This window comes from Puntigrus tetrazona, chromosome 7 (assembly GCF_018831695.1).
Source record: "Puntigrus tetrazona isolate hp1 chromosome 7, ASM1883169v1, whole genome shotgun sequence".
In the NCBI taxonomy this organism is placed as follows: domain Eukaryota; kingdom Metazoa; phylum Chordata; class Actinopteri; order Cypriniformes; family Cyprinidae; genus Puntigrus; species Puntigrus tetrazona.
In genome coordinates, this window is record NC_056705.1 from 3,362,201 (window position 1) to 3,423,148 (window position 60,948).

The 60,948-nt window shown below is 37.0% G+C and overlaps 1 protein-coding gene across 7 annotated transcripts; it reads left to right on the forward strand.

Annotated features, from left to right (window-relative positions):
• Nucleotides 1–7,905: 7,905 nt before the first annotated feature.
• Nucleotides 7,906–60,460, forward strand: LOC122348404 (male-specific lethal 3 homolog). Of its 7 annotated transcripts, none has more exons than XM_043243802.1 (13): nucleotides 7,909–8,156; nucleotides 8,985–9,067; nucleotides 9,255–9,350; nucleotides 10,247–10,347; nucleotides 10,464–10,558; nucleotides 22,574–22,702; nucleotides 22,873–23,033; nucleotides 30,997–31,155; nucleotides 34,629–34,939; nucleotides 41,616–41,728; nucleotides 52,943–53,042; nucleotides 53,129–53,213; nucleotides 53,498–53,824. In XM_043243802.1, the coding sequence occupies exons 1-13, from the start codon at nucleotides 8,058–8,060 to the stop codon at nucleotides 53,520–53,522; spliced, it is 1,557 nt and encodes a 518-aa protein (XP_043099737.1). In that variant the 5' UTR covers nucleotides 7,909–8,057; the 3' UTR covers nucleotides 53,523–53,824. The 7 variants fall into 7 exon arrangements, with proteins under 7 accessions (XP_043099742.1, XP_043099741.1, XP_043099738.1 ...); XM_043243801.1 differs by lacking the exon at nucleotides 53,498–53,824 and adding an exon at nucleotides 59,684–60,460 and having other exon boundaries at nucleotides 7,910–8,156; XM_043243808.1 differs by lacking the exons at nucleotides 7,909–8,156; nucleotides 53,498–53,824 and adding exons at nucleotides 8,834–8,909; nucleotides 59,684–60,460.
• Nucleotides 60,461–60,948: the final 488 nt, after the last annotated feature.

Sequence of the window (60,948 nt, forward strand, 5' to 3'; positions counted from 1 at the left end):
TGAGATCAATGGCACAATCATTGGCTCAGTGAGGAGGTAATTGAGACAATTACATTGAGTTGTAATTGTCAGACAGGGACACAGGAAACAAAAAGCCAGGAGGGAACACAACAGGTGAGTAGCAAAGTTCTTTGTCTTTAGTGAGAGTGCAGGAGAGGTCCACTTCATAGTTACGAGCTCAGACACTAAGTAAACTTTGGTGTGTGTTTATATATATTTATATATATATAGTGACTGTACTGATGAGCTGATAAAGTGACTGATTAGAACTCTGGTGAAAGGGATCGCTGGGATTGGGTACTGACAGAACTGTGACATCACCTCCCAATCAACGGCCCACTCCTGAGAGCCGAACACCTCCATGTCGCAGCAGCTCTCTCTTCCTTTCAGTGCTGGACGATCTGGATGTGCTGAGTGGAATTCATTCAGCACTGTTGGATCAACCTGTTCCAATATGGGGAAGGTGCCAACAAACCTGGGACTTAGTTTCTTACAGGGCAGGCACAGACAAATGTTCAGAGTCTTGAGCCACACCTTCTGACCTTGTTGGGACAAAGGTATGTTTGTTCTCCTCAGGTCTACTTGGTTCTTATGTCTGTGCACTGCCTGTTGCAGATGTTAGTGAGCTCTGTCCCAGACTCTCTCTCTCTCTCCCAGAACCAGTAGTTGACCGCAGGAACATCAGAAGGTTCTCCGGACCATGGGAATAGGGGAGGTTGGAAACCAAGCATGCATTGGAATAAAGTGAGTCGAGTAGTCAGCTGCCGAAGGGAATTCTGTGCGAACCTGGCCCAGCCTAACAACTGGTTCCAGGAGTTCTGGTGACCATGGCAGAAGGTACGGAGGTATCAGCCCACTTCCTGAATTTTCCTCTCCATTTGTCCATTTGATTGAGAATGATATCTAGGGGAGAGGCTGATGGCCATACCTAGGAGAGAAAAGGTTTTCCACACCCTGGAAATGAACTGGGGTCCACGATCAGATCCTCAGGCAGTCCAAATAAACTGAATACTTTAAATCTCAGCAGTTTCCAGGGCAGTAGGTAACCCCTTAAGAGGTAATAGTTGGCAAAACATAGAAAATCTGGCAGATCCATAATAAACTCCACTCCTAGGTGTGACCAAGGGCAATTTGGAATGGGTAACGGGCACAGCATACCAGCAGGTAAGTGTTGCAGACTCTTGGACATAGCGCAATCTCTACATCCACTCACGTACCTTCTCAAATCCCTGGCTATCAGAAGGAATCTTGTAGCAGCAAAAGAGTGTTGTTGGCCCCTGAATGGCCAGTGCCCAAGGACGAGTGAGTGGAATGGATGACTGGAGTGCGTTGTGACTGGGGTACAAACTGTTTACCTGGGGATTAACAGGAGCTGGCTCAGAGGCAACTGGAGGGGAAGCCCACTGAATCAGATTAATGAAAAGTTTGTGAGGGAGAACATTTTTAGGCTCTTCTGAATTCTCATCCTTAGAATGAATGCGTGATATAACGTTAGCTTTCACATTCTTGTTCAGGATGATAGGAAATGGTAAAGGCAGTTTAATCTTTTGGCATCCTTCAGGTACTGGAGGTTCTTATGATCCGTTCAAACCATGAATGGATGTGCAGCACTATCTAGTCAATGCCTCCACTCCTCAAGAACTAGTAGCTATTAAACTGGCTCTTGAGGTAAAAAGTAGTTAGCGATGTTGTAATTTATTTCTGCTGGACTGAGCTTCCTGGAAAAGTAGGCGCATATGTAACCCATATTAACTCAGGTTAATATGGATTCAAATAAAGGTTGAATCGGCATTGCTGATGAAAAACAGCAATGGTCTCTTTAAGAGTTAGTGGCAGCAGTGAATCAAGTCCCACCTATCTTTTCCTTGGAGAGTGCATCAGAGAAAAATTCCTGATTCTCTTAGAGTGAGATGAAGTAGCTACAAGAAGTGATCTCCTAATCCTTCTATGCAAGTGACTTAATTAGCAAAAAATTATCAAATACTACAGAAAACACGATTTCTGAATCTTATGTTATAACGTGAAGGAGCTGTCAACGGAGAGCTAAACAGATGAGACGAGACTTGTGAAACAGAGATCAATGCAGACCTACAGAGCTTAAAAGTGCCACAAAAGATCTTCCTTCTTGAATATATTTATCTATCCCTTTCCTTGGTGAGTTTGATTTGAATGTTGACTTGATATCTGTGTCAGAAAAGTGCAGCTGATTTAATAAATGATTGTGAGAGGGGTTTTCATAGACCATGTGAGCTGAAAGTGATAGCACATAGGCTAAAGCTAACGCATGTGTAAAAAATTATAATGAGAGCTAACTAGGTATCAAAGGGTATTCATGTGTCATAGTGTTCAATAAGTTTTGAAATGTTGAATTAATATTGTTTAAAGTGCATTCATGTGATTTAATGATGAAACTGTTGAAAATTTATTGTTCTGCCGTGTTTTGCAAGGCTGTTTTTTTTCTGTGAAATCTGAGATCTCTGACAATTCTTGATGATTCCTGGTTCATGCTGAATGCTGTTTAATACATGGCGAGCCATCCATGGAACTGTTTCTCTGTTGAATTGTTTTGATCCACCAAACTGGTAGGAGAATTCTGTCTTTTCTTCTGAACAACGGGACTTATCTAGATTATCTTTTTTCCCTGCAATTTCCTCTTTAGATTTTTCAACGAAAGACATTAACTGTGAATCTGAATCATTCTAAAGAAATCAGTATCTTTCTGAGTTCAACCATTCATGGATTCTGAGGTATACAAATAACACAGTATTTGGGTTTAAAGCACTGCCATTTGATTTGTCCTATTGTATTACATACTATTGTATTACATAAGTATAATAAGAATTATTGTATAATAAGAAATCTGAAAAGTGTTGATTTTTATAAAATTTTTAATTGATTGTTTTCCCTTTTTCCCTGCATAAAAATCCTCAAAAATCCTAAGAAATATAATTCTCAAATACAGAGATTTAAGCAAAAAAATGACTTTGTGGATTGCTCATTCACCTGTTGTGCCGTTCTCTTCTCTCCAGTAGCTGTGCCCTTCTTCTGATCTTTTGGCCAATTCTAAATGTTACGCTAGCGCAGTACACTATACAGTATTCGCTACACATGGATAGAGTCGAGCTGGTTTCCCCCTGCTGCTGTGATAGAATAGCTCCTACTCCGGTAGTAGAGTCTACCTCTAAAAAAAAGAGAATTTCAGGATCAGGGTGTGCTAGGAGAGGAGCGGTAGTGAATGCCTGTTTATGTGTTGCAAACGCTTGAGTTGTAGCTGGAGTCCAGGGCAAAGACTTGGGTTTGCCTTTCAGGAGGGACGTTAGAGGGCTGGTGATGGGGCTGTAATTACTTGTGAAACAACTGTAACATTTAGCAAATCCAATAAATCTCTGCAGCTCCTTCACCGTAGTGGGTTCAGGCCAGGATGTAATTGTTTTCCCTTTATCCATCAGCACACACCTTGGTCGATGACATATCCCAGAAACTGAATTGAGGGGAGATGAAAAGCTGAAAAGTGCAGTTTTAGGAAAAGCTTGTGTTTCCGGAGTTTCTTTAATACTGAGGTTACATGTTCCTGGTGTTTTGAGAGACACTGGTGTACTGGTGTACACTGATGGCATTCTGATATATTCCTAGAATATATCAGAATGTCATCAATGTACACCAGTACGAACATATGTAGGAAATCTCTGAATACCTTGTGTATGAAGTCTTGGAAGATCGAGGGTGAGTTGACGAGACCATATGGCATAACGAGATATTCATAGTAACCAGTAGGGTTAACAAAAGCTATCTTCCACTCATCTCCCTCTCGGATTCAAATTAAGGTATATGCACTCTGGAGGTCCAGCTTGGTGAATATACTGGCTCCCCTTAAGTGTTCAAGGGTTGCAGGGATGAGGGGCAATGGATAATGGAACTTGAGAGTTATTTGATTTAGTGAATGGTAGTCTATGCAGGGTCATAAACCTCCATTCTTTGCCACAAAGAAGAAGCTGAAAGCAACAGGGGAAGTATATACTTAATATACTCCTCCATGGCTGTACTTTCAGGAAGTGACAGTGGATAGACCGTACCTTGAGGCACTGGCTCACGCGGTATGAGATTGATGGCTCAGTCCTATGGCTGCTCTCTTGGAGCAAAAAACACCACTAAAGGGGGTTTAACATTCGGGTACCTCTACAGACTGCTTTTTCTAGGAATTTCTAGTGGTAAACTGTGTAACGGGGTGAAGAATCACACAACAAGGAGAGCTCAAAATAAAGACCCCGGAGGCTGGATTTATTTTAGTGACAATACAAGGGAGTGCTGAAGTGGTGAAGGCTCAGTGCTCCGGTGATCCAAGGTGCTCTTTATCCCAGTCTCTGTGGTGCAGTGGGTCCGTGGGTGCTCTGTTTGCCATGTCATAGCTCAACTTGTTGTTCCTTCACGTGGGGCTTTATAGCCCTAACTTGATGATTTGCAGGTGTGACCGATCTCTGGTGATTAGTGCAGCCTGTTGTACTGCGTTGGTTTCCAGGGCAATGTTGATTTCCTCTCTGGACACTCGTCACAACTGGGAAAACATTCAGGTTGACAGTCTCTACTAAAGAGGATGTGATTATGCCTTACTAACTATAGTCGCCCTAAAATGATGTCAGTGGTGGAATACGAGTGAACAAAGCAGTAGGAATCCATTGCACTCTGTACAGTTTTAATCTGATTATTAATATGAATTAGCTTTTTAATTAATATTTGGTGAATCGAATATTGATACTTTGAGTTTCATGAAATGTATAGAATACACTTTCTTGGCTAATCCGTCCAGTGTTTAGCACAATTAAAGGTATCTTACCAATTCTGTTTATTTTGTGATCAGCAAAATAATCACAAATTGGTATTCACTTTGTTTATCTGAATTAATTCTTAATTCTGAGCTGGGTAGCGCTTTGACTTTGAAATACACAACACACGACAATGACTCTTAATAATGAAACAAAAGATTTATTCAACTATACTTTTACTAACATGACTAAGCTAAGAATGAACACACATTCACACATACAAACAGTTTGGAAAGGAATTGATTAATGATGTCCAAAGACTATTTGCTAGTTCTAAGATCGCAACCCAGAAGAATTTGTCAAAGCAGAGGTTCTAGCTTATTGTTAGCTTTTCACTTTCACTAATCATTCAGTTAAGAGAGGGAAACTTTTGTCTGTGTTACTGAAACTGAGTGCTTCTCTGAGGGAATCCTGGCTTCTCTGATTGGTTGCAGCACTTGTCTTGGATTCCCCGGGCGATTTGAATGGGCGTTTCGTGAAAGTCTCTTGTCGTTGGGCTGCTCAGCTTTGGAGGTTTCCAGAGTTGAAGCTGTAGAGGGTGCTTAGGTGCTTGATCAGATAGGTGCTTGATCAGTTTAATGGCTTGAGAACAGTTCTAGGAGAAGACATGAGGGATTCTTTTGAAAAGTGGTTCTTTTTTTAGCTTGTGTGTTTGTTCACTGAGGTCCTACGCCGAACCAGTGTAGGGCGCTGGACGGGCCATGGGACTGGATTTGATTTCTGGCAAAGAAGTGCTGGGATTGGGTGGTGGCAGAACCTGGCAGATCCGTGACAGCTATGCTACATCTAATAAATAAATAAATTTGTCAGAGATTCTAGTGAAGGGCAGTGAGCAAGATTCATCTGCTATTTTTATTAAGTAGATTGCTAAACTACTGAGGAGAACAATCTATGCACATACAAACAAATGTAAAAATAAAAATAAAAAACAAACATATAATGATGATTGTTGTAAAAAAGCGAATTCTTTTGTTTCATCTGACCATAGAAGTCAGTCCCATTTGAAATTCCAGTCCTATCTGATAACTGTATATCCTGGAGTTTGTTTGTTTTTGGATGAGCTACCAAACAACACGTGGTGATGTAGGGGGCTGTATGACTGTATGTATTTTAAAAAGGTATCCTGACCCTGTGACTCAACTATTTCTGCAATTGTCAACTTAAACTCTCCTTCTCACCCCTGCCATGGCTGGATAACTTCATGTTTATACCCTTCATGTTAAACAGGCCAGTAGTTCCCTCGGCCCCGGACTAATCGATGCCCACTGAAGAACTGTCGCTTTAGTGTAGCTGGGACGAGATTGGCCGGACTTCGACCACCTGTTAGCTGCCGCTTCCCAGCCTGCTCACAGCTGCTGCTCGTTACCTGCCGACTTGAAAAAGCCACAAGGCTTGCCAGAAGGTTGAGCATGGACTCCCGACAAGCTGCCACTAACGTGATCTCTCCATTTTCTTCCAGACAGCAGCGTGTGAACCAATCAGCCCTCACCCCGGAATGGACTCACCGCTTCACCAAGTCACCCAGAAGAGAGCGAGCATATATATATATATATATATATATATATATATATATATATATATATATATATATATATATATATATATATATATATATATATATGCACACACACACACAACTTCGCCAGTAGGTAGTAGTACAGCACTGCTCATGGGGAGTTATTGTATCAACTATACTGTACACGTTTGGGCCAGAGGACCTTCTGTGCGATTGCTATAATTTATTCAGTAATCAAATGTATAAAAAAGGTTAAATATGATGTAAATATTATATAACTATAATGTAAAAGTTTGCTTGAAATGAAATGTTATTTTTACGTTATTACTGCTGCACAATCGACTTGTAATGAGTGTCTTTCCTATTTTTAAACTTTATTGTTAATACATGTACTGCATATTAATAAAAAAAATATTTGCATATATGTATCATTTAGTTCAGTGATGTTATGCAGTGTTGTAGTCTAATTGTTAAAAATAAAAGAAATGTATTTCTTGTTTCCATCAACCCTGAGACAAATGAAAAGCGTTTGGTTAATAAAGAATATTGACCTATTGTGTGTACCGTTGCTCCTACTGCTAGCAGGGTATCCTCGCTATATGTGATATTTAAAAATAATACAGAAATATGTGTATTGCTAAGAAATTAGTATGTTCATTCAAACAGGCGCGAACTGATTAGCAGCTGTATTTAGCGGAGTCTTTATCGATTACCTCCATTGATCAAAGCATTTGGTACGGTCTATGTGAGTGACGTCACTTACCAATACATGCCCCCGAGTATTGTCCCGCCCCCTCACTTTGATTGGCAGAGTTGGCATCGGAAATTTAAATGCAAACGGGATTGCCGTTGCGTGGAAGTTTTGGCAGGTTACATGCACAACGCAGAAAAAAAGAAAACGCAATTATGGCAGTTAATATTGCTTTTTATGTCAGGCTAATAGCTCGTAAGACATGGGGGAATAGTTACACATGGATAAGTGCAATTGAAAGTAGAATTTGCAATTCCATTTGAACATAGTCCCAGAAAAAAAAACCTTCCATAAATTGCTTTTACAGCCTATGCATATGTATGCATATACAAATTGTACTAGTGCAATATCACTATTGGCAACCCAGGTAAAAAAGCACACTTCCATTTTGCGCTTAAAGTGCTATTTTTTCGTGCACTAATACTAGCTCTATATTTAAAAAAAAAAAAAGTAGTTAACATTTGTAGCAAACTTGAAGCCGTATTTCATACATTAGTACACAAAATGTGTGTAATAAAATACGTATCTTATGTTAAAAGTACATTTTAGTCCATTGTTTTCCTAAACAGTGGGAATAGTTGAATATACTTGGATCATTATCTAAATTATTTATCTAGTACTCAAGACATTTTATGTATTCTAAGAACAATATTAGTCCGCGAAAATAGATCACTTTATATATAATATGAAAGTGCACTTTTTTCCACCTAAGAAATGGAAATATGTAATTTACTGTTGTGGAATTCAGAGAGAGATAGAGATCCATTTCATTTCCGTTAACTTTTTAACGTACTTCTTTTCATAATTACGAAGTTCCGAACTCAAGCAGGGACTTCCCATGAGAGCGTGAATACATGAATCAGCTTTCAGTTTTTGCGCGCAGCTCTTTATCTTCCTCAACGACAAGGTATGCAACGGGTTAAGGAGCGGGGCTTCGGAGTCCTCCTCTCTTGTTCGCCACGATGAACAAATGAACTCTTGGGGAATGAAATTTAAATTCCATAAAGGAGAAAAAGTTCTCTGTTTTGAACCTGACCCATCCAAGGCCAAGGTGCTCTACGATGCAAAGGTAAATACAGAAAGGCCGTGTTGCTACACATTTGCTATTTAAAGCGTTGTTTGGTGTGTTACAGACAGTAACTTTCAGGTTGCTTGCACGCTTATATTTGTATTAATTTCTTTTCATATTTCCTAAAATACCATTTTCCAGCGCGGTCGTGAAACTGAGGTGGGATTGCTTTTACAGTTCTTAAGGGTCATCAGTATTCTAAACTTTAAAAACATGTACACATATTAAAACGATCATATTGTGCGATGTATGCATTTTCATCAAAAGCCCTTTGTGTTGTTCAGGTAGGACACAGGAAAAGTTAAGTTACAGCCTGTTAGCGCGCTTAAGTAGCTAGCCCTGCATCCACTCTATCCGAGGCCTCTCCATCCTATTTAACATGACCAAATTACGGAAATGATTTACATGAAATAGATCAAAATGAACACAATTAACACAGTGAATGCTATTACTGCGAAAAATATTGTGGGTTGTGTAAATGTATGTGACTAAATTTACAGTAAACGTAACGAAACAAAGCGCTCAACTTAGATGTTTCGCTTCAAATTGTACGTACTTAAACGTTTAGAAGAGAATAACCAAGATAAAATTGCTGTATCGGAGTTACATTAGTAACCCTAAAATAAAATTACGCATACAAAAATAAACCTAGCGAACTTAGCTGGAGTTGTGACGTCGTCATTGTGCGCCGCACAGTCTATCTTTTGCGGTTCCAAGCTGGGGGAAGGGTAGAGGATGAATCCTTTCTAACCGGTAAATGGAAGATGTTTTTTGAATCCACACGTTCTTTCGCGGGGAGTCTTAAATTTGTCTTTATTTGCATTGCAGGTTGTTGACATCGCAACAGTAAAAGATGAAAAGGGTAAACGGATCCCAAAGTATCTGATTCATTTCAATGGTTGGAACAGAAGGTAGGAGGAGGCCGCATTGTAGGGTTATAATATCATTAATTGTTTCACATTTTAGCTGTACAGGAGTTTTATTCTTTTTATATACAACATAAAATAAAACTACTGAACAAAGCCATGCTTAGTGTGTTTACTTGAGTGTTGTCACTGCTGAGAATTTGGACTGAAACGTTGTTCTGCTGTATTTCAGCTGGGATCGCTGGGCTGCAGAGGATCATGTGCTCAAAGATTCTGAAAATAATCGCAAATTACAACGTAAACTGGCTCGCAAAGCTTTGGCTCGCATGTGAGTCTCAACTCGTTGCTTGTTTGTATTACTCATTTATGTAAGATGTTTTTTTTCTGCTTATGGTTATTCAAATATACTTGGTTAACTCATTAATAAACAATAACATTAAAGAAAATCTGATATCATGCATAGTGCATTGGAAATGTTTAAAGACCCCATATGAAATGCATTAAATGTTATTTTAAAATGGTCATTTTATTAATTAGTTTAGCACATTTACTAGATTTAATGGGTTAGTAAATTTCTACAAACAAAAAGATGAAATCTGTTGCACTGACTACCCTTATGTTGATCTTTGATCTTGCTGCACAATTAATCATGCGCTATTATGATGCACATTTTGTCAGTAAAGCTGGTTTCTTTATTAGCGGTAAATCTCCATTGCCATTTAGATAAATTGCCTTAGTAGTGTGTCTATTAGTCACAATGAATCACTGAAAGCATTTAAAACCACTATAGGGTTTTCTCCTATGGGACGTATTTGGACTTTCCGTGTGAGAGCACATTCTTGCCTTCAGATGGAGATTTACTACTGATCACAGAACTGTGCTTAACTAAAAGACATACATATTTTATTTTGATTTATCATGCAGCCCTATCCAGGTTCAAAATCAAAAAAAATTCTTCTCGTTAAATAGATACAGGACAATTCAAATCAAATATTTCCTTGAATAAAAATGTCTCCTTACCCGCACAATTAATGCCTGTATCAGTATAAAAAAGGGAAATATTCGTTGGGTGTTTTTGTAAAATGAAATTGAACTACAAGTTCATTATATTGTCACTACTATTGGAGGCCAGTTAGATGCTGCAAAATCAGTACATTGTACATTTTATTTTTACTTTTTCAATTTGAATCGATTTGATTTTTAAAAAAAAAAAAAATTATGCAGGAGGAAAAAGGGATGGAAGAAACGACGCTGTCGTCTGCCAGGTGTTAACCCAATCTTAAAGTCCCTCACTGAAGAGGAAAAGGAGAAGAGCGATGATGCTTGTGAGTATTTGAGGTTTCCTTGATGTTATCTAGGAAAGTGAAAGTGATAAATGTGAATGCTAATCTAACTCTATAGATACATTTCTGTGTTTCACCCTGCTCACCCTTTTTCTCAGCTTTGATCTCACCATCTGATGATAGTGACAAAGACATTTCAGACCAGGAGTCCTTAAAAAGTGAAAGTACTTCATCGGAAGAAATGAATTGCATGGTAAGACATTTGCATAACTTAAGCGTGTTTACAGTTTTTCTTGAAACAAAGACATGTTTCTTAAAAGCAATTTCACTGGCTTTTGCACACATTCAAAATTGATCAATGTTATCTGCAAAACTCTACACTAGATCGCCATAATTTTGCACAGGTTTAACAATGTTCTCATTCAGAAATGCAAACACAATATAAATAACTCAAGCATCAAAAAATTTACACAAATTTATGAACATTAAGTAGCAAAACTGATGATCACAGGTCAGAATTTTACAATAATATGAAAAAGAGCACTAATGATGATGTGTTTTGAAAAATTAATCTTGGTAGTGAGAGAATTTGAGCTGAAAATAAAAAATTAAGGGGTGAGATCAAAGGTAATTTGTTCCTGATGAAATTCAAAGTAGGCTTATGTACAAGGTTTCGATACTACTTGCACATACAATATAATTACAGTACATACTAGCAGTACTTTAGATAAGAGAACTATGACTATTTTGTACATACAGTAAATATTGTAACACAGATTGTACACCCTCAAACCCATTATTGTTGAATTAATTTGTAGCCAATTAGGCCTTACATGTACTGTATTTGTGTAGAACTGAGAGACGACTGTCTAGGTCATGTGGAGAAGTTTAGATGTCAAAATACTACCAATACTGTAATGTCATTTGGCAAAGGATGCTGAATTTTTTTTATTTATAGTAAATTGCAATGTGTGTTTACTGTATATTCAGTTGTTTGGTATTTGAACTTTTCTATTCTAGTTCTTTTAATTTACTCTTAGTGCTTTTCATGCACATCTTGTCTTTTTAAAGCCAGTTCCTGATTAGAAATTAATCCCCATCACTTGTTTTTATATGAATTGGCATTTACTACACAGAGTCATAGTTTACTTACAAGCTAGTCAATATCGTGTTCATAATTGGAAGAGAGTCATCTGAGGTTCTAAATGTGATAATTGCTGAGCTTGATGTTCCCCTCTGGGCTCCCATAGTTCTGAAAATGACGTGCACTACGGATAAAGAAAATGCATATGAGATGGGAGGAAAAAATATATTTTAATACTTTCTCACAGTTTTATTATCATTATTTACTTTTTTTTTTTTTGCACTCACTATTTATACTATGGAGCATCAGTACTTACCACACGCTTTACAAGATTGGTTTGCCAGTGGTGCTCAGGATCTGCTAATCATTTGTCATCGTCCCCAGTCATCTCTTCTTATACTCTGTTTATGTGGTAAGGGAAATCTTGGAGTAGCACAAACCTTTGCCAACACAGGAGAATCCGATTACTGAATTGTCAAAATAATCAGTAGATAATCATAATAGATGATCCGTGATCAGTATGGACCAGTCGCCATGATTCAGTGTGCACGTGATTGATGCAGTGATTTAAATAGGCCAGGGCGGGGATTAATAGTCTGACCTGTAGAACCGTGCACCAAAATCACAATGTGATCACCATTGGGTCAGAAGCTCACTAAAACCCAGCCTTTTGCTTCTCTGGAACAATGTCACGCAACTCCAGTATTTCATCAACAAAGAGAAGTTATCAGAAAACCTGGAACTAGTGAGATCACAAAATGAACATGATAAAAGCGACCATTTATTAGCATGTTATAACTGATGAAGTGTGTTTGTGTGTGTGTGTGTGTATATATACATTATTGTGATAAAGAATGAGAAGCTGACTTCTGATTTCCTGAATCAATCATATTTAACATTATGTTTAATAGTTAATGGTTACTGTGCAGTTGTTTGCATTGCTTCTGCATGCAGGTGCATCTCAAAAAATTAGAATGTTGTGGACATTCATTTATTTCAGTAATTCAACTCAGATTGTGAAATTTGTGTATTAAATAAATTCAGTGAGCACAGAAGTCTTTAATTGTGATGATTTTGACTCTCATTTAACAAAAACCCACCAATTCACTCTCAACAAATTAGAATACTTCATAAGACCAAAAAAGGAAAAAAATTTAGTTAATTGTTGGCTTGCTGCAAAGTATGTTCATTCACTGTACATGTATTCAATACTTGGTAGTGGGTCCTTTTTCTGTCTCTTGTTTATCATTTTCCTTTTGACAATACCCCATAAATTCTCTATTCATCAAGTCTGGTGAGTTTTCTCAAGCACACCGACACCATGGCCATTTAACCAACTTTTGGTGCTTTTGGCAGTGTGGGTAGGTGCCAAAGTGAAATCCGCATCTTCGGACAGCTGTTCAGCAGAAGGAAGCATGAAGTGCTCCAAAATGTTTTGGTAAACAGGTGCAGTGATACTGGTTTTCAAAAAAACACAATGGACCAACACCAGCAGATGACATTGCATCACAGACTGGAAACTTAACTCTGGACTTGGGCTATAAGCTTCTCCACCCTTCCTCCAGATTCTAGGATTTTGGTTTCCAAATGAAATGCAAAACTTGCTCTCATCTGAAAAGAGGACTTTGGACCGCTGAGCATCAGTCCAGTTTTTACTCTTCTTAGCCCAGGTAAGACGCCTATGACGTTGTCTGTTGTTCAGGAGTGGCTTAACAAGAGGAATATCAACTGTAGCCAAAATCCTTGACAGGTCTAGGTGTGGTGGCTCTTGATGCCTTGACCTCAGCCTCAGTCCATTCCTTGTGAAGTTCACTCAAATTCTTTTCACTTATCTTTCTGTTAACATGCTTGGATACAGTACTCTGAACAGCCAGTTTCCTGTGCAATGAATATTTGTCTTCTAAACAACTGTCAGATCAGCAGTCTTCCTTATGATTGTGTAGCCTAGTGAACCAAAATAAGAGGCCATTTTTAAGGCTTAGGAAACTTGTTTTGAGGTGATTAGCTGATTTGCATATCATCATATTCTAATTTGTTGAGAGAGTGAATTGGTGGGTTTGTTAAATGTGTGCCAAAATCATCACTTAAAGTACTTTAGTCATTGAATGCATTTAATACACATGTTTCACAATTTGAGTTGAATTACTGAAATAAACTTTTCCATGACATTTAAATATTTTATTGAGGTACACCTGTAACTATTGCCTTGCATGGCATCATAATCCACATTGGATTTCAAACTGAAGTTATTTTAAGCACTCGCTGCTGTCTGAAAGTGAGTTTTGAGCTAAATTATTTTTATCTATTTTTTTTTTTTTTAATTTAATCTTTAATTCTGCTGTTAAGTTCATGAAATTATCTGTGCGGCTGATGTCCTCCAGACACAGAGGAACTCCACCTTTGTTCATAACCACTCCTCTAGCCCCAGCCCAAAATACAAAAGTAGAACATCCAATGTGATTGATATGTTGTGTTTAAAAGCTAAATAGTTTTATATACTGCTGGTAAATGGTGTAAGTTTACAGTTACATACAGTACAAAGTATGTTAATATCTTTTTAAAAATTTAAATTGAAGAAACTGCTAATTTTGAACCTTCTGTTTGATAATTCAGTAACACTTTCTATGAAGCCTGCATTTATAATACATTATAACAGTATTCTTCAGGTATTATAATGAATGCATAATTCAATACAACTAAGCAATAAGATACCTGAGGCTCTGATGTATATAAATAAATCACAGCCATGATATATACGCGATACAGCACGGCCTTGTGTACTTTATTGCTTTTATAAAATGTTTAAATTAAATATTTTACAATAAAAATGCATGTATTGAAATTAAAAGTCATTAAATGCAGTCCTTACAGCAACAAACATGCCTATCATCTAGTGGAGCCTAAATTAAATGTGAATAGTAGAGAATGTCTTATCCGCTGCATTGTTGATGTATGTAAGAAAATATCATATGTTAAAAAAATATAACACATAATATTTTCTTACATCTGCTTATCTCTCAGCTTGTAAAAACATCTGTTTTTCATCTTTAGTTTCATAACAGATTGAATCGTGGCATAGCGCAAAACTGCAAGTTACATTACTATGTAAACTGACAGACATAGATAATCATGCCTGAAACAAAAAAAACTAGTAGATATAGTAATCTTTCCTCATCATGTATTAAAGCTACAGGTTGTCACACAGATGCTCATCGCACACGCAACAAATATTCACATGAGAAATGTTTATTAGATAGGAAAGGGCTTTATTCAACACTCATACTTCATTAAATAAGTCATTTAATTTTGCTGATAAACATAATACCCCAAAAAATGTTTTGTTTGATTTTGTTGCTAACGGTGGTTGCTAAGGGTGTTGCTCAGTGTATATAATTTATATCATAGTTAGTTATAATGCATTTTAATTCTCCTATATTGCGATTTTACTTTTTTTACTACTTAAAGCAGACAAATGCCGCTTATAAGTAATAATAATAACAATACAGTTTTTTTCAGTTAGCCATAAGATCAGAAATCAGATCAGATGATTTATAATATGACCCATTCAGATTTTGATAATAATATCAATTTGATTATTTGAATGGTACTAGACCAGGGGTTTTCAAACTATGGGTCGTTGGCTGAACATTTAACATTTGCAAAAGAACATTTCTGGCTGAAGTAAATTTATCTCTGTTTTTAGTTTATTTAAAAAGAGACACATCTGTTTATTTTTTTCCAGATATTTCACTATTGTTTTAATCTCCAGACTGTTTTAGATTAGTTATATTCTTCTTGTGCATAAAATAAAATAAACATAAGGACATAGGTGCTACAGAATCCCTGAAACAAAAGGCACAGTTGAAACTTGTAACAGTTGTAACAGATTGATATTTTAACCTCAAGGTCATAAACGCATGCATTAACATTTCTGCATTTGACGTTGAGATCATATGTTGTAATTTGGGCATATTGTTGAGATGGAAAAACAGCACACCTATTGCCATTTCTAGCCACTGGGGGACCATAGACAGTCTAGGGGAAATCATATAAAAAAAACCTGCATAAAGTGATATTTTTTTATCTTCGATACTATTGATCTTGGTATTAAAGTAGTTCATTCGTATTAATAGCGTTAGCTCATCATAGTTCAAAGTCATTACTTCTTTAATTTTGGGGAATGTCAACACCAGTTTACGCTTAGGTTTTTTGTTAATTTAGTCGATATATTGAATAAATTCAAGGGGGCTTATGTTTGTTTCTTCTAAAAGAGATGAAAAGTAAACACATCTAACAGTTTTTAATGCTTTTCTGTACGCCAGGGTACTTTCCCAGCTGTGCTCTATTTTCTGGGCTGCTCTCTTTAGGGTGAGAGTGTGCTCGTATTACCACAGAATCAGATTGTTTTCTTTCATCTTTCTTAATCTTTCTTTATTGTTCCAAAACCATATATAAATTATATTTTATAATGGAAGGTTTCACAACATTTGTTTTATCCTTTGATTTGTACTTGGTCTGTTCGTCTTTATCCCTAACAGAGCTATACAACCCAAAAGAAAAAGCTTTGTGTTCAGTAATATTTATTTATTATAACGCTTATCTTTTCCCAAAAATACATGGAACTTCCTGCATTGCAAAAAGTTATTCTCTCTTCCATACACTTTCTACATATGTCTGGTATATTGTTTGTTATATTGAAGTCCACCGGAGTTGCATATGTCCACATTATCCATTTATATTGTATAAGTTTAAGAAGTGTATTTATAGACCTAGTTTGAGTGTTAGTACAAGCTTCTTTACAATCCTCATCTGAAAAGTCATATTGCATGCATTCAACTTGTACTAAGAATTTTCTGATGAATTAGCTGTCACCAACTCATAAAATTCAGATATGATACTCTCACATTATCCCTTGTGAGGGGTTATCAAGAATGTTCTCCTGATTGGCTTTAACAAAGTAAAACTATTAAGTCTAAATGTAATCCTCAACTTCTCAAATGAAGTCATAGTATCAGAATCTTTCAGATAAAGATCTTAAATCATTTTAAGTTCCTTTGATTTTCCTTTGAATTTTGTACATTGTACAATATCTTTACCATCTGTCTTACCATTGGGTTTTTGTATTTATTTGTTTCCAAATATATGTAGATTCCATTTCTGTCCAATGTGGAGACTCACCATATGATATATAAAACATAACAGAACTCAGCTGTGCTGCCCAAAAGTACAACTCTTAAGTTTGGACATTTTAAACGTCCTCTGTCGTATGGCAGGTGCAACGAAGACAAACGTAGCCTTGCCCTCCTATTATTTTTAAAATATTCTCCCTAAAAGTTCTCCCAATTGTAGATACTAGTAATAACATCCATCTATTAATTTACTCATTAATTTCTGTCATTAAAGGTCCATGGTTAGCATCAGTAATGTTTTCCAGTTTTGGCAAAATCTGTAACTTTTCTGCAACATTAATTACATTACCTCTAAAATTGGATTCCTTCTTTCACTTGAATTTAGCAGTAATATGGAAGATTTTGTATTATTTGACCTATATCCTGAAATATCACCAAATGTATTAATTAGCTGTAAAACAGCCAGAATAGATTTACTCAAATTTAACAAAAATAGAATTGACATCATCAGCATACAAGGATATTCTGTGTTCTGTTGATCCTACTATTATTCCTCAATTGCTGATATGAACGTATTCCAATTGCTAAAGCTTCAATTGTTATGTGAACAACAGTGGAGGAAGTGGACATCTTTGTGCAGTGCTGTGTCTGCCTTTTCTTAGTTGGCATGAATAATATTTATTACCCTTCAACATTATGAAAACTATTATCAATGTTTTATCAACATTCTCATATGCGCTTTGGAATCCCTCACTGGTCCAACTCAATGCGCTCTCTAAGATACCTGTGGACTGCAGTGTCACACCTTCAAGCACCTCTGGGATCCATTTCTCCAAGAAAGAATGCAGATCCCGTCCCTCAGTTCCCTCCAGCTAGCCCTTCAGTCTCAAATTATCTTATTCGTTGATTCCAGTTTGTTTACTTTTGCTTGCAAATGGGCAACATCATCCTCCACATTTGCAATCTGCAATTCTGCCTGCATCACTGCAGTCACTCATGTCTCTTCATACTTTCTATTGCAGACATAATTCCATTAAGCCTTGGAGAACTGTTTTCATGGAGTATATAGCAGCCAGTATTGCATTCACCTTTACTTCTTCAAATGTCCCCTCACTGTAAGCCTCATCCTCTGCCAAATCTTCAGTGCCTTTCTGCGTCTCACTGCAAACGCGAAACTCTGTTAACTTTGGCTGCTTTCTTTGCTTATTTTACTTGATTTCTACTTTATTGTAACGTTGATGTGGAGGCTGAGTTAGAATCCATGTGCAGTAGTTTGGGGCAACATACAAATACGAGAAGGCAAGCAGAGAATCAGAATCACAAAGGCTGTCTGATCCATCAACGAGTACAGGGGAAATCCAAAAGGCAAAAGTAAGGAGGCAGGCAATGGGTCTAAACCAGTACAACAGTCCAAACAGGCAGACAATACAGAGGGGCAGGTCCGGAAATCGCGAAACAGAAACAGGCAAAATCATACACCGCAACAACAGTCAGAATTAACAGGTAGAATGCTTGATAAGGCTAGAAAATTGTTCTGGTGTGTGTTGACTGAGAGTGGCATGGGTGTTTTATGTAGATCCCTCCTGCTGTTCATAAATTTGGGAGGTTGTCTATTTTAATTGCCAGGGTGACAAAATCAGAAAAGCCAGTTCAGTTTGGAGGTCGGTAGTTAAGTTTTGGTAAAACAACTTTTAAAGCAATGTCATTCCACCCACTTTGTGCTGCTAGAGTTCTGAATTTGATGGCATTTTCAGTGGCGGGTTGATTCCCCTGGGTAAAGTGCAGGGTTTGCATTGAGAGATCTTTTCTGCCAGGGCAGGTTATTCAAATTCAATTCAGGTTATTCAAACAATTCAAGGAGTTGAAAATCCTTATCAATATTTCTCCTATGACAAATTATAAATTGGTCTGCAGATATTTATCGCAGAATAAGCCTAAATAAGAATAAGTTTTTGATTTATTATTTGCGAGATTTAGCGAATGTTTGCAGAGTGCAAACTGCGCTGAAATGAATATGGGGAGCATCGGAAAGTAGCGAAAAGTAGATCCAAGTCTAATGTGATCCAGCGGGCCATACTAAAAGATACTACGGGCCAGTTGCCCATCCCGGAGTTAGATGACTACAATTTAATGTTATGTGAGGACTTTTTTTGTCTCTCTTTTTAATTTTTTGGGATTATTTTCCAGCTAAATAACGAATTATGCAGGATTGTAAATTTTGCATCATATTTGGCGATCGCAGAATAATGAAAACTGGAGGTACCGAATATGAATAGACTTCATAGAAAGTGTTACTGATAATTCGTTATTACTAAGTTTTTAAATGTAACAATCAATTACAACAATTAGGTGTGTAACACAAACCATAATGCAACAAAAGTTCTCACCCGATCTCATCAGGAGCATTATACCTTTGTCTGCACTTTTACAGTGTGTGGACTGAGGCAGTTGATCTGAATTCACTATAACATCAAGAACTAAATCTAGTTTATAATGTGGTGCTATATTATCTGTGTGCTGGTTAACTGGTGTTTTTCAAAGTGAGATTTGTCTTTTAATCCCAGTGTGAACTGCGTTTTTTAGCATAGTGCTTATATTTTCTTCATTGGATCTACAGAGACTTTTTTCTACTGTCCTGCCGGTGAAATATACAACTGTTGTGGGAATTATACGTACTGGGAGTTATACGCCACCTGAGCTACATCTATCGCAGATATGGCCATGATTTCCTTATGAGGACTGTGACTCCATTGTGGGATAATGATTATATCCTGGTCATTTGGCCATCATATCGCTGCTATTGTGTTGGATCGAGCGGTACTTCGCCTTGCTCAAACACTATCAGCTCTTGAAGGCTAGGTTGTACTATTACTGCTAAGATGGCCTTAGTGAATTCTAGGTCAATGTTGAATACATGTTTTATTCTAAATGACTACTTAACATTGCATTCATTAGATTTCTTATTTATTACTCACACTTGATTAAAACATGGTGACATGATACCTCTTGTTGGGATTGCTCCTCCAGAATGTGAAAGTTTTTTTTTTTTGTTCCCAAGGACCTCTGGACATGGTTGTTGAGTTGCAACAATTTTTAGAAGCTGTTTTAAATGCAAGACTATGTGTTTTGGTTTTTGGTTTTATTTGTGAATCTGGGGAATGGACTGACGGATTACTAATCTGTCACGTTTGGTGGTTTGACGCAGGAAGGAGCGCTCGAGAAGAGAAATAAACTTAATCTTCTTAATAAAATTTAATCTTCTTAAACGGGCAAAATATATACAAGCAGGCAGACAGGCAGGCAAAACATAAACCACATAAGGACCTCGACGATCGGACAAAACTGAATACAAACACACAGGACTAAATACACACAGGACCAAAATTGAACTATTTAGCCTAAACTCTACTCGTCATGTGTGGAGGAAGACAAATGCTGCCTATGACCCCAGGAACACTGTGCCCACCATCAAGCATGGAGGTGGAAGCATTATGTTTTGGGGGTGTTTCTCTGCCAAGGGCACAGGGCTACTTCACCGCATCAGTGGGAAGATGGATGGAGCCATGTACTGTGCAGTCTTGAGGGACAACCTCCTCCCCTCTGCCAGTTGAAAATGGGCCGTGGTTGGGTCTTCCAACATGACAACGACCCGAAGCATACAGCAAAGGCAACAAAGGAGTGGCTCAAGAAGAACCACATTAAGGTCATGGAGTTGCCCAGCCAGTCTCCGGACCTCAATCCAATCGAAAATCTATGGAGGGAGCTGAAGTTCCGAGTTGCCAAGCGACAGCCCACCAACCTTAATGATTTAGAGAGGATCTGTAAAGAAGAGTGGGCCAAAATTCCCCCTGATGTGTGCTAACCTTGTGGTTAACTACAACATACGTCTGTCCGCTGTGCTTGCAAACAAAGGCTGTGCCACCAAGTGTTAAGTGCTTTTGGCTAGAGGGATCAAATACTTATTTCCCTCAATGAAATACAAATCAATTAAAATATTTTCTTTAAAGTTATTTTCTGGATTTTCGTTTTGATATTCTGTCTCTCCATGTTAGAATACATCTACCATTAAAAGTATAGAATGATCATGTCTTTATTAGTGGGCAAACCATCAAAATCAGCAAGGGATCAAATACTTTTTACTCTCACTGTACATCCTTAACAAAACTGAGTTTCGGAAAGCAGAACAAAAGTGGAAAAAAGATAAGCTATGTTTCCTTTTGATATCTTCAAGTTAAGTCTGTGTAATGATCAAATAGCAGTAAAACATGCAAAATCTACCGTAAATTCTGGACTATAAAGCGCACCTGCATATATGCCGCATCCGCTCTATTTAAAAAAGTTTTGCTCTTCCCGCTGCCTCCTCCAGCGTCTCACCATAGACTCATTGACGCTAAGCTTCCGAGCAGCAGCGCGGTTTCATTCTTGTATAGCGAGATCAACTCGCCTTCGAGCCTTCAACTTAAAACTTGCATCATACGAACTTCTTCGTGTGGGTTCCATGATGAAGGGGTGAGGATTTGAAAAGATAGAGTTTGACAGGATTGGTCATTTGTCGTCCTTCTATCCGCTTCTACCGACTTATATCTGCTAAAGAGGAACTAGCGTATTCTTCTTGAACTAGCGTATTCTTCTTTGGATTTATTTTGTCTTAGTTTGGATTCCGGTTAGACCCCCCCCTAGCGGTGGGAAAAAATCTGCAGAATAGCCACACCTTTGTATAAGCCGCATGGTTTAAAACCTATGAAAAAAGTAGCAGCTTATAGTCCAGAATTTATGGTAGTTATTTCTGTCATTTCTAGTTATTTTTCACAAGTGTCCTATCACTTGCATAGGAGCATTCTAAATATCATTGTCATGATTTGCAAGCTATTGAAAATGCTGGGGCAAGAATAGAGATTGGAGAAAGTTATAAAAGTTAGATCTCTAAACTAAAGCCATGTTGTCCATCTAGGACACTTAGCTCTTCAAGTTACTTGCTTCTAACTGTACCCCGATGTCGGTAGAAATCAAAGGGTGGTCAGGCTTTTTCATTAGTTGAACCCAAGTTTTGGAATAATCTCTCTTAAGTGAGATCTTCGCCTTCTCTGGACATTAAGTCTAGACTCAAATTGTATATTTTTTACTGTTATTCTGTATTTGTACAAACAAATCTAATAGTAAAAAACAACTGTAGTAACATACACTGTACAGCACTTTGGATTCATTTACATTGTTTAAATTTAAATAAATGTTGTCCTTTTCTGATAAAATGTGCACAAAATGACATCACAGAGTCAGAGATGGCAGAGAATGTTTATTTTCTATATCAAAAGCAGAATGTTTTATTCATATTGTGACTGTATACAAAAAATAATAGACTGCACAATCAAAACTAAGAGTGTAATTTAAGTTCTGCATGTGCATCATCTTGAGAAGATGCCCCAACATGCCTATATGCACTTGTTGAGGGTGAGCATGGTGTTAAAAGACTTTTATTGGCCAAATGATGCTGAAATATAGTTAAGGGCCATGATATTGGCACAGATTATGTGCAATAAGAAGTTCTTTTTAGTTCTATATAGTTGGAAAATATATTTAATTTCCAATTTAACTGAACCTTAGTTCCCAGGACATCTACAATGGTTGATACTAACAAGATAAAGATTAGATGAACACAACAGTATTAAATGTTAACGTGAAAAAAACTATTTGGTGCCTAATTTTATGTTAATACGTGCAGTTTACAGGTGTGTTTTGGTTTGGTTTTTGTGATTTATATTTGAGAATGTCGATACAACATTTCTGTCTAGGCTTTCTCAAGCAAACAGTGAAGTAGAAGAATTGCCACTAATGTGTTCCAAACCTGCCTAATGTGATATACCCTTGAGCTGTAGTCAAACTGTCCATCTACAATTGTCAGGGCACTATGGCTGCAACTAAGTTTCCTAATTTGGCTATTATATTATATTTCTCTTAACAATGTGTTTTAACATGCACATTTTGTTTGACTCACAAAAAAATACAAAACAAGTTTAATGAATGAATTTTGTAAACTTGATACTATAATTTTACACAGAGAGAAGAGCAGGAGCCACAGACCAAAAGGGAGAGTGAAGACAAGAGCATCACTGTAAATATCGACATCCCTGATGTTCTCAAGAAGAAGCTTGAGGATGACTGTTACTATATCAACAAAAGAAAGAAGGTATGCATAAAATGTTATTTTTTATTGGTAATCTATACATCGCATCTCTCCTGCTTTAAATTCAGATTAATTTGGGGATTATTCTTTGCTTAATTCTCCTTTAGTCTCCTATAGTGGCATTGTGTAATGCTTACAAAAATGATCATTGCATTTTGTTTCATTGACAACAGCTGGTGAAGCTTCCATGCCTGATGAATATAGTAAACATTCTGGAGTCCTATGTGAAGCACTTCACCCTAAATGCAGCTTTCTCAGCTAATGAGCGCTGTCGGCATCCTCAGAGCTCAACACAGACTAATATGAGTCCACACTATATGCCACCTGAGAGGAAGTAAGTTGTAACCAAAATTCTTTATAACATGAATGGGCATGGCTACTGGTTAGGGTTGCAACAAATGCTTATTTTGATAATTTAATATGATGATTATTAAAACAATTAATGGACTAATCGTCAATTATTTCACATGAATCAGTAGACTGTCATTATTCAGCTTTTGCAATTAATTATATATTCTAGTTCTAATAAATAAATGTAAAGATAAAATTCTAACTGTGGCCTAGGGTTGTAATGAAATACTGGTATATCATGGTTTGAACGTGCATTTTTATCATACAATAAACATTTGCAAATCTACGTAAAAAAAAAAAAAAAAAGCATATAAAAACAATTCACCAGTGCGTATGCTTATTATAAACGTATTTCTACCCGGCTACTTCACTCTGCATTCACTTGGCTGCTTATGAGCAAGTACAGCAGGGAAAATGGCATAGAGAGAGATTTTATCTCCATCCCTTCCAATGGAAAAAAAAATATAAAAATAGATTTAGTTTTTAGATTTTAATCTGATTGATTGATTGATTGAATGATAAATCAAAAGTAAATAGGATATGATTCTGTGAACATTAAAACACAAAGAGACTGCTATATGAACAGTGTGCTTGTTTCTGTCTCTGAGTGACGCCATTTGATCTACTAATGTTGCATTCTGAAATATGCATTCATGACGCTGATGGTATTTTCACATAAACATGAACGTCATAAGAGCTGCTCTGAGAGATAAACCATTGTCAAATGCACTCTGAAACTCAAAGGTCTAATACAGCCTGTTGATTTTAGCTTGAAATTATGACAAAGATTTTAGCATTGTACAATGTACTTCAAAATTATAACAATAATAATATTAATCCAACAACAACAATAATAATATTCTCTCTCTATTAATTAATTTAAGCATATTGAGCTATTGAATATCAATCATTTTTATTTATATAGCGCTTTTAACAACACAGGTTGCATCAAAGCACTGTACAGTATAATGACAGGGATGTATAATGACGAGAGTGACCAATTTCTTATTAAATGCAGAGACGGTCTCTGTAGTCAATTCGACGTTAAATCACTAGAAGTTAAGTGTCCCCAACCAAGCAAGCCAGAGGCGACAGCGGCAAGGAAACAAAACCCCATGCATACAGAATGGAGAAAAAAAACCTTGGGAGAAACCAGACTCAGTTGGGGTCAGTTCTCTTCTGACTGGACGCCCAGCACTTAACTTCCAGTTCAATTTTAAACGCTGCTGTGTCAGATAGTGTAAATGACTTAGTGTGATCTGGTGATTGGTCCACGGGGCGCATCTAGGTGTTCTGGTCTCTGATGAACATAATCTCTGGGTGCTGATCCACCATCTAGTCTGGATACAACTGAAAACAGATTGAGAAAGAGACAGGACTAATATTAGCGTAGATGCCATTCTTTTTACGATGTCACAAGTACATCGTATTGTAGGAGTAGTGTTCCCGGATCCAGCAAATCTAAGTAATGCAGCCTAAAAATCCTTTAACGGATTTCAATAATAAAAGGCGTGTTGGTGTGTTATGTGTAGGCTAAGTTAAAAAGATGTGTCTTTTATCTAGATTTAAACTGGCAGAGTGTGTCTGCTTCCCGAACAGAGTTAGGGAGATTGTTCCAGAGTTTAGGTGCTAGATAGGAAAAGGATCTGCCGCCCGCAGTTGATTTTGATATTCTAGGTATTATCAAATGGCCAGAGTTTTGAGAACGCAGCGGACGTGCAGGACTATAATGTGATAAGAGCTCGCTCAAGTATTGAGGAGCTAAACCATTCATGGCTTTATAGGTAATTAATAAGATTTTAAAATCTATTCGATGTTTGATAGGGAGCCAGTGCAGTGTTGACAGAACCGGGGCTAATATGATCATACTTCCTAGTTCTAGTAAGGACTCTGGCTGCTGCGTTTTGGACTAGCTGAAGTTTGTTTATTAAGCGTGCAGAACAACCACCCAATAAAGCATTGCAATAATCTAACCTTGAGGTCATAAACGCATGAATTAATATTTCTGCATTAGAGATTGAAAGCATAGGTCGTAATTTAGATATATTTTTAAGATGGAAAAACGCAGTTTTACAGATGCTAGAAACATGATTTTCAAAGGAAAGATTGCGGTCAAACAGCACACCTAGGTTCCTAACTGATGATGAAGAATTAACAGAGCAGCCATCAAGTGATAGGCTGTGTTCTAGATTATTATATGTGTGGTTTTTAGGTCCAATTATTAGCACCTCTGTTTTTTCAGAATTTAACATTAAGAAGTTACTCATCATCCAGCTTTTTATATCGACTATGCATTCTGTTAGATTCTCAATTTAGTGTGTATCACCAGGCTGCGCTGAAATATAGAGCTGAGTATCATCAGCATAGCAATGAAAACTAACACCATGACTCCTGATAATATCTCCCAGAGGTAACATGTACAGGTTGAAAAGTAACGGTCCTAGCACTGAGCCTTGAGGAACTCCATATTTCACTTTTGATCGATATGATACCTCCTCATTTAATGCTACAAACTGATAGCGGTCAGATAGATATGATTTAAACCATGCTAAGGCGCTTCCTCTAATGCCAACATAGTTTTCTAGTCTATCCAAGAAAATGTTGTGATCGATAGTATCGAATGCTGCGCTAAGATCTAATAGCACTAATAATGAAATAAAACCACGATCAGATGATAAAAGCAGGTCATTAGTAACTCTAATGAGAGCAGTCTCAGTACTATGGTACGGTCTAAAACCTGATTGGAAATCCTCACAGACACCATTTTTTTCTAAAAAGGAATACAGTTGTGAGGATACTACCTTTTCTAGTATCTTTGACAGAAAAGGGAGATTAGAGATTGGTCTGTAATTTACTAAGTCTTTGGGATCAAGATGTGGTTTCTTAATGAGAGGTTTAAGTACAGCCAGTTTGAAGGTTATATAAAACTGCATTTACCTTGGTATATGGTATATAATGTCCTTGGTATTTACCTTGCATTTACCTTGGTATATGGTATATAATGTCATGCATACAAAAGACCATTGAAAAATCAGAACATAACACAGACTGTGACATAACTATCAGAATCACTACACCCCCAGAATTTGCATGTTCTAGGCCAGCCCAAATCATCAGAAGTTCTACAGGTATCGTGAAGAAACTAACAGGGCAATAGCAAAAATGGCAGAACATGGAAATAAACATTATGTTTGAGACTCTGTAGGGAATGTAAAGTGCATGGATGGATTAGTGTCTGCATTATGAGAGACACAGAAAGAAAATAAGCTGTTCTAATAAAAATGTGAGCCACTAAAGGGAAAAGGTTAGCTTGCTAACCGGAGCCTGTTACATTATAGTACATTGAACAAACTAACAACACTAAAACATAGTGCAAGAGACAAATTGTACTACTTGGAACAGTATTCTGGTGGAGAAGCCAACGATCTTGTTCATATGGAACCTAATAAAGACTACAAAACAGCTTGGGATCTTTTGCACAGAATTTGCAAGATTTTGGCGACAAGCTGAAAATAGCTAGTGCCTATATAGACGAAATGCTGAATTGGTCTCAGGTAAAGCATGGAAAATGATGGAAAAGCATTGAAATCATCCACTTTTTTATTGCACTTATTTGATCCCACAAATATCAGAAGTCATCTTAAAGCTTTCATTCAAGTTGAAAGAAATTTCTTAAATGTTAGCACATTTAAGAAACCGTGTTTGAACCATATGCTTGAGTTTTGTGGTAATGCTCGTAGAATGCTCTTCCAAAGAAAGAATTTACTTTTTCAAGGCAAATTGCCTATGTTTCGGTTGTCTGACAAAAGAAAGAAGACGGCTCAGAGGAAAAAAGTGTATGCTCTGGTCTCACTTGAAAAGGAATCATGTGGTTGTAGTTACCGGAGAAGGTGAGTCTATACTCACAATTGTATCAGTACAAGTCAAATCATGTGATGTCAGAGGAAAGAAAAACTGGGACAATAAAGGCCAGTGGACAGTTATATTGTGTCTGATCCTGAAGTATGTGGGCTGAAAGAAATAGATCTTCCAAGAGTTTACACACAGAAAAGTATTCCAGTAAGAAAAGAACACTTTCCCTCACATCAGCACATAGAGAAATGGATTGCCAGTTTGTGAGGCTTGTTGAAAAATCTACACAGTTGGTAGACAGACGAAACTGTGGAAAACCAATGGAAAAAGTGTGAAAATGCCAAATAATCATGGTGTCGCAGAACAACATGCTAACAGTTTGAAAAGGCTAAGTATGAACCCAGATTTGCACAAGGATTACAAATCTTCATGAAGGATATTATTATGAAATGTTATGCAGTCCAAGTTCCAAAAGAGCAACTAATTTAAGAGTGTGGAATATAGCATCCTAAAAAAATTGTGAAAAAAAAAAATTTTGTAGTCTTGACTGCAGTATACATACATGACAGTAACAGCAATTCACTAATCAAGCAGCTGCTTCAGGAACCTGATCTCAGTAACTATCTGGTAGGAGTTTTGATTAGGTTTAGACAAGAACCAGTGGCTCTCACGGCAGACATAGTTTATTCATTAATCTTAAGAATACAGAATGGTTGAGCATCTATCTAGGGTCACATCTTCCTCCAAATTCACTACAAGACAGACAGTGGTGAAAGATGTTTATATCGGTTCAGAGAAAAAAGAAAACGCACACACACAAACAAATATATGTACGCACACAAATTACTGTCTGTTTTTGCTATCGTTGATAATGTTTTTGACAGATCTTTTTGAAATTGATTTATCAAATATGGTGTCCTGTCAGCAATAATCTGTCCATTGTTTTTTTTTTTTTTTTTTTTTTTTTTTTTTTTTTTTTAGTGGCAGCTAAGCAGTGTTGCCAGATATTGCATTGAAAAAAACCCCTGAAAAATAAAATAAAACTTGATTTATTTAAAATCTTTACAAATAAGATAAGATACAGATATTTCTAAGAAACTAACCCTAAACTGTGCAGTCCCATTGTTTGCAAGGAACCAAAATCCTGCTCGTAATAAAGTGGAGAAATAAAATTTGGGACCACTTCTCCTCTGGCTAGATGACCAGCACTTAATTTTCAGTGCAGCTTTAGATGCAGCTATTTCAGATTGTGTAAAATACTTGTTGTGTGTGTGTGTGTGTGTGTGTGTGTGTGTGTGTGTGTGTGTGTGTGTATGTATGTGTATGTGTATGTGTATGTATGTGTGTGTGTGTGTGTGTGTGTGTATGTATGTGTGTATAGTGATTTGTCCATGGAGCTCATCTAGGTGTTCTGGTCTTTGATGAAGGTCATCTCTTGGTGCTGATCCACCATCTGATCTGGATAGGAACAGAAATACAGAATAAGAAAGAAACGGACTAATATTAGTGTAGATGCAATTCTTTTTACAATGTTACAAGTACGTAGTGCGTTATGGGGAAGTGTTCCCGGTTCCAGCTGATCTAATTAATGCAGCCTAACAGTCCTTTAATGGATTTGAATACTAAAGGTTAAATAGATGGGTCTTTAATCTAGATTTAAACTCACAAAGTGTGTTTGCTTCCCGAACAGTGTTAGAGAAATTGTTCCAGAGTTTGTGTGCTAAATAGGAAAAGGATCTGCCGCCTGCAGTCGATTTTGATATTCTACAGTGGTGTAAAAAAATTGTCCCCTTTCCCGATTATTTTTTTTGCATGTTTGTCACACTTTAATGTTTCAGATCATAACAGAAATGTAAATTTTAATTAAAGATAACACAAGAAAACACAACATGCAGTTTTTAAATGAAGATTTAACAAGTTTGTACAATTCTTCCTCTCCTTATATTAATGAAATTAATGAGTGAAATAATTCCTCACAGAATCTATAGTGCACTATCTGATGCAAAACTGTAGCTGACGGTATCAATATCTGTGATATTGGAAGTAAAGTAGTTCATAAAGAATATCAATATTGGCTACCAGAAATTGCTTAGCCTACATTTAACCTAGAAACTGATTGTCGTTTCATTCTTTTCATGGCTTTGGAAAACTTATATCTTTGTGTTTCTCTATGTCGCTCCAGGTTGTTGACACAAGCTTTATTGAATTTCTTTGTAGGAATTAATTGCATTCACTGATCTTTTAAAGTGTGTGTGTAAACTATATTGCCAAAAGTATTCGCTCACTCATCCAAATAATCAGAATCAGGTGTTTCAATTACTTTCATGGCCACAGGTGTATAAAATCAAGCACCTAAGCATACAGACTGTTTTAGCAAATATTTGTGAAAGAATGGGTCGCTCTCAGGAGCTCAGTGAATTCCAGCGTGGAACTGTGATAGACTGCCACCTGTGCAACAAATCCAGTTGTAAAATTTCCTCACTCCTAAATATTCCAAAGTCAACTGTCAGCTGTGTATTATAAGAACGTGGAAGCATTCGGTAATGACTCAAGCCACAAAGTGGTTGGCTATGTAATCTGATGGAGCGGGGTCAGCAGATGCTGAGGCTCATAGTGCAGAGAGGTCGCCAACTTTCTGCAGAGTCAATCGCTACAGACCTCCAAACTTCCTTTGCCCTTTAGATTAGCTCAAGAACAGTGCGCAGAGAATTTCGTGGAATGGGTTTCCATGGCAGAGCAGCTGTATTCAAGCCATACATCAGCAAGTGCAATGCAAACTGTTGGATGCAGTGGTGTAAAGCATGCCGCCACTGGACTCTATAGCAGTGGAGACGAGTTCTCTTGAGTGATGAATCACGCTTCTCCATCTGGCAATCTGATGGACGAGTCTTGGTTTGGAGGTTGCCAGGAGACCAGTACTTGTTTGAATGCTTCAGCATACCAAGACATTTTGGACAATTCCATGCTCTCAACTTTGTGGGAACAGTTTGTTCAGTGGCCTCTTCCTCTTCCAACACGACTGTTCACCAGTGCACAAAGCAGGGTCCATAAAGACATGAATGATACAGTCTGGTGTGGATGAAATTGATTTAGTCCTGACCTCAACCCGATAGAACACCTTTGGAGTGAATTAGAGCAAAAACTGAGAGCCAGGCCTTCTCGTCCAACATCAGTGTGTGACCTCACAATTGCGCTTCTGGAAGAATAGTCAAAATTCCTATAAACATACTCCTAAATCTTGTGGACAGCATTCCTAGAAGAGTTAAAGCTGTTGTAGCTGCAAAGGATGGGCCAACATCATAGACATATGCCTTTTGTATATCTGCCCCAGACCAAACTTCTTTTTGGCCTGATTTTGTTCAAAATGACATAATTTCAGTTTGTTTTTTAATTTCATTTGAAGTATATTGGGTTCTTAACAGTTAAACATGAAAGTACAGAGAAAATTACTCACTGCTCTTGACTGAATAACTTTTGTATTTTTTTCTTTTTATTAAGGATCAATTCAATTAAACAAATCAATATATAAGTATTTATCCTGATTGGGATAAAAAAAAAATAGTGAAGCTCTGTGACCACAAATAAACTGGAGCAAATAAGTGAATGCTATTCTTTTATTTATTTATTTATTTATATTTTGACCTTTTTTTGTCTTTAATTTTAAAGTACAAATCATTGCTGACAGGACAGCGAAGCAGTAAAGAGATGTAATCGAGAAAGTTCTGCGAGACTGGATTCAAACTCTCAATGCCTGAAGTGCGACAAGATAATATAACTGATTGATTTAGCTTATTTGACCTGTACTCCTGAAATGACTGTATCTGAATTTATCATAAACTGTGGTCAGATATCAAATCACATGAACATATCGCAAATCTAAATATTGCTCAAATGCAGTATGTTTGATGCATAAAAAATTAACTTTTTTTGGCTTCTAGTTTTTAGTGTGCGTGTATGTTTTAAATAAAACATAAAATATGTTGCAAGTACCATATTTTATGTAAAAAGATGCCATGTGACACGAGTTACTAAAATTTCACAACAGTTACTCAGATCTTGAAGCTAAAAGGGCCTTCTTTGTTTTCCCATTACAGTGAGGAGCTCTGTAAAGAAATGGTGGATGGTTTGAGGATAACGTTTGACTTTACCCTTCCACTAATCCTACTGTACCCAAGTGAACAAGCTCAGTTCAAAAAAGTCAGCTCTTCCAAGTTCTTCCAACCAAACATTGACAGCGCAACGTGCACCAGTAGGTAAGACAGTAAACTGTATTAAAGGCACCTATTTTTTGTAATACCATATTAAACTTCTGAGATAATTTATTCATTTACAAAGGTTGTCCTAATACTGTATCGGGTTATTGATTTATATTTATTTATGTCACTTTAATCATGCATCATGGTATGTTACTCGCTAGTATTGTGATACCACTTTCCACCGTATTTATATTGCGTTTTATATAGCATATCTGTATAACACTATCTACATTATCCAGCTTGGTTCCGTTCAGTTTTTGTTTTGGTTTTTTTTTTTATTCTAAAAAGTACAGTCAATAACCTGGTTGAAATATCAATTGTACTTTAAGCTTTAACTGCACAAGCAATCAAACTACAGGCAACAGTGCAAATGACTGCAAAATGACTAAATGTAAATGTAACAGTGGCAAGTGATCTAAACCTTAATCCTAAAGGTGACCAACGGAAATGAGGAAAGAAAATTGTTTGCAAGAAACCAGGCCTCTCCATCTCCTCTGGTCTAAATTAACAAACATGGTGTGATTCATGATTCCCATCAAAATATTTTTTTTTACATTTAATGATTTAGAAGGTGCTTTTATCCAAAGCCACTTGAAGACAATAAAAGCAATCAATTTTGGACTTTTTTTATTTTTATTCAATTTTTATTTTTATTAGAACAAGGTTCATGGAAATTGTTATATATATATATATATATATATATATATGAGAGAGAGAGACTTCCACTATAAAGGAATTCTTCTTCTAACTATTAATGTTGCAAATGCCAAGGTATTTTCTTCATCTTTGGACTTTTCCAAGGAAAACTGTTATGGTGGAAAAAGATGACTTCATTGTAATCAGCAATGTTGATTTGCTCCGTTTCATATCATTCAAAATGACTAAATATCATTCTATATGTGGGGACTGAAACCAATAAATAATTTTTTTGTAAATTTACTGCCCACCCAGTACATTCTTGGCTTTTTTGCCCAATTTTGAGCCAAATCCAAATTTATTTAATGTAGCAAATAAATAGTTCCATTCAATTCTGTCAAGTGCTTTCTATGCGTCTAGAGAAATAATCACCTCAGGATTACTCTCTGACTCAGGAGAATGCACAACATTAAGAAGTTTCCTAATGTTAATGAAGGAGTGGTGCCCCTTTATGAAACCTGACTGGTCTTGCAGAATAATATGTGGTATTATATACTCTATTCTAGATGCCCGTACTTTAGAATTTTAACGTCTACATTTAGTAAAGAAATAAGTCTGTAAGAACTGCAATCAAGGGCATCTTTATCTAGCTTCATGAGAATTGTGATACAAACCTGCGTAAGACTTTATGGCAGTTTTGACTGATCAATGTACATGTTAAAAAGCAAAGGAGATAATTGTGAGGAAAATTGTTAGAAAATTCAACGGGAAACCCGTCTGGTCCCGGGCTTTTACCATTTTGCATGGCTCTGATTGAATCTTTTATCTCTTGAAGTTGTAGAGGTTTATCAAGATTATTCTTTTGAGGGTAGGTAAACATTAAATGGTGCCATGAAAGTGTAATCATGTGGAAATTCTGATCTGTACCATACTGATAGTCAGCTTTCTTTAAGGATTTGATGAGATTCTCCTGTGTTTTTTCTCCTATAATAATGATGGTGATATAAAGACTGTTTTATTAGTTAGTAGTTAACAAGGAAATTTTTTTTTTTTTTTTTCAGAAAATTTTACACCGGTGTTTAGACACTCACCAAGACTACTGGTTTACTGAAATGATGGCCTGCAAAAATAATGTATCAACCTTGGGGATCTGAAATTGTTTCAAATGCAGTATATTCTACTTGTGTTTTATGGATTATAATGGCTGCACCTCCAGCCCTAGAGTTAAAGCCTAGTGGTAAACCTGGTCAACTAGGTGTGTTTCCTGTAGAAAGACTATTTCTGTTTTTAGTCTTTTAATATGTGTAAATATGCAGGTTCTTTTCACTGGTCCATTTAACCCTATAAAAATCCAGCTAACAAAGCGTACTGCTGATCCTCCAGAACTTTTCAGCTTATTGTCCAAATCTGACATTATTTATCAATAACTGTCTGTATACCCAATTTTTTATCCACAATAGGATGAGTCCTCTGTCTGTGCTTGGGATTTGGCATGGGGAGTAAAAATAATTATAAACTATTTAATTATAAACGTCTAAGCAAACATGTAGCATGTAGTACTGCATAATAACAGATGCATGATCTAAAGCACTATTATTACAGTACCACATTTTCAGGATCTTCAGGATAATTTATCCAACAAATTAAGAAGAATAAGGCACTGCAGTTGTCAACAGAGAAAAACATAATAAACCTTAGATATAGAGGTGCCCTGAAAATAGTTTTCCAGTCAACACAGTGTCTTAGGCCTACCTAAAAGTCAACATGCCTCTTTTGTAATTCACAATATTATTACCATGATACCAGGAATTATTCACATGCGGCGACCTGCTGATCATAAAAATACTGAGCTTCTTCTGGCGAAGTCGCAGCTGTGCTGGATGAAGCAACTGGAATTGCACATTTTTCTGATACAACAGCTGTTTTACATTTTTGAATGTGGCACACTTTCTGGCGAGATCAGCGTAGATGTCTGGATAGATCCTCAGATTTGAGCCCTTGCATTTGGCCTCTTTCATTCTGGCCCCTTCTTCTGGAATCTTTAAAAGCATAACCAGTGGCCTGGGATTTTGCCCCTCTTGTGAATTGGGACCCAGCGATCAGTGTGTTCAAGCTCTTTGAGGCTTTACAAAATGTCCTGACCTGTCACTTCCATTAACATCTCGGACATGAATCTGACAGTAGACTGGCCTTGCTTGCTGTTCTCTGGAACCTGAGATTTGCTTATCTTGACTGGTTTTCCAAGTCATCAACTCAATCATAAGCATTGTGTTCTGAGAGTTCTGATTTTTTTTTTCGGCAGCAGCCAGTGCCAAGAAATTATTGCTTGCGAATGTCTGTGTGGTGCACAGGCACGACTGAAAACTTGTGCCTCTGGTAAAGCATTCACCGATGTCTAAAGTGGCACCATCCATTTTTGAATCAGAGCTGAGATGTGAAACGCGCAATAGTAATAATAATAATATGTATATTAGTAATAATAATAATTTGTTCTAGTTCTTTACCGTAACCCTACCCTTAAACCTACCCCCACACAAACCTTTATGCATTTTTCAGAATTTCAAAAACGTAAAAAGAAAAAAAAATTATGCCTTTACTGGTATTAATTTTCTTGTGGTGACATTTGGTCCAGGTACACACAGACACAAGCACAAACAGTCTGTGTCTGTGTCAGTCAGGACATTTACATGCATGTATGTGGGAAATTAAGGTTCACTTGGTACTGCAGGTACTAAAGATATAATGATGATGTTGCATCTTGACTATTTCTTTTTTTTTTTTTTTTTTTTCAAATAAGGTGTTTAAAATATTAACATATTCATTTTCAATTGTAGGATTTTAAGAGAACGTTCCCCAAGTCCTGGACAGAATCCCTCTACTCCCCAGTCCACTGACAGCCAAGCAGCTCTGAGTGAATCCTCCAATGTCCCCATCATCATGGCAACCCCACCTAAGCGCAGGCGCTGTGCCTACCTAGATTCTGATTCCACTCAATCTTTGCGCCGCTCAACGCGCAATACATCTGGAGGGGATCGAATGGCAGAGCCTGGGGGTGGAGGCAGCAACAATGCCTCTCCTCAACCAAAGCGAAGACCTGCTGAGGTGCAGACACCACTACCCAAGTTCTTCCTCAACCTAGAGAAGAGTGAGTCACCTTTTCTTTACATTTTGTTTTAATTAGATTTCTTAAAATCAGCCGGAAACTGTTCCTTCAAATCTTGAAAAAAGCCCATACACTCTCAAAAATCAAGTCACAAGCAAGGTGAAAGTAAACTAAGCAATTTACAGAAAGAAAGGGGAAAAAGTAGTGTCAAGCTAACAGTGCGTTCACACCAACGTCTTGTGAAAATAAATCACGGTATTTACGGAATTTTTATTAATGAAACAAAAGTTTGAACTATTCTATGCCAGTAAATGAACTAATCTACCTACCAAATGCACACATACACAAAGGCTTATGAGAATGAAAGGTTATCTGAGTTTGACTAAAGTCCCAAAGCCTTTCAGCAATTTAAACTGAGTTTCCAGCAGTTTAAGCTATTTTGGTGTTTCTAGCAGATCAGGCCATTTTGGAGATTTTATAAGTTCCTGGCTTTGTGGGAAATTTGTCAGTTCCAGCAATTCCAGTCTTTTGACACTTGTGTCCCAATCATCTCGTTGCTTCAGGGCGGTTCCATGCCCACACTGTCCCTATTCGTGCATAAGTTAACACACTATCTAGTATGCCGTGGGGAAATACTAAGTTTCTTCATTTCTGTGATGTGTTGTAACACTCAGACGAAACCAAATATCAATCTTTCATTCACACCATAGTTTTGCAAATGTCACAAGCTTTCTTTCAACACTTCAAATATCTTGCATCTACAGAGTGCATTTAAAGCTTCATCTACTAAAAGGTTATAATTCATAGATTGAAATAGCACGACTTCCATAACACATCCAACATATAAAAAGGCCTATAACACATTTTTTCGTGAATATATTTGCTCTAATAGCAATGAAAATAAATGATTTCCTCTTAGAAATCCTTTATGCAAGTTTGAGTGTTTCTTTGTCTGTGAAAAAGTGTCTGCTTTTTGTGGAATTCAGGGAGGAAAAGTTAGAGAATCCTGATATCAGAAAAGGTTGTGCAGTGGAAAGCGAAGCTATAAAACTGTCCTTTTGTGTTTGTCAAAATACTGATTTATAAGGAAACTGGTCAAAGTGGTAACACTGAATGTCTGTTGCTTGAATGTATCTTGCCAAAAGTTTTTTGTTCGGTATTGATTGAGTTTTAAGCAGTTTTGACCCAGAGAGACAAGGACCAGACCTCGGCAGGAAGCCAGTCCACACACTCAGGTGTCGTATGATGGTTATTGATCAGCTTTACAACTCACAAATGGTTAAGAAGGGGAATCTTGAAATTTGTCTGGGATGTGATTCTCCTACAGTTTATTTGTTTGTTTACTGATGCCCTACATTGTTCTACATGCTAATGAGCTCTGCTGACCTGCCCCTTACTTCTGTCAAGGTGAGCCATTTTAGTCACCCTTGCTTGTTTTTTGGACTGCTCTTGTGTCTTGCAAATCTACAGGACCGGGCCATTGTAGCATGGTCTGTGAAATGATCATCGCGCATAACTCCCAAGGTTCCTGGCCATCCTGGAAGGCGTTATGGTTGATGAACCTAACTGTATAGAGAAGTTGTAATGAAGATGGGTTGGTCAAAACCACAAGCATTTCTGCCTTAGCAAGATTGAGCTGAAGGTGATGGTCCTTCATCCACAAAAGTGCGTTCCTGAGATGCCTATCATTCATAGGGTGAACAGGAGGATATGGTGGTTAACTGTCAAAAGCACCAGACAGATCCAGCAAGATGACTCTCAGGGCTTTGGTATCTGAGAGCAGCGCAATCTCAGTTGAGTGTCTGCTTTTGAAGACAGATTGGTTGTTGTCCAGTAGTTTGTTCTGTGCTAGAAAAAAAACACAGAGTTGATTTAACTCACCCAAGTGTCTTGCAGTGATTGGAAGAAGCGCACTGTCTCTGTCTGGCGCAGGAAAAATAATTATTATTCTAAAGTTGAAATACAATTCATATTTCTTCATGAAATAACTTAGAAAGTCATTTGAAACACTTATGTGAGATGTAATTTAAGTATGAGCGAATCACAGCACAACTTTTTCTCTTTTTCTTGAAATGCATAAACTGCTTCTTATTTGAAGCTGCAGGCTGCACAGTTGACATAGGAATTGTCACTTGTTAGCCCCCTTAAGAAATTAGCTGTTTGATTGTCTACAAACCACTGTTGTCCAGTGACTTGACTATCACTTAACCTATCTTGCCTAATTAACCTAATTAATCCTCTAAACCTTTAAATTGTTCTGTAAGCTGAGGATTAGTGTAAAAAGTGAAAAAATTAAGTGAGTTGGCCAGGTAGAGTGACCTAGACATAACAAAGTGCACGCAGACAGCAGTGAACATGCACATCATAAACACACACCCGGAGCAGTGGACAGCCAATGCTGCAGTGTTGGGGGAGCAGTTGGAGTTTTGGTGTCATAATGGCATAATGGCAAAGACAGAAATTTTTTTTATAGATTTGAGAAAAAAAAAATGTTAATGCTCACAAAGGTAGATGAGCGTTTACACTTTTATCAAAGTGTTTTAAAGTGTGAAGAACAGTTTTGAAGAAGTTCGAAGAGACCCACACAACAGAAAATGGAGGCAGAAAGTAAAAGGTTTTAAAAACTTTGTAAATAAAACTTTTAAGAGAGGTTTCAAAAGACCCAATAACAATTGCCAAGACACTAGTGAATGATTTAGTTAAGTCTGGGACTAACGTCTGTATGAAGAAGGACACTAGAGGCCTGGAAAGGAATGAACTGTGAGAAGATTCAGAGCTACCTCCAAATAAGCAAAGTGAACTTCCTTGACTGGCCTGAACAAAGCCCAGATTTTAATCCATGTTTAAAATCCATGTTTGTAAGATTTGCTGAGGAATGGGCTGCATCCCACAGGGATATTCTGTGCTGAATGTGCGAGGGACGTGCTTTATCTACGCTGTCATCAGTTCACACACTGCTGTGTGATGGAAAAACTCTACTCTCATTCCCTGCATTGTTGCATTCAACATTAAAGTGAAGATATTAACTCTCCCAAAGTGAAAATCAAGTGGGCATGTATTTCACTCTTCAATCATAATTCTCTTAGCAGCTGCTGAGACAAGCTAAGCAACGCTCCTATTAAAGACCAGAGCATTTAAGGAGCTCGGCCTCCTGCACTATTGTCAGTCATTGAAGCCTTGAGGATTGCGTAAGCTGATTCCAAATCAACATTTCTCATTCTGCTGTATCTTTCTGCTGCTGTCAATCATCAGATCCTCCTGTTTATCATCTTATCACTGAGCTTCACTTGGATTCCACTACGCTGGTTTGAATATTGTCTCACTTGTAGGTTTTACAGGGTGGCCTGAGGAGGGGAAAGTATCCAAAAAACATCAACTGGTCTCTGGCATCCCTTAGAGATCAGTTCTTGGATCCCTCTTCTTGTCCACATACACTACATCAGTAGGTCCCATCATACAGGCACATGGTTTCTCCTACCATTTCTATGCTGATGACACATAGCTCTATCTCTCATTTCAACCAGGTGATTCAATGATAGCTGTGTGGATCTCAGGCTACCTGGCAGACATCTCGGCATGGCTGAAAGAACATCACCTACAGCTCAACCTAGCAAAGACTAAGATTTTTGTCTTCCCCACCATGGCAACGCTACAGCATGATTTTACTATCCACTTAGGTTCATTCAATTAATTAGGTAATCAACAATTACCCCATCAAGTTCGGTCAGAAATCCTAGTATATTCATTGACCAGCTAACGTTTTAAAAGACCACATTGCAAAAACTGCTTGATCTTGCAGGTTTGCATTGCACAACATCAGAAAAGTCAGGCCCTTCTTAACAGACCATGCTGCACAACTTCTTGTCCAGGCCCTTGTCATCTCTGGACTGGATTACCGCAATGCTCTTCTAGCTGGACTCCTATCATGCGTAATCAAACTTTTACAACTATATCAGCAGCTATCAATATTAAATATTCATCATTCAGAAGGAGAAACCAGAACAAAGATATGCAGATAAATGAAACGTAAACAAAGCTACACACACTTTCCATTTTGATTATCAGTAATGTTGAGAACTTCCTTCATTGTATGAGGCTCACATTATGGTAATATTCACACATTGGAATTCTTGGATAAGTACCATACGAGCAGTCTTCCGTTTGTGCAGCTTTCATTAACTTTCAATGACTCGTTTTTATTATTTAGCTTTAATTCTCTGGCACTGACATTCAATCAATCAAGTCCTCACTGTCCCTGTTTCTTCTAGGAGGGGTATACAGTTAAAATTTACTTATTTATATCAGATGAGATATGGACTCCAAGATATTTAAGATACATGCATCTAAAATGATAATTCCTGACTTCAGCATCTCAGTTTAATTTTGTGATCATCTCAGACTTTGAACAGTTAAATGAGTAACCAGATGTTATGCTAAAGTGGTTAATGAGATTTATATAAAGCTGGAAGTGAAATTAATAGGTTTGTTATATACAGGAGTATGTCGTCAACATACAGACTTATTTTATGGTGGTGTAAATTTGACAGTTCCGGTGAAACTTTGTTTTTCATTCTTTATCTTCTTGTGTTTTCTGAGGGATGTCTCCTTTTAATAAACCCTGTTTGATTGTTGTGTATTAAAATTGTGATGACAGTTTCTAGTCTGGCTGATGAAGTGCTTTGCAGTGTTCATATAATGTGGTATGTTCCCAGTTTCATAGATTCTGTTATTACTCTGTGAAAAAGCAGAGACACAGAGGGTCAACATTGCCTATAGAATAACCATCTGGGCCAGAGGATTCATTGTTTGGCATATGTTGGAGAGCTTTGTTCATTTTGTTTAGAGTAAGCAGGTTTTCCAGACTTATTGACTGAGATTCATTTATTTTTGGGTATAGAAACATTCTATAAGTAATAATCTATTTCATTTGTTTCAACTTGTTGGCCCCCAGGGTATATAGATTTAGGTAAAAGTTCAAAATAAATCATTTATTAATTTCTGGATCCCGAGTTGTCTCCAGTTGTTGTAGTGATTGTTGTAATAATTGATTGTTCTGTTTTTTTTGCTTTAGTTGATTTGCTAGGTACTTTTCTCCATACCACAAATTTTTACCATTTTAATCATTTATAAGTGATATATATATATATATATATATATATATATATATATATATATATATATATATATATATATATATATATATATATATATATATAATTCTCCATGATATTTCCTTTACATTATTTATTTATATAGCGCTTTTAAAAATACAGATTGTTTCAAAGCACTGAACATTATAAAATAAGAGAGTAGAGTGATAGTAATGTATAATGACAGGATTAAACACTTAATTTTTTATGACATGGAGAAACTGTCTCTGTAATCAGATCAAAGGTAATCACTAGAAATTATGTGTCCCCAACTAAGCAAGCCAGAGGCGACAGCAGCAATTAACCAAAATCCCATCTGTCACAGAATGGAGGAGAGAAAAAAAAACTTTATAGGCCAGTTTTCCTTTATAGGTGTGCCAAATTATTAGACAGGGTTTTTTTACAGATAAAATGTAAATTTAATTTAGACTAAAAGTCCAAAATTATTAAATGCCCATGAGAAGTATGCAGTACTAATGCAATAATAGAATTTGCAAAGTTAGGGCATGAATATTGGGCAGTGGAATGTTGGTCAGAAGAGGTGATCAAAACAAATGGAGAAGAAAAGACATGTTAACAAAGGAATTAAGAAATAAAGTCATCATATTATGCACAATTTTTGTTGTGTTAATCTGTGGCCAAGGCAGTTATGCAAAGTTAATGCGGACTCGTATAGTGGACCACGCATCTGTTCACGTTTCTTCATGCATACTTTCACATTTCGGCCTCGATTGGATTGGAGGTAAGGGAATGTGATTCTTTTGAGAAATGCCATGGTCATTAATCATCTTTATCACTGCCAATGACCAGTGGGGCTATCTGGGATATGGGTATATTGTGCAGATGTTTTTTATATTTGAACATTCCTCTAGTCCACAAGCTGTCTTTACTTCCAACATTCCTTTTATTTTTACTTGGCCTTTTCAAATAGTGGTAATACTTAATGTGACTGAATGTGGCGACGATATTTGTATCAATACATGCCCATGCGCATATGTATGTCCATATCTGCACACACACTCAACACAACATCTACATACATACAAGTCTAGTCAACTTTATTTGTATAGTGCTTTTAACAATACAGATTGTGTCAAAGCACTTAGCAGTATCAAATGGGAGAACCGAATGTCAGTAATGTATGATGACTAAAGATTAAACACTGAAGGCATTGCATTATTTAATTTTTTTAATCTATCTGAAATACTGTTTAACTCAACGTACTGATATATAGTGAAATGTAATTTTATACATTTGTGATGTTCATGCATTGCGATCCATTCAAAGCAGGTGTACACAAAATAACAACACATTACTTTGTTTGTCAGAGCTCCTGAACTGTAAACCTTCTTTTTTAGTGTGAGTGTATATATATCAGAGTGATAGATATATAGAGAGCGAGATTAAATACAGGTTTTTAATACCCAATATTAATAGAAATTGTATGTCCAATAACTCAATGGTTCTCAGTTCCAGTCCACTCTGCATATCTTGCATGTCTCTTATTCAACATATCTAATAAAGATAACCAGTTTGTTAGAATTGCCTGTTTTCCTGTGCTTATCCAGAGACTCCTGTTCACAGTGGCTCCTCCTCTCCTTTGCCTTTGACACCCAGTAGGGAATGCACTGGAGGGCTTTTCTCAGGGCTGGAAACCCAGAGGAACTACGAACTTAATGAGGTGAGTCGTCATTAAAATCCATGTCTTGCTTTATTGTCGGTTATAGAAAGTTATATTATAATTTAAATGCATCAAGTCCATTAGTCCATCAAGCCCAATACTGATAGAATTTGTATGTCCAATATAGAGTCACATATACATTTTAATCAGCACTGCATAGCAATTGACCATTCACAAAGAGCTTGATTTATCAAGAGAAACACGTGTTACTTGATGTCTTGTCACTCATTAAAATATGATGGGCAAAAAGACACTCTGAAGTAATGAAACTACGACACCATGACACCATGTGCTTTTTAAAACTGTTTTCATAGGTTACACGTTATTTAGTTGGCTCTGAAAAAATGTAAACGCGCATATTCCCAGTAGCCACTGTTGTATCCCTTCTAGCCTTATCCACAAATCTGAAGAGTAGATTAACTTCAGGAGTTAAACTTAATCTGATGTGTTCCGCAATAGAAATAAAATACTTTCTAATGTTCGTTTAGTTTAATTTAATTTTTTCTGTAAATATGAAAAGACAATTGGCTCATGTGTTTGAACTAATACAGCGATCTGTCACACATTAAAGAGCCACACAACACTATTTATAGTTTTTAAATTAATATTTAAAAATGACATCGTTTAAAAGCCAAGATCTTGTTTAATATCAGAAGTAATCTGATTTGTCTTCTCTGTTGGTGTGGTGTTAAAATGCTCTTCTGCATTGTTGGGTCTGGCATCTTTCTCTTCACAATACCCCATAGATTTTCTATGGAGTTAAGGACAGACAGGCCAATTAAGAACAGAGATACCGTGGTCCTTAAACCAGGTACTGGTAGCTTTGGCACTGTGTACAGGTGCCAAGTCCTGTTGGAAAATAAAAATCTCCATCTCCATAAAGTTGGTCAGCAGCATGAATTGCTCTAAAACTTCCTGGTATTCGGCTGCATTGACCTTGGACCTCAGAAAACACAGTGGACCAACTCCAGCAGATGACATGGCACCCCAAACCATCACTGACTGTGGAAACTTTGCACTGGACCTCAGGCAAAGTGAATTATGTGCCTCTCCTCTCTTCCTCCAGACTCTGGGACCCTGAATTCCAAAGGAAAAAAAAAACTTTCTTCAGAGAACACTCAGCAGCAGTCCAGTCCTTTTTGTCATTAGCCTCTCTATTAATGAGACTCTCTCTGCCCTGCTCTCCAGCTAAAAACATGGATTTGATCAACTGGTCTCTCAACGCAATTGACACCAATTTCTCGAAGAGAAGCGTGGGTTCGGGGAACCCGATTGTCCTGCCGGGACGATGGCGGCCGGGTATTTGACGGACGCGTGGGAGAAGTGGCGTCTTGTGTGCTTGGCAACTCTTTCCTTGGAGGATATTGAAGATATATTTCTTTTCGGAACTTTGATTACGGGGCTATTGCTGATCGGATTGGGCATAGCCCTGGTATATCGACAAAATGAGAGAACGAGGGCAGCTGTCCACAGCCCCACAAAGCTGCCTGGGATAATTGAAGCGGTGGGCAGAGCTGTCGGGACTCAGACTTTGGTTGTAAACCACACTTTGGATAACATAATGGGGAAGCTCGAGGCTTTGCATCGGAAAATGGATCAATTCGGGGACCAGAATGGACAATAGAGTAGTTCAGGTAAATTGCTTACGACTACTCGCACCAAGCCTAAACAAATTCCATTCTTATCTTACTCCCTCTACCATGCACTGGCCTCGGCCAAGGCCACTGCTGGAAAACAACTCACCGTGAATGGGATGATGGCCAAAGCATTTCGCTACACGTCGTACTACGTATGTCTGTGTATGTGACAAAACTTGATTTGATTTTGATTTGAATAATAAAAGTGTGTTGGTGTGTTATGTGTAGGCTAGGTTAAAAAGATGTGTCCTTAATCTAGTTTTAAACTGACAGTGTGTGTATGCTTCCCGAACAGAGTTAGGGAGATTCTTACAGAGTTTAGGTGCTAGATAGTAAAATAATCTGCCGCCCACAGTCGATTTTGATATTCTACAGTCGTGGCCAAAAGTTTTGAGAATGACACAAATATTAGTTTTCACAGTTTGCTGCTAAACTGCTTTTAGATCTTTGTTTCAGTTGTTTCTGTGATGTACTGAAATATAATTACAAGCACTTCATACGTTTCAAAGGCTTTTATCGACAATTACATGACATTTATGCAAAGAGTCAGTATTTGCAGTGTTGTTACCAAGTTTCTACAGCCTCTAATAGTCTGCGGGTATAGCTGTTTCAAAGCTGTTTTTCTCAATTTTGAATCATACCACCTCTTTAAATCCTATGTGAAAGTCACTGTTTCACGATAATGTGAAGAAAGATTCTACGTGTGACTTTTCCTATGTTCCCCTTTAATTTATTGACTTCCTTGTAAAATCAATAACATACATACTATCATTCACACTAAATTTTTCTATTATCTAACGTTTCAATCAGAAATTTTATTCTGTTGCGGAACTGACATCTAGTCTGGCATCTAGCCTCGTCCGGAGCGAAACTTATCGCTCAGTGTAACTAACACTCAATCAGAAAAACACTGAAATGTAGGCATCTAGCCTTGTCCGGGACACAACTCTACTGCATGCACTCAAACGACGGTTATATTCATCTAATTAGTGCTGAGATATATTCTGAAAAATGGTCACCGTCAAACAGCGCGGAGAAGTAGATTTTTGCAGACGAAGATTCGCTGACCTCCCACGAATTCACGAGAGTGGATTTTAGACGGGCGTCTATTGCCTGACTCTGCGCAGAGATATTCTCTCAGGTCCTCTCCGTCCGATCTGCCTTGTTGGCAACCGGGCGGAAACACCAAATTAATGTTGGGTCTGGATGCCCCTTTAAGGTTCTTTACCACCCCGAAAACAACTCAATAATTCAAGACTCAATAATAGACACAAGAATTTGTTCTGAATGTTTAACTTGCAAGTGACATCGCTTCAGTTGCAAGGGAAGTAAACTGTTTCCAGCTCTCTTCAGTTTGCTTCTGAAACACAGCCCCTCACACATCTTTATTTATACATACAGAAAGAGAAACACCCATAGAAAGATTACAATAGGGAACATTTGTTTTTGTGTGTTTGGTCCTGATTAAATGTCAGTTAGATGGAATCTGCATGGGCGCAAGCTCAGCAAGGTGGAAACTGCGAACAGCTTCCTGTTCTTTGTGGGCGAGGCAATAGAATAGAAGTTCCAACACTGTGTTTTTGGGTAAAATTGTGAGTGAGCCCACTCCTTTGGATGAGAAGAAACCCCACACATGAATGGTCTCAGGATGCTTTGCTGTTGGCATGACACAGGACTGATGGTAGCGCTCACCTTCTTCTCCGGACAAACCTTTTTCCAGATGCCCCAAGCAATCGGAAAGGGGCTTCATCGGAGAATATGACTTTGCCCCAGATCAATCTGTCCCTGATGTTTTTTTTGGAGAGAAGTGGCTTCTTTGCTACCCTTCTTGACACCAGGCCATCTTCCAAAAGTCTTCACCTCACTGTGCATGCAGATGCGCTCACACCTGCCTGCTGCCATTCCTGAGCAAGCTCTGGACTGGTGGCACTCTGATCCTGAAGCTGAATCCTCTTTAGAACATGATCCTGGCGCTTGCTGGACTTTCTTGGACGCCCTGAAGCCTTCTTAACAAGAATTGAACCTTTTTCCTTGAAGTTCTTGATGATCCTATAAATTGTTGATTTAGGTACAATCTTAGTAGCCACAATATCCTTGCCTGTGACACAATGATGGCTACACATGTTTCTTTGCATGTCACCATGGTTAACAATGTAAGAACAATGATTTCAAGCATCACCCTCCATTTAACATGTCAAGTCTGTCATTCTAACCCAATCAGCCTGACATAATGATCTCCAGCCTTGTGCTCGTCAACATTCTCACCTGAGTTAACAAGACGATTACTGAAATGATCTCAGCAGGTCGTTTAATGACAGCAATGAAATGCAGTGGAAAGTTTTTTTCAGGTTTAAGTTAATTTTCATGGCAAAGGACTACACAATTCATCTGATCACTCTTCATAACATTCTGGAGTATATGCAAATTGCTATTTTTAAAAAACTTAAGCAGCAACTTTTCCAATTTCCAATACTTATGTAATTCTCAAAACTTTTGGCCACGACTGTAGGTTTATCAAAGGAGTTTTGAGAGCGCAGCAGATGTGCAGGACTATAATGTGATAAGAGCTCACTCAAATATTGAGGAGCTAAACCATTCAGGACTTTATAGGTAATTAATAAGATTTTAAAATTTATCCGATGTTTGATAGGGAGCCAGTGCAGTGTTGACAGAACCGGACTAATATGGTCATACTTCCTAGTTCTGGAAAGGACTATAGCTGCTGCATTTTGGACCAGCTGAAGTTTGTTTATCAAGCGTGCAGAACCACCACCCAATAAAGCATTACGATAATCTAACCTTGAGGTCATAAACGCATGAATTAACATTTCCGCATTAGACGTTGAAAGCAGTAGGTCGTAATTTAGATATATTTTTAAGATGGAAAAACACAGTTTTTCAGATGCTGGAAACATGGTTTTTCGAAGGAAAGATTGCTGTCAAGCAGCACACCTAGGTTCCTAACTGATGATGAAGAATTAACAGAGCGGCCATCAAGTGTTAGACAGGGTTAAAGATTATTACATGTGGGGGTTTTTAGGTCCAGTAATTAGCAAAAAAAAAAATTTCCTGAATTTAGCATTAAGAAGTTACTCATCATGCAGTTTTTTTAATGTTTTTTTTTTATTGACAATTGTGAATTAATAATGGTCAAAATAGGATCTATGACTTCTGGAAGCAAATCTTTAAATAGTTTAGATGGAATAGGGTCTAACATGTTGCTGGTTTAGATGATTTAACAAGTTTGTACATTTCTTCCCCTCCTATAATAGAGAATGAGTGTAATTTTTCCTCAGGGAAGGAAATTATCTCTGATAGTATCAATCTTGGAAGTAAAGTAATTTTTGGGGAATGTGTTAGCACATGTTGTCGCTTTATTTTTCGTTAAATTTACTCACTGTATTGAATAAGTACCTGGGGTCGTGTTTGTTTTCTTCTAAAAGAGACAAAAATAATCAGATCTAGCAGTTTTTAATGCTTTTCTGTTCAATAGGATACTCTCTCGCCAGGTAATATGAAATACTACTAATTTTGTTTTTCTCCACCTGCACTCCATTTTCCAGGCTGCTCTCTTTAGGGTGCGAGTGTTTTCATTATACCATAGAGTCAGATTGTTTTCTTTCATCTTTAAGCATAAAGGAGCAACTGTATCTAAAGTGCTAGAAAAAAAGAGAGTGCATAGTTTCTGTTATATCATCAAGATTTTGTGTCGTATTGGATGTGCTAAGGAATTGAGAAAAGTCAGGGAGGTTACTTAAAAAGCATTCTTTTGTAGTGAAAGTGATGGTTCTACTTGTAATAAGGTGTAGAGAGAGTTTACAGTTTTAGCTATACAGAGTTCACACAAGACTAGATAGTGATCTGAAATATCATCACTTTGCTACAGAATTTCAACCATATTAACATCCATTCCATGTGAACGTATTAGATCTAAAGTCCGCTAAATATGCTATGAGAACACAGTTTATTCGTGCCATGCTAATAATGGCAGGACAAAGAGCTCAGGCAGTAAAAAAAGTTGCAAATACAATTACAAAAGTAAGCAGGGGAAATTAATGCCCTGCTTATAAGGTCATCACAGAGAGGTTGCACAGTCAGATAATACCCTAATGATGTGCAGGATGGGTCCAATGTTTTGGCGCTGTACATGTTGAACATATATATATATATATATATATATATATATATATATATATATATATATATATATATATATATATATATATATATATGGCCGTCTCACAAATCTCTAGTAGGGAAATGCCACTGGACCACGCCCATGACGAGGTGCCGCCTTTAGTCGAGTGGGCTCTCACACCTATGGGGCACTGCTGCCCTGAAGTGGAATAAGCTTGCGTGATAGTCAACCACCCATCTCGAAAGTCTCTGCTCTATGACTGTCAGAGGGCATGGGGGCCTCTCATGAAACGAACGATTAAATAGTTCTTGCCTACTGATTGTTCTCATGATCTTGTGAAGCTGTTACAGCAGCAACATAAATCTTAAGCATGAATGGGAAGCGCCCTGTCCAACAGCTCTTGTAGAAAGGACAGAATGACTGACACATAGCACGTTAGAGTGTTTTCATCCCAGTCATCACACCAGTCAGAAAACATAGAAGGATCAGTGAGACAAGAGAGAAGGCGTAAAGGAGAGCGCTGGACCAGTCGTGTGCCAGTGCACCTCTTTTGCAGAAAAAGACTGGGCAGTGGGCATTTTCTGCTTTGGCAAAGAGGTCCAACTGCGCTTTGCCAAATAGCTTTCTAATCAGATGAACCAAACGAGGATCAAGTCTCCATTCCTCCGATGGGACTTTGCTCCTTGGCAGTATATCTGCTGTTAGGTTCAGTTTACCCTATCAAACTCTAATCAAGGGCATATTGTACTGAGCCCAATGTAAGAGGAGCCTACACCAGTCTGAAGAGGCACCTTGACCCCAGACCCCCTTAAAGATCTAGGGGGTCTTCTTGCGGATTGGAGCGGGTGTCAGATTGCTGTGAGGGGACTCAGAATATATAGATATAAATCTGAATATATAAATCTAAATTGTGAATACATAGATTTACAACTGTATATTCAGATTTACATTTATATATTCAGAATTATAACTATATATATTTAGATTTACTTTTATACATATGGACTTAAGTATATATTCAGATGTACATTTATATATTAAGTCATAATATATTCAGACATAACTATATATTCACAATTTAGATGTATATATTATGTCTGAATATATATAATATATTGTGGCAGATAGACAGATATAATTTTTTGAGAAAGAACGGGGTTTAAGTGAGATGAGTTTCGATTCACTTCATGGGTTTAATGATCATTATTCACGTGGATGCCATAAGATAAGAGATAAAAGATTCAGTGTTGCTGAACCAAAACAGGGCAATGAGCATAATTCCTTTCTTCATTTTGGACAGCCATTGTGGCTATCACAAGACAGCTGCATTTTTGGCAACAGTAGGCTATTCATACCAAATGCTGGCTTACATTGTTCACGGGATTTTGCTTTGGGACAGTATGCTCCGTGGTTCAGTTTGCCCATATTTGGCAGGAACAACACACCGCCAACATTTCAGGCAGTTGATGTGCATTTTTTCAGTACTGACCAGCGGCCAGCTGCAGGCTTCCCATCCTAGAAGCATCTGTCGAGATTACTTTCCTCCTGGAGACCAAACTCAGGGGGACCCATTTCTCCAAGTGCTCCAACCCATTTCAAATGTTCTTCCAAGGGGCCAGGGCTGTCACACAAGCCTGGTTCACCTTGATCATTAAGTGCCCATGATGCCACGCTCGCAGAGGGACTCAAGGTTTCAGCTAATACTGCGATAGGATTTGGTTCAATGTGAGCATTCTGAGGGCACGATTCAGTTGCTTAAAATTGAGGATAGGCCTCAGACCGCTGTCCTTTTTTGGGGACCAGGAAGTAACTGCTGTAAACACTACTTCACCATGATCTTCATATCTCCTTTCAACCACAAATTTGTCACTTCGGTGCACAGGAGCAATGCTGCAAGTGAAGTGCAACAAACACAGCTGAAAAGAAGTGGTCTTTGTGTGAATTGGAGGTAGTAACTGTGCTTTATTATCCCCATAACCCATTCTGATGCTCCTGGGATGACTTGTTATGCCTTAACACAGTAGGACAGTGGTTGAATTACATCACACATGTGGTCGCAAAGAGGGGACACTGCTCAAGGGTTTACATGTTTGTGTTTTATTTTATAGTTCTTGTTATAAAAGTGGACCGTTGTGTGGGCACTTTGAATGGACCCAGTATTCACAAGAGAGTTCACAGCAAACATGTTGCCATTGGCACCTGGAACTGAATGGGTTTTTTGGAGGCATAACAGAGGTCATTTTTGGGCGCTACACTCAATTCTCCTGTAGTGGGAGCAGATAGCCCCTGTTGTGGCCCAGCAGAAGCTGTTAGTGATAATTATTACTAGTAATAAGTTAGTAATAATCATTACTAACAGTGTTCCCTTCAATCTGGCTAAAAAGAAGGATATTGATGATCTTTGTGTGTAATACCACTCATAGACATGCTACATACATTTCTCAATCTGCTTGTGGCAGACGAGAAAAAGGAAAGGGCCGCCTTCATCAAAAGGTAGCAGACTCGGCCGCAGCAGAGAAAGGCATGCTTTTTTTTAGTGGTCTAAAGTGACAGCATGGGCATGGCTTAGGCGAATGGCATAATCTACTTCAAAGCTGTCAGTGGTATGAAATCACTGGTGACAGTGTTCTAGTCCAATCAGCCCCACTCGGCAATTCTCACGTGTAAAGCTTGTTGTCTAATCAAAGAGCTATGCAGAGTGTGGCCCATTCAGGAGCTCTGCCGAGATTGGAAATTACACAAGCACAGTCCCTTAACATGTGGATTTGTTGTTTCTTCTGAATATGGGAACAGACTCACCCTCATAGTGAAAAGCCTATGCAATGCACTCACAAATACGATGCTGTCTGTGGCAGCATCTCATTCAGATTAGACTGCTTGGGCTCGAAACAACAAGGAGCATTAATCCCTGCAATCAAGTAAGGCGTGCAAGATATGTGTTAGTGTAAAATCTTTCAAGCCTAAAAACTCTAGCATAAATTTGCCATTTCTTCCTCCGGGAAATTGTGAGGGAGAGAAATGTGAGAGGACCAACAAGCACAGACAGGGGCTTCCAATGAAAGCAGCCTATCTGAGCACAGCTTCTGTGCCATACATGCAGTGTGAAGCTGTCAGCAATATATAGATGACAGTGATCTTTTTCTGATCCACTTATGTTAGAGTGTGGGGAATCCCCAGACAGATGACGTACTCTCTACTCCTCTGCATCTTGTAGGAATCCATAAGCCCCACTTATTTGCAGCATCACTGGAAATTTGCTCTAAGAACTTACCCTTAAAAATAAGCTCTCTTAGGCTTGCCGGATAGTGGCAGAGGAAGCAATCTTTGCGATGCAGGCTGCATTCTTCTGCTTCTTGGTGTGTCAACAGCAAAGGATGGCTTCCAGTCAGGACTCTATGAAGATTGTTGTCGGTAAAAGAGAAGAAATCAGAATCCTTTGGCCAGGGGCAGACTGTGACAAAATTTCAGGCCGGGAAATCTCAGACTCATCAAGGCCATCTCATACAGCTACAAAAAAAAAAAAAAAAAAAAAAGTTTATAGGCTCGGTGACACACAATTATGACACTTGACACTTCATTTTCCCTAGCATCTCACTGTCCCTCATGTGCGTTTACTTTTTTTGCAAATGTTCTTCTTTTTCATAAACACAAAAAAAACCTTATTTGGCCTATGGTTCAACTTTTTTGTTTTTTGGGGTGTTTTTTTGCAGATTGATTGCAATTTGTAAACCAGAGTTTTACTACAAATCCATGGTAAAACATAGTGTAGCAAACCCATTGCTAATTTGTGGTTGCAGTACACTCTCAAAAAAAAATAAAAGTGCTTAAAAGGTTCTTCACAGTGATGCCAAAGAAGAACCGTTTTTCATTCCATAAATAACCATTAAGTCACATTATTTTATTATTCTTTCTGCTAATAGCTCACGATGAATGAACATCATGAAGTAGTCTGTAGTTTGGGTTATTAAATGACAGTCAGCTGTTACTGAAATACAAAAAAGTATGATTAAACAAATACCAATGTAATGTTTCAATACTGAAAAAAGAAGAGGTTAAAAATGTTAAAGAGCTGAATTTGCTATTTTTTACAAATGAAAACTTAATAGATGATGTCTGTCTAAATAATACTGGAGCACAAATATGTACTGTATATATAATACACAGATTCAAAATTGCCTGCTGAGGCTGTTGATAAGAGTTAATTTACAATTATTAGGGTAAAAGACATGTTTATTTAAATTTTTCTTAATTTTTTTTTTGGTCAATAAAACAAAAACATTGAAATGTCATTTCTTCACAATAATAAAAAATCTAAAAGTATAATTTAGAGATTACTTAAATTTATTTTAAATTAATTCCTATTTCTATTTACTGTTTAACTTAATAGTTATTCTATGCTCAAAAAGCTTAATAATGTGAACTAATGAAGTTTGATAAAGACTACTAATGTAAGCTTGATTAGTCTACTTAAGATTGTATGTTCATACAACTAAACCTGTTAAGTTTCATCCTGTTTAAAAACTAAAATGGTTTAGTCCAATGAGTTTACACGCAGTTTTCTAGTAAATTCAACTAATTCGGGTTAAGAGTGTTCAACCTCCAATCCATTCTCAAGTCTCACAACCTTTTGGTGGACGCATGGATGTGTGGGGCATGTGCAATGCGAATTTGGAAATAATAACTTTTGTACATTTGGCAGGCAATAAAAACAACAATAATAATAATAAAAATAAAAAGGCAGCAGGCTGCACCTGTCGGTGGCAACTATGTAGCTGGAAGCCCGCCCATATTGTACAAACCAATGACTGTCCAGTTTTAATTATGTCAGTAGGGAAAATAAATTTTTCCCATAGTGTCTTAGCAGACGTGAATTATCAATAGGAAACTGCATATATCTCTGCTGAATTGAAACTTGTACAATGATGATGCCAGCATCCAAGTAGGCACACCCACAGCGGGTTATGATTGGTCGACTGACAGGCTCAAATCTGAATGGCTAAAGAGTATGAGTGACCTGTGTGGAAGAAGTTTGTTGCCAGGAAAGTGCACACAAAAATGCACACAAATCCAAGGCATTTCACATTCACAGAGTCTGTGATAAACAAACATTTGTGCACAGTTACAAATGTTAATTGTGTTTGTGAAACATATTTTATAAATATATTCTTATTTTGTGTAAGTGAATAGTTTTTGTGAATGTGTATGTTTTTGTCATGCATGTTTATTATTTATCATGCATAATTGGGTTACTTGCGTGTACATCATGTATTTTCCATGAATTATTATTGAGATCATTCTTGCGCCATAGTTTAACAATAAATGTTTCTTTTTGTGTGTTTACTTTAACATACCCTGGTGCAATACTGCTTATATGTTTAAAACTTAATTTAAAATAAAATAGCTCATTAAACTGGTCAACTCCTATGTGATTGTCTTGAGGTTTTGAGCTGGAGACTGACACCAGATAACTACCCTCAGAGTGACCAGCTTCCACCTCCTTCTTACCTCTATGGCGCCCAGCACCTGCTTCGGCTGTTTGGTGAATATCAGTTGTTTGTTTAAAAAATGTTGTCATAAATTTAAAGGAATTATACTTTAATGTTTGTCATTTTTATTTATTTTTAGTTAAACTGCCAGAAATCTTGAGGAAGATGCACATACCAGAAAAGAACCTGAGGGCACTAGTAAAACACTTCGAGCTTTTCCTCAGGTAAAGATTTGTTTTATCATTGCATGCTCATGAATAACTTGAATGCACATTAGAACCACATATGTAAGGTAAATGTGTGAGAGGTAGTTGTAAATCATTGTTATGAAGTTCCACATGTTGATCACGTGATCAATTTAATACATGTGCACTGTGATGTTGCCCTTTGCACAGGACAAAGGTAAAAGAAAGAGATAAATGTGTGTGTGTGTGTGTGTGTGTGTGTGTGTGTGTGTGTGTGTGTGAGTACATATGTATATAAAGTTATCCAAATTCATCTGTTACAGGTATCAGAAGACCCCAAAAAACTAATTAAACAAAAAACTCCTGTTGGCATGTTAATATCAGTATATGTCTATTTTTTTCTATATAGTATGATTTTTGTAGTCATAGACATATGTTATATTGTTATACATTGTACAGAGCATGGAAACATAATTTGCGTCTGGCATTTCACTCTATTTCAAACATTTTCAGTCATTATTTATAGTTTTGGAAAAGCCCAACTAGTATTTTCATATTGTATTGCTATTCATCTCATGATGCCAGGATGTTCTTTGTTAAAGTTCTATAAGACAGATGCAGGGAATTAAGAAAAAATAAAAAATTCAACTAGTTAAATGTGTACAAGTTATGTGACTACTAATACAAAAAACAACAACCAAAACAAACATCTGTGAGCATGTTAATCAGTATAGTCTATATATATATATATATATATATATATATATATATATATATATATATATATATATATATAGTAAGATTTTGTAGTCATACAATATAGTCATTTGCAAATAGAGGAATAATGATAAACATGGTCTAACCATTTTTTAACTTGTAGCATTCGTGTTACTTTTATATCCTATTGTTTTATATTATATAGAGACTGAATATTTGAATATGAAGTGTCTGTCCATATTCAAAATGTTTCACTCAATTTCCAACATTTTAGTCAGGAATTATAGTTTGGGAAAAAACAGAAATGTTTATATGTAGCAATAACATATAAACTAATGCAAAGAATAAACATTACTTACTCATAATGAACGTGGCTGGGTCAGCTTGCGCTTGCAAAAAAGAAACTGGACATGGTGTTGGTTTCATACTGAGAACTTTATCACAGAATATTTGTTTTCAAATGACTTACTGCATTATGAATGCATTTAAAAGTAGAAACTTCAAGATTTCTGTAGATATTTCTCATCTCTTTGTGTGTCATGTTTTCGCTGAGTTACAGTTCTTTTTAGTGACACAGTTTTAAAAACGGTATGTGGAGAGAGAAAAGAGAACACACATCCTGTTTATTTTGCAAAAGTACAGACTTTTGCTGTTATTGTGTGTGTACAACAAAAAGGTAGACGTCTAACAGATTCAAATGGTGTATAACACTTATTTGTGTGAACAAAATCAACAGAGTATTTTTAATGTCTTTCGCACTGATCTTAAAAAAGTACTGTGGTAACACTGGTGATACTATCAACCCTAGGGAGTTATTGAATTACTTTTACTATTGAGTTTTGAATCATTTGATTCAATAATTCAGTGGTCCATTCATAAGGACAGGCACTTGCTTCTTTCTTGAAGTTTTAAAAGAGTCATTGAAGATGCTGCCACCTACTGGCGGTTTAGTTTCATAGTAGTATAGTATCTTTTTTCCAACAATACATGTTTATAATATTAAAAGATCCATTTTATAGATACTGATTTTATATGATTGGTAACAGCCCTATACTACTTATTATATTAAGTGAAATTATTAATAAAATGTAAGAATTTGTTATAAAAGATTACGCATGCATTTAACATGGCTTTAATATGCAAAAAATGTTAAATCCTGTATACATGTCAGTGGCGGGCCGTGGATGTCCCACTGAGGCCTTCAGTGGAGTCCTACAGTCCATGAACTAATTCAGCTCTTTTTAATACCAATGAAGCCTTGGCTATAGAAACCATAGATATTACACAGAAAAGCAGTATAACCGAGTTACAGAGTTCATTGCAGTTAGTGAGAATGAGTGCTGTTAATAAAGCTAGAAACCCACTTGATACAGTTTAATAAGTTGCCTCAGCTGTGCAACGCACTGCACATCATTTCTATCTGAGGCAAAAACACAAATAAAGTGTACCCTATTTACTTTTAGATATTTATTAATTCAAACGTATTTATACCTTACAGATAACATTGCTTTAAAACAAATAAGGCAATTACATGGGTTTTAAACTTGACTTAACACTTGAACTAACTGTAGCTGCTTTCCGTCTTCATAAGTCTCCCTGCTACTGTTTACGTGCTGTGGGATGAAAAATACTTTAAGTGCGGCTTTACCGGGTAGACAAGCAAGTAACATTAAAATTATCCATACAAGGTGGTGAAGAAAGTTATGTGTTTTAACGTCCCCTATGACTCACTCCAAGTCTCCCTCAGGCTTTAGGCAGGTTTCTATGACACTGGCAACACAAATTCAAATTTTATTTGTCACATACACAGACATACGTAGTACGACATGTAGTGAAATGCTTTGGACCATCATCCCATCCACATACAGATACAAGATGGGGCAATAGAAGCACATAGTTTAGACAATTTGACAACATGTAAGACAAGGTAAAGTCTCTGGGTTGGGATTGGGATCCTCCACTGGCGAGCAGTCATCCTTCTCTGGCAGCCGTCAATGCAGCGCTTGATCCAGACCCGTCTGCCAGGCAGGCGGAAAGGTGGGGGTGAGGAGTGGGGGTCAGGATGACTGCTCGCCAGTGGAGGATCCCAATAACCCAGAGACTTTACCTTGTCACAGTGCTTTGATGCAACCTTTGTTGTTAAAAGCGCTATATAAATAAAAAATATTGATTGATTGATTGAGTGCGAGAGCGTCTTCACTGCCGCGATCTGCCGGGGGAGTTGATTTTTCCAGCAATGGCCTTGGCCGAGGCCAGTGCATGGTAGAGGGAGTCGAAACCAGATAGGAATGGAATTTGTTTAGGCTTAGTACGAGTAGTCGTAAACAATTTACCCGAACTACTCTATTGTCTTTATTGTCCATTCTGGTCCCCGATTTGATCCATTTTCGATGCAAAGCCTCGAGCTTCCCTATGATGATCTTTTTTTAACACGGTTGTTAAAAAAAGGTTTGGATAAAAGCTCTTATATAAAGATACACTACTGGAAGCAGCACAACCAAGAGAATAGCTATGAAATCAAGAGAATAGACTATTGGAGATCAATTTAATATACACATTCATGGAAAAATAAAGTAAAACTAGGTCAGGGATTCTGAAAGTGTTTAGGCCAGCAGAGAAGGCTTTGCTGGTCCTGACAGCCCACCACTGATATATTTATATGTTCAAAGCAAATGTGTCATATTACACCTAATATCTCATTTGATGCCTTTTTTGTCCACTTTAAGTTAAGTGAAGTCACATAAGTAAAATGTCATGGTATGAGACTTATATCTCTCATAGGTGTAATGCATCATAACACCAAAACCCCATCCGTGACAGAATGGGGAAAAACAACCTCGGGAGAAACCAGGCTGAGTTGGGGCCAGTTCCTGTCAGGTCGGATGCTCAGCACTTAAATTCCAGTGCAATTTTAAGCGCAACTTCAGATTGTGCAAGGGACTTACAGTGTGTGTGTTTGTGCTTAGGCTTGTTTGTTTTTAAAATCCACCTTTTTTTTCTCAATGCATGAGGAGATTTTAACATTCTCTGAAATTTCTGCTTATTTCAGCAACTTATTTTGCAAAAAAAAAACATTACTAGCAAAAACTGGTAGATATTCGAGAATTTTTTTTACATTTTTTATTTTAATTATTCATATATCCCAGGTACACTTTCATAAAAGACCATGAGGGGCATGACAAAATATGGTTATTACTTTCAGCAAAGCAGTCTCTGTAATGGAAAAGCCCTAAATCTATTAAGCATGTTACAGTTAGATAAGAAGAAAGCTGTAAATAAATAACTTTTGGCAGAATTTTTGATAGAAATTTAAAATACGCCATTTTAGATATTTTTTTCAGGACAGGCGACACCACATCTTGTTTAAACCTTGTGGCCAGATAACTTTTAATAATGGCCAATATGATGTGGGGCAACCAAATTAAAATATATTTTTGAGAAAGCTTGAATTAAGAATGAAATCCACATGAGAATTTGTGGGTTTCACTGAAGACAATATATTTTGCAGCTGAATGAGTGAGACAGTGCCTAAAAGATCTAGAAGGCAATAGGGGCTCAGAGTGAACCACAGCTGGTAGTGATATTTCTGCTATAATAGCTTGAAATTATTCCACAAAGAATTTGAGTAACTTTTCCCAAATTCCAGGGAACCAGAGCAGCAGAGTATGTTTCACAGAACCTTTCATAAGAGACTCTTAAGTTTCTCTTTCTTCAACTTACTGCTTTTCTGCATTGCTGTCTAATAAAGTGAGTGTGTATGCCAATTTAGCCATGTCTGGATATGTCTTTTTTTGTAAATCTCAGTGATTTGAGTGGAGCTACCTTGTTCAGACTATCAGCACAAGCTATATTGAATACTTTGTTGTCAACCGTGATCCATAGTACTAGTTAACACATCTGTATTTGGAAAGAGATATTTAAAAAAAAAACGTTTAACGTTCTGGCCCTCACACAAAAGTGACCGAAGCCTTGTAATGTATTTAGAATTTTGAGGAAATTTTATATTATGCAATATTTTCCCCATTACAATAAATTAAATTATCTCTTTATTAAAAAATTATAAATGCAATATTTCGCATTAAAGAGTTAATGCGTTTAAAATATAAAAAACTGTAAATGTTGTTTAACGTCTTGTATTAGCATCCTATATAGAGATATACAGAGACTTTTGGATTGCCATTGGGTTTTTTTAGACCATTGGGTTTTTTAGAATGTTTTCACTTTTTAGGTTTTACATTTAGAGATCTAGACATTCTGAAAGACTGCTTGTTGTCAAGGTTTAGATATTTTTAGTTAGATGAATATCAGTTTTTACATTATCAATACAGTCACATTTTGATTGGCCTGGAGAGAGTGTGTGTGTAAGAGAGAGAATGAGAAACTCTTGTGATTTATTGATTTTATTTCAATAAAAGCTGTCTTACTCTGCCGCAGTCTTAGTAGTTAAGTTGTATGTGTGTGAGAAAGTTGTTTTGTTGGGATTTTTTATTATTTATTTTTTTCCCCCATATGCTCTTTTCCAGTCTTAGTAGTTAATTTGTGTGTGTGAGAGTGTCCCTTTTGTATTTTTTCCATTTATTAATTGGTGTCTATTTTGCACCCCTGATATTCCAGAGAGTCACCACTTGGTTGCTGCACACTTTTTCTTTGATTTGTTGTTTGCACCACTTTTTCTCCAATTTGTTGTTTGTACCACCATTTACCATATTCACAATATTCTATATGGGTCCTTTCTGACTTTTTTTTTGACCCTATAACATACTCGATATCGATTTTTGCATGATTTTCGTTAAATTTTTTTGCGCGCTTTTCGAGAACGATAGGAGAAAAGTAGGGTTTACAAAATTTGGATCTCATTTGAATCTGCTAATCTGGCATTTGGAGGGAAAATAATTTTCATTTTCATTTTTATCAGTATAGACATGAGTGCAACTTTGGAGGTGTTATATAGAGATAAGTGGTGGCCCTAGAGATCTTGGATAGATACTCCAAAGACTGTCTGCATTTCTTTGGGCTGCCATAGACTGGTGGAATAATGAGAAGAAGCAGCAGAAAAAGAATAATTATAACAGATACAATAGATGTCATCACACTGTTGGTGCTTGGCTCCTCAAAATCAGAACATCCAGATTCTAAGTTTGATCAATCTTCATTAGCTGCGCTTCAAAGGTTGTAAAGGCATCAAACAGGCAAAAGTTTTCAATGATAATAGTTCTTGAACATAGTTGCCAAACCACCACCATGGCAAACTGACCTTGGAGTATTGTGAAAATTCTACCAGTTCCCATCAAATCTCTGGAACTAAAAAACGTCATTCAGAATAAACGTTTTATTTGGAAGAGATCTTGCATTGTGTAGTACAAACCTAACAGGAGAGGAGGCTTTTGATGGAGTTGCAATATTTTTTATAGACTCCACTGAGCGAATGTGGTCATGGTTAATACTGTCTCTCACAGCTCACGGCTTATTTAAAATAAATCATCTGAAAAAATTATTTAAGAAGTGCATGATTGTGTGAGCTAAAAGTTTGACATTTGTAACCATAAATTTAAATAGCTGTCTTTAATCATTAGGTAAAGTTTAATAGGATATTACGAAACATTATAATTTGTTTCTGAATATATGAATATATGTTAGTTATTGATCAGTTTAAATATTTATTACTGAAAGACTGAAAAAAATTGGACCTGATTTTTGCATCACACTTTCTATGGAAGCTTGTTTTGTTTTTAATTTTTACTTGGCTGCCAGTTGTTTTTCTCTGGTTCAAACTATTTTGTATTATCTTCCAGGTTTTTGGCAGAGTTTCAAGAGGACTTCTTTCCAGAGTCTGCATATGTGTCTGCAACTGAAGCCCATTACAGCATGAAGCAACCACGCTCAATCTTCTGAGAAACCTTTTACAGAGAGGGTTTTTATTGTGCTTTGCTCCTCTGACACTGAATGTTGAGCCTATGTTCTTTCTACCTGCAAATTCTATGTTTCTCTAAAGTATTTCACCTGTCTATTTCTGACTATTCATTTGCAATGTATGACAGAACTTTCATGACAATCTTTTTTTGTTATTTGTTCATTAGTTTTATTTTGAACCATTTTGAACTCAGTTGTGCAAAATGATAATTTCCTTATTTTCTAGTTTTTCTGTCGTATAAAGCCACCATTACCTCAACCTTCCTAATTTTGCTTGTCCTTTCCCTTATTCCTCTGCACGAACGTAAACAAGCAGTTGTGCAAAAGCAAGAGGTTTATTGCACATTTGCCATGCAGATATTTGTAATAACATTGTATTAATAATGCATTTTTTAATTGTGATCTCCACTGGTAATTGCTTTGTCATTCTTTTAGTCACAAAATATATTTCTTTTTTGTACATTACTGTATATAAAGTGCTAAGTGGTGCAAGGTTTCACTTTTTTCTTTTTGTGAAAATAGGACATGGCTGAGTTTTAACAATATTCACATCTCCCAACTCACATTATTTATACAGATTGTTAATTATTCCCATGTGTTCTTGTTTCTGTGTATTCTATGGTGTCTTTTAGATTATCTATTAAAGCCACAATCACTTATGGTGGTGCTTAATTTCTGCCATTAATTTCAAATGTTAATTAAACCTCTAAAAATAGGTAAATACTTGTATGTAAACATTTGTATTTCTTAAGTTTAAATTATCGTGCACATAGCTTTTTCCACATATGTGATGACAGGCAAGGTTTTGTCCCATTTTTTTTATTTACAGTAGCGACCTTGTTGCTGTCAAAACATTATTCATTATCATGCTTTATTTGAACATTTACCTATACCAGTAACTATGAAGTGAACACATAATGTACTAAATGGCTTTGTTTGCTGTTTTATGACATTCACCACTCTGGAAAGTGAAGTTAGCTCATTAAAGCTCCACAGCATTATTGTAGATTTAAAAGAAAGTACCAAGTAATTTTTACTCAAGTTACCTTAAATCCACACTTTATTCCAATCCCAAGTGAATATGTAGGTATTTTATTTTCCTTTTTAAATATTTCAATTGCAGGTGAATTGCAGCTAACAGTACACC

Bases quoted from the DNA above. Each gene is read 5' to 3' on its own strand.
- LOC122348404 (XM_043243801.1), top strand. From the start codon at position 8,058: ATGAACTCTTGGGGAATGAAATTTAAATTCCATAAAGGAGAAAAAGTT. The intron at 10,559-22,573 runs GTAAGACATTTG...AATTTTACACAG, and splicing joins CGGAAGAAATGAATTGCATG to AGAGAAGAGCAGGAGCCACA. The intron at 53,043-53,128 runs GTGAATATCAGT...ATTTATTTTTAG, and splicing joins GCACCTGCTTCGGCTGTTTG to TTAAACTGCCAGAAATCTTG.